This window comes from Corylus avellana, chromosome ca6 (assembly GCF_901000735.1).
Source record: "Corylus avellana chromosome ca6, CavTom2PMs-1.0".
Classification (NCBI taxonomy): Eukaryota; Viridiplantae; Streptophyta; class Magnoliopsida; order Fagales; family Betulaceae; genus Corylus; species Corylus avellana.
The window spans coordinates 27,346,233-27,417,814 of record NC_081546.1 but is presented as its reverse complement, the minus strand read 5'-3'; the positions used below and the strand labels follow the sequence as shown (position 1 = coordinate 27,417,814).

Here is a 71,582-nt window from a genome sequence, read left to right as displayed (position 1 = left end):
AGCAAAACTTTCACAGATAGGGAAAAGACATAAAGTAATCATCTGAGGGGTAATACTCAACTAATAAACCTCTACTAATAAATCTTAGCTAATGAATGGTCAGAATTGTGACAATCATCAAAATTAAGAAGAAGAAAAAAAGGGTAAAAATGGTAAAAGCAATCATATTGTCACTTTTTCTGCCTCTTCAGTTTCAATTATTAGGAATATTGGAAAGAACAACTCATATGATATTTATTTGATGGTCAAAACTCAAAAGGAATGACCCATTTATAATTAGTAGCTTAGCAATTCCTTTTGGTTAAGACAGTTTAATAGGCTATTAAACTGTCTAGTGTCTAAAATATATACGAGATGCATATGATTTTTAAAAATACGCATGACAATCACATGTTTTATTAAAAATTTATTATTTAAAAGGAAAAAGTCTTAACCAACATATGGATGAAGGGAGGATTGGTTCAACTTCAACCCTTCATCCCTTAATGCATATGTAGATATCTATAAGGAAATCATATGAAGTGGATGTTATTATTTTAAATCTAAGCAATTCAGTGAATTACTCTTAAGAGTTGACTGAGAATAGTGTTAGCTAACTAGAGTTACTTATGAAACAAGTTAAATTTACAAAAGAAAAGAAAATCGTCCTCCACCTGCCGGATTCCCTCTGCATAGTATGACACAGACATTTTTCGGCTTTTGATTGGTTGGTATTGTTTCTCACCACCTATATTTTAATATTTCCACGAAGAAACATTTATGATTGGTAAAGCACAAGTGCTTTTGCGTTTGTGCGTAGTGGGGCTAATCCTTTCCATTTTAGGAAAGGCCATTGTCACGTGCTAATATGCTTCATACAATAAAAGGCTATTTTGGCATTCTACGATTACACTTCAAGTATAAGATTTAATTGATACGAGAAAAAAGTAAAAATATTTGATATAAAATAGTAAAAATTTATTTTATAGTAATTTTTTATTTAAATAAAATTTTACTTTTATTATTATTCAAATAAAAAAGTCACAAATTAACAAATAATTGATGTCGTCTGGAAATAAGGACCAATTCACAAGTTATATTGCGTGCCTACACCCAATTGGTCCTTTATTTTTAACTGGGTCCTACTTTGAATATATATATCTATATATATATATATATATATATATATATCATCTATTTTTCTTATCATTTATCTCGACCACAAGTAAATTATATAAGTTGTTTCTATTATTAATTGAACTGTTAAAGTATTGCACTACTCAAAACAGCTTCGATGCAGATAAGTTTTCCTTCAACCTAATTTATTAAATTGATATTTGCTTTTAGAGCACGTAATTTTTACAAAAGCAAAAGTAAAAGTAGAACACTTGAGTGGGGATTAGGGATTTAGCGAAAATTTTGGTATTTTCGAGTTGATCATATTTATTATTTCACACTTTTATGTGTCATTTTCTTATTAGGTGGTGCAAATTATTTGGTTGTGCAAAGTCCATTATTCTAAAAAAGAAAATGTAAAAGGGTACATGAAAATTATGAGACAGTTCATATAAAAATTATGACAGAGTAGTCCAAAATTGATTTAGACAAATAAGTTTCATACGGGTTATCTCATAATTGTTACTTAAATTACTGGCAATTTCAGCAGGAAATTAGTTGAATTCGAGATCTGGGTTCTTTAGTTGAGAATAATGGAGCATCAATAGTTCTCAGTGACATATCAAATCGAAGTTGATGATGGCTTCTTTCTATTGATTTGGAATATGTATGCATGCACCAATGGAGATTTCAGCTCCTTTTGCAGATGCTTTTTTGCCGTTTTAGGAAGGTTCTTCTGCTTCTTTGTCCCTTCCTTTATATCCATTTCTTTGTCCCTTTATTCATATCTCCACCAAACATAGTGATCATTGGATTGTCAACCAGTTAAAAGAAAAGGTTGGGTCAGTTAGCGTGTGAAATATATAATTGAGAGATTGAAAGACAGAGATGGGTCATTGAGAGGTTAAGAGAGAGATGGGTCCTACGGATGTAAAACATATAATTGAGAGAGAGAGAGAGAGAGAGAGAGAGAGAGATGGGTCATTGAGAAGTTGAGAGAGAGATGGGTCCTAGTAAGAGGGAAAAGAAATTAAAACACCACATGCATACGGCACCTTCGTCACCAACTGAAGCCCTTCCTTGTACTATAAAATGGAAAGAATCCATCCCCCACTTATCCATTCTCTCTCCCTCCTCTCAGTCTCTTGCCCTCCTCTATCTTAATATCTCAGCTCTCTCATCACTCCCTCTCAGCTCCCTCACTCTCACTCAGCTCCCTCTCTCACTCAGTTCTCTCTCCCTCACTCCGGCCGGCAGCTCTCTCTCTCAGGCATCTCTGGTACTCCTCTTTCTCACAGTATATATATATATATATATATATCAAGCATCTTTGTCCTATAAAATTGCCCTACCCACAAGACACACGGCTGAAGAGGCGAATGTGAATGGTTGCTAGTTTACGTCGTTGCTGTGGAAATGTTGGAAATAGGGACGATTTTTGGGCATAAAATGTCACAATCAAAATGTCCCTAAAACCTTAAGCTTTTTTTTTTTTTTTTTTGGTAGTATTACTATCCGAGAGGGAGAAAACCCATCCCGTCAAAAATTTTTAAGTTTTTTTCCTGAATATTTAGTTTTTCTTCGTTGCTTTCCTTCGATCATTTCTTATTGTTAATATATAGCTTATTTTATTTTGTAAGTTTGTTCTTTTAGCAGTGAAAATGGTGCATTTTTAGTAAGCTTTACAATTTCGTGGACTCTGTATATATGAGAAGTAATGTTTAAATGTTATGCTATTACTAGTTGAGAAGTAATGTTGAAATGTTATCTGGATCAAATTTGTTTTAGGTCTTCCAGAAAACTGGATGCACAAGAATAGACTTCAGGAATATACACAGAGGTCTGGCAATATTCCACTACAAATTTACCAGACCGTCAATGAAGGATTCTCACATGCACCATAATTTAGGTCAACTGTATGATAGATGGAGTAGGTTATACCTCTCCAAATCATAGAAAAAGTAATTGGAGAGGTATATATAACTTACTCCATCTATCCATACAGTCGACCTAATTAAATTGAGGTGCATACATTTGAGGATCCTTCATTTATGGTATGGTAAATAATTGGTAGTGGATCATATCAGTGGCGAGGTCAGCCAATATAGTAGCAAACCCAATTCACATTTTCTTGGCAATATTGGTAATTTGCATCCTTTCTTCATTTTTTTCTCATATATTTGGAACTTCCTTTATCAAGCGAAGTTTCTATGTTATCCAAGGTCTCATTGCTGTTTCTGATGGTACTCTGAAATTATTTAATGTTTCTTGTTGTGAAGATTTATGGCAGGAGTTGAGATAATACATTAATTAGCTAGGCGTTGGATTCTGATCATGGCATATATTATTACACTTAGTCTGGTATATATTATTGCTTCAAATATTGTCCAATATATTATAAGTTTGTACTGTTTTAATTAACTCTTTTGTGGATTCCCATGGAAGTATTGAATGTTAATTTATTCAGTAGTGATGGGGTTCTAGAAATTACTTGATGAAAGCCTCAAGAGTCTAGCTTGTACAGAGAATTCATGCAAATTAAGCTCTCAAAGAGTGCTCTGATCAGATAAATCTATTTTAGTTGGAAGACTTGAAGTGGGAGGAGTTTGAACATGGAAGTTGTTGAGAAGAAAATATCTCACTATGAGTCCCACCTAATTACACTTATTTACAAAATGCCCTCACCACTCACCTAATGATACCTATGCACTTCACTTTAACACTCTAGAATAAGAGAAGAGAAGAAAGAGCGAGGAGGCCTTTTCCTCTTCTTCCTCCCCCTCACGTCTCTCCAGCGAAGAAAAGGAAGGGAGAACCTTTCTTCTTCTCCCTGACTCACGTCTCTTTCTCTCCCAGAGACTCTCATATATATAAATTTTCTATGCTTCCTATATCTCTCTGGCACACTCACCGGTTCATATAACCAAATTTATATTGTTTTTTTCATTTTTATAAGTAAAGATGCTAACTTAAGTATCGGAGAGTCTTCGGCCCCAACCGGAGATCCTCTGACCTTGCCTTTGTTTTACAGGATTATCGTTGACGTGCAGAAGATCCTCGCATAGCTCAACCATGGAAAAAAATCGACGAGACAGAGTATCCTTGGACCAAAAAAACACATCAACAGAAGCGAAATGAATACTCAGGCTATTTTCTTATAAGTGAATTATTTAGGGTACTCTTTTAATTGTTGAAGCAAGGAAACTAGCTTAACTTGGGTTGCCTTCTACTGTGAATAAGCTATACGGAGTTGTATAAGGATAATGTGGATATATAGTTTGAGGAATTTTATTTTGTGTGCTTTACAGAATTTATTATATCAAAATGTTCCACATTTGGTGAAATAAGAATTTTCAAGCAAAACACCTAGCATGTAAGGATACAGATCAGAGGAAACAACATGACCACATGAGGCTGCTCAGAAAGAAATGTTCCTGTCCGGCCCAGAACTACCTGAATTATATTATTTCAAATACTCAGCTACACAAAACGTAAGAGCACGCATTCAATGAGTAGATTAAAAACAAATTCATATTGATCAATCGTAGAGAAAAAGGATAACTACCTAGGAGATCTAGATACAATAACAGCACGTGCTGCCAATTGTTCATCTAGCTTCTTTCTTGAGTAATAACTTACACCATTGAAAACCAAAGAAGACGGGAAAACAGGAAGCTATGCTTCTAGCTTGCTGGATGGTGCCCTAGGTGCGGCGGTTCTAGTATGTTAATGAAGAGTTGACATTGGGCGCTCTTTTGAGGTTTTCCAAGGTGGCCCGCCCTGGGTCACTAAGTGGCCCGCCAAGGTGACCTACGATGCGAATTTTTATTTTATTTTATTTTATTTTTTATTTTTTATTTTTTATCCATTAAATAATGATAATAATAATTTTTATTTGTAAATAAGGGCAAATTTGAAATTTTAAAAAAAATTTAGGGGTATAAAGGTCTTTTTCACCATTTCTACCGTCTGATTTAACTCCAATCTCTAACGGAAGGGAGGTAATTGGAAAAAATCGAAAGATTAATACACCAAAGTGAGTTTTTAAACTTTGGAGGAGTGTTTGCAAATGACGTGACATTTCTTCAGTTACCCAAAAAAATTTATAGGTTCTCAAGGTAGACCAAAATAACAGTTTACTCCCTAAAATCATTTTCATTAAGTAACTTAACAAAATTTATTACTTTGTCACATTATACTGCTATAGTAAATTAACCTAATCTCTTTTATCCTCAACATTTTGCTCCATGTGTAACCCTCCATATTTTCATCTTCCTCGCCACGATTCGGGAGCATGTTACGAAAATTTGATGGTCGTATTTTATGAAGCGGCTAAGGAAGATGAAGATGGGGGAGGATTACGTATAGAGTAAAATTTTGGGGATATAAGAGATTATGTTAATTTATTGTAATAGTATGAAGTGGAGTGAGAGCTGATGTATAATCTTAGCTGTGGTCGTAAAATAATGTGAAAAAATCTAATTGTTATTTTTGAAAGTCAAAAATTAATAATAACACGTGTTGCGTTTTTGTTGGGTATGACGTGTCAAGTGACAGATTTTGTTAATTTACTTAATAAAAATTGATTTCAATGAGTAAACTGTTATTTTGGCATTCCTTAAAGACTTATAAATTATTTTTTATATCACATGGAGTTATTTGTAATTTAGGCCAACTACATGGACCTATAAATTACTTTTTATATCACATTGAGTGATTTGTAATTTAGGCATACTACAATGACCAATTTTGCATTTATTCCTTTTTTTTTAAAAAAAAAAAGGGTAACATGCATTCAAGATTTCCTACAAATGTTGATAAAAATGATTAAAGATAGTTAAATTGATAATTGCAGATTAATCGAAAAATTGAGAGCAGGCAAATGAACAAAGTTTTTCTTCTAATTGGATTTGAGGAATTCCTCCAACTTAATTTAGTAAATTGATACATGTCGTTAAACTTCTAATTGAATTTGAAGAATTCCTCCAACTTAATTTAATAAATTGATATAAGTCGTTAAAGTACATGATTCTAACATACATTACTAACTTGTTCTATTAATCTTATAAATTTTTTTTTTAAAAAAAAAATGTAAATTTAATGAATTGGGTTGGAGAAAATCTTTGCCCAAGTAAATTACCAGCATAAATACTAATGTGATTGCTTTCACATTTTCTTTTTCTATTCTATGGATATTAAGGGGGAAAATTCCACTTTTTAATAGATTGAAATTTTTTATTTTGGACAGAAATTTCTTACCAACTGATTTGTAAGAAACTCTTACAACCAGCCTTTACATGCGACGACATTTGTCCTTTAAGCTATTAAAAAAAATGTAAAAAGCACGTATTATTAAAATATCCTGTTTTAAAGTGTGATTTAAAAAATGTAATTTTTTTTTTGGTTACATTTTCGAACAGCAAGTATCATACTCATACAAATTTTGTTTTTACAAATCACATTTTCATCAATTGCTATTTTTCTGAAGTGCATGAAACCACTAAACCCTAAACCACATCTTCCTAAAACTCTAAAAATCCCGAAGCCTAAATAACCAACCCCTTAAGTAATATCAAGGTTTAAGTTCCACTCAGCAACCAAAATGCTTTTCCTAAATTTGGTGTGCATTTCTTGAACAGAACATTAGAGAATTGACAAGTATATGAATATTTATTGGACACGAAGCAAATGACCATTCAAGATGCCATTAATCGATTAGAAGGTAGTTTTCCTCGACAGGGATTATATCCCTGAGTCTTGCTACCAATTGCCACCATCTCCATCACGAGATTGGTAGAAGTCATTTGGCCGTACAATGTTCACCTCCTCAAACTCGTTATCATCTGGAAGCAACAAAAGAAAGATTGTCAAAAGTTTGTTAAGATAAGAATAATGTTACTTTTTACACGCATTTTATACCGGTTGCATGATGTGTCTTAAGTGGCTTCCAATGTCAACCACTTAAGAAACACAAAAGAAAAGCCACTTAAAACATGTCATGTTAACAGGTGTAAAATAGGTGTGAAGAGTTGCATTACTCATAAGATAATTTCTTTCAATAATCATGAAATCTAACAGAAACTTCCAAAAACTACCAGGTATGACTTCTACTTCTAAAGTGACCAAGTATAATGGTACTCATAGTTGTCACTGCCCAAACAACATTTACTCGAGATAAACACACCATTTTTTGAATGGAAATAAACAAGAAATCTACAATAGGGGAGCAGCCCAAGGTTTAAAAGTGACCAAAAAGCCCAAATTGCAAATAACAATAACAACATTGACATGACAATGATAATGATAAAAGATAACAATGACAACAACTATAATATGCATTAAGATAACATAGGTCCCAAACATCTTTAACAAAATATCCAACAGAAGAACGTTTTTCCCATGCATCCCCACAACATATCAGAGGTGTTCACTAAACTGAGACCTCAGTTCTTTGCTTATCTAACTTCAGGCCCATACAAAGCACTCCTCCCCTCCCACCCATCCCCCTCCCCCAAAAGAACAAAAAGATTAAGCAAATGGCCTCAACATAGCATCACAACCGTGTTGATTATCAATCTGGGTGATTTACTTCTCAAGATAACAATAATATAATCTGGTCCTTTCAGATATAGGTCATCCAACCTTCTAACCATTCAATACAAAGAATAGCATAGGATAGAACTAAGAGAAAATTATAGAAGCGAAACACATAAAACTTAACTCAGACTTATAACCAAAATTATAAAATACACAAAAAAGCCAGTAAATGCACAAGAGATGCATAAAACTGAGTGATGGAGCCAAGTAAGACGTTGGTTTAGGAAAACCACCTTTTCTCAAGGTCAGTGCCACAACTGCATCGTTTTCAACCTGAACAAGACATGATCAATGCATTAACAGTGTCACAACATCTTTAAAGCTCCCATGGTTGTAAAAGAAGATTTTGGGCTCTCACCAGAAAAAAAATTTAGTCACTTCTGAGCGCTAATCTTACATAGAAAGCAGGAGAAAAAGTAAAGCAGACAATAAGTTGTAATGACAGGATGGTACCTTCTGATCTGCCAATGTCTTTGAATCCTCTAATATTTCCCCAGTACCAACTAGGATCAAACGCTGATTATTAACTGGATGTTCAGTGAGGACATGCAATTTCTCCTTTATGTCCAGAATTGTTTCAGTTGGATCACACCGTATAAAGTAAGTTGTCTTACTACGCTTAACACGGACATACATAGCCTGCACAAGATTTACAGCATAAATTGTCACAATGTTTCAAGAATGCATAAGAGTAGGACCTTTTATTCTTTTAGACTCTAAGAATAGTTGCTAGGAAGAGGTAGAACTCTAACAATAGCCAGAGTTGCTAGAATGAATGGATAAAACAAAAGATGCAGTTAGATTATTATATACTTTAATCGGGTACTCCTCCAAAGCAAGATCTATATGCCTTCAATGCTTTCACATTTCAATTCATTTTCTTGATGACATAGCTAATCCAACATTAACGCTCTAAGTATTAAATAGATTTGTAATAATTATTTCTCGAACAATGGAATTCAATGAAACAAAAAGATAAATTGTGACCACGACAAAGATATTCTAATTTATTTTCTTTAATTACATGTCTAACCTGACGTTACAGTTTATATATCAAGGTCATATAATTGTCCTAATCTCTTTTTTGAAGAGGAGAATGAAATGTGACAAAAACGTCATAACAAAGTAGATACAAATGAATATCCATATATGGATATAATTGGAAGAAAATTTATTTTATGAATAATAAATTTATTGATAGAAAGGGGAAAGTCCTCGTACACGAAAAGTATACAAGAAAGACAATCACCCTAAAGGCATTCACAATCTAAAAAATTAAAAAGATCTAAACATTTCGCTGAGGAGAAGTTAGGAACTTAGGCTATGGCCCAATCCAAAAGTGATCTCAAAAAAATATAATTGGAAGATAATTCAGTTTTAGCCTTTTAGGTCATCCTTAAGTGATTTAAAACACAAGCAACTTTATCTTTTCAGTTTCTTAGAATCCAATTCATGATTTAAAAAACCTGAAACATCTTGTTTCCACTAAAAATCAAGCATTTGCCTTTTGTGAGAACTTGACAGAAGGCCATGAAATATCTTGCCTTCCTCTGATAGAGAAGAAAACATGCTACCTCCTATTTCTAATGTGAGCGAAAATGAACTACTAGATGGAAATTAGGCGAAATAATGTCCATCTTTGGTATTCTTTTCATCTTTCTTTTGTTCCCCTCCTTTTCCCCCTGTGTTTCTGATCCTTATTATTTGATTTGAAAGAAACCACCAATACTGTCTTACAGAAACATATGAGCTTAAACTTGAATACAAGTCAGCTTCAAAAGCCCTTTAATGTAAGGAAGACCTAACAACACAAATGGATACAGCAAACAATAAAAAACAAGGACTCCAAGTTCCATGATCCACTAATGTGTCAGTACGAGGGTCATTGTCCACTATGTAGCTTCTTAACATTAAACCTTGAAGCTTTTTTGGCCATCAATATGCCCCTGTAACAATGTCTCCCTTAACGTCCTGTTTACCATTTATTATGAACCTAAAACTACCTAAACTCTAGGATTCCTCTATTATAAGAACTTTGATCCTCATAGTAATCATTTACCGATGGAAACCACTTCCTCATTGCGTCTTTAGTACGACTATTTCCATATCATTGCCTGTCATGAAACTAGTAATTCTTAAGCTTGCTCTTCTAACCATTGTTTCCTCAAAATGAATTTCAAAATGCCACTGTTCCACTTCGTGGTTGGCAGAAGTTATTAAACTGGGTAAAAGGTGTGGTTGTGTCATCATTTACAGGATCTTTAGTTGCACATACAACTTTGAATGCTTGTATCAAGTTTATTTGCACAAACATAAGAACATGTCTGCTAATAATAGTTTTAATTGAGCACAATCTAGTTAAAAATGTATTGAAGTTGCAAGCAAAAGGCACACTTCCAATCATCATCAGGATTCATTTATATGCTTTTACAATGAAACAAAAAGAATCACTAAAAGTTGCTCCTCCAGGATGACAATTACATCAAGTAATCACTTCCTTCTTACATTCCAATTCACAATAAAACATTAAAACATATGTATCAATAATTAGCTCTTAATTCATTTTTACAACCATTAATGGCTTATAGTAAACAAAGCACAATGTTTATCATGTAACATCTTTATTAAAACTGCAGTCCAACAATGATTCTAATGGAAACAAATTAGCAATGCACATACCATATTGACTGCGCACTAAATTAAGCTCTACACCCCCCTTGTGACACTTATTTTTGATGTTGAGTAAAACCTGGAGCAAGTCAAAATAAGTCAAGGCATTAATTTTTTTTATTCAAAAAAACTAAAAACTTGAATATACTCTTAAATATTCCTTCAACAATTATCTACGCCCTTAAAATATAAGAATTTCTTTGAGGGACAATTCAAGAAGATACAATCTAAAGGCTCCAAGTTCCAGCAATGGGGGTTCTCGAAAATACAATCTAAAGGCTCCAAAGTTCCAGCAATGGAGATTCGCATCATAGCTGATATTCCTCATTTTACAATATTACACTAAAAGCTTCAAACACTCAAGCTACAAAAAATTCTCAACAGCCAAGCTCAAAGCTTTTTCTAGAATTAAGATGGTTCTTGATCAAGGAATACGGAGGTCAATTCCTACAATAAAGATATGTTTTGTATTAAGTACACTTCTTAGACTTCATTTTTCCTCTGTAAAACTTCATAGTTGGCTATGAAGGGGATAGACCACCGAATTTTAGGAGAGGCCAAATCAATACCACCCTTTATTAATAGATTTTTGGGACTCAACCTACTTACTTGACATGATAAATATAAAGCAATAAAACTGTAATGGATGTATAAATTCAAAAGTTTGAGATGCCTCTTTTTTATTCAATGTATCAAGTATATCTATCACAAATTTCTACACCACGGTCTTCATGCTAATAATGATAGTACAAAATTCCCCATGCAGAAAGTCTTTTCAATCTTGGTAAGAACATATAACAAAGGCAAATTATATGTATTCCAAAACACAAATTTTATGTCGAAATGCAAACTTTGTTCACGCATTTTACTTTGAGATTTCCGGTAGTCTAGTTCTAAAACTTTAAAGTTGGATTTAGCCTAGATCTCCTGTAAATTACAATAGCTCACTGTAAGAAATCAAACAAAACCCCAAAGCTTCAAGCGACTTTGATGGGGGGTTTGGCCTAACATTCCTCCCTCAAAGAACAGCCTTTAAACATACTCATTTTCCCATACTTCTACTACAATACAAACCCTAAAGCCCCCAAACCAACATTCGATCAGGTACAGAACAAAATAGAGTTCTTGGGGGGGGGGGGGTGTGTTTCATCGGCGAGCTCATGCTCAAGCACAAGCACCTCCGTTTCTATCCACCTCGCACATCCACTACGGGCGATCAAAGCGACTTACCCACTAATTCAAAAGCTTCACCTAGCCACCAGCTAAAACCACAGCCAAGCCCCATCAAAACCACCTTCGTGCCCACCACATCACCACAACCTCTACCGTGAAACCAACATAGCCACCACGTGATTCGCAACAGACTGATAAAGATAAGAGAGAAAGAGAAAGGGAGAAAGAGTCACCTGGGACGGATTGGAGAAGGAGAGCGTGAGAGTGAGAACCAAACTGAGACTGCTTCGGCGTCGACCGAAGGAATAGTCGACCCGGACCAAATAAATTAAATAATTATAAGCGAAAATTTGTTATATAATTAAAAAAATAATAAAAATTCTAAATAAATGACAGAGTTTTCCTCCAAACTGGGTTGGAGGAATTTCTTTCAACCTAATTTATACAAGTGACATGTGTCCATCGAACATGTGAAAAACACATGCTATTTTAATAGCAAGAACAAAATTAGAATAAATCTTATTAAAAACTCATGTGCACCCCACATGTTATTAAAAAAATAGACACATGTCACTTTTATAGACTAAATTAAAGAAAATTCATCTAACCCAGTTTGAAGGAAAACTCCATCCCTAAACAAAAGGGCAAAATGAAATGGCTAGTTATTCAATTATAATTTTAAAAGTTTTGGAGAAAAAATTGCAAATTAGGTGAAAAAAGATGGGGGGTTAAGTATAGTTTTTTATTTAACATTTAATAATTTAGTACTATGTTAGGCTTAACAAATCAAGTGTATTCTTTTTAACAAAGTTAAAAATTAATTGTTGCAAATTTTGTTTCCTTTGTGAGACTTCATAGATTACAATTAGGGCTGTAAGACTCAATTATTTTTCACCACTCTTCCTTCTTCTAAAAACACCTTGCGAGTTGCCCCATCAAGGTGGTATTATAGTTAATTTTCCAATAGGGCGGTGGGGAAGAGATAGTTAGCAATGCAAACTGTCTAATTTATAAATTGTTTTACTTTGTTAATATGACAGACACACTGTTAATCAATTCGTATTTCTTAAAAAAAAAAAATCAAGTACCGATTAGCAATATCACATCAGTAAAGTGGATTAAAAATATGGTGTATAACATTAATTTTCAATAAACCACTTCTTATTGAGGGTTGATTAGCATTGAGGAATGTTCAATTTTGTCACCAGTTAAGCTTCTATAAGGTAATTCTTAAAGATGATATCTTCCAAGTGGTGCAAACATTGCGAAATGAAGGTAGAAACCGGTGTCGCTATGGACATATTATTGAGTAGTCTCATGGAGTTTTAAATGGCTTGCACAAATGAAAGATAAATCATATCAGACGACACTTAAATGGAGCAACCCACTGCTTAGCAAAAAAAGTTGTATCTTTTAGCGTAAAACATGGTCTTATTGAGGAAGTCCCAAAGCATTGTACTTAAGCTTGCTTTAATATTAAATCCGCTCGATTCCTTTCAAAAAAATAAATAAATAAACTGCCTCTTTTTTTTCTTTTTCTTTTTCTATTCAAATAATGGAAATCAATTACATGGAATCAAACAATAATAAAGAAGTAGGCACCCCAACAACATAGCCAAAACAAAAAATGTAGTACAAAGACAAAAAAACAGTTTATTACAATACTCTTTTTTAATAAACTAACTAATTCTTGAAAACATTTTATTACAATACTCTTTTTTTCGCAACTTCAGGAGTTTATCCAAGCCCAACTTCAGGACTACCTCAAAAAACCGTCGTTTTTTACGAACCCATTCTTGACCTGCGTGCCTAGAATCCATTGGGCCTGTCTAATTATTTGGTGTGTAGATAATAGGAGTGGAAACAGTCCAGTCGCCCACTACCAATAAGAGAACATTGGTATCTTCTATACAATTTTCAATTTTCAGAGTTCAATAATTTTTTAGATAAATATGCAGCTTACCACTGTAAGAGGAACAATGATTCTCTTTATTTAAAATTTGTGTATCCATATCATATTATTTATGTCTTTTTAAAAAAACGTGTTAATATTGACATTATATACATTCTTAAATTCAACAACTTTAAATTCTAACCATGAAATTGAGAGATTCTATTCTATGTAAGACAACTATCCACCCGGCCTCCGATTATCCACATCATCACAGTTTTGGCATTGAAGTTACTCCGCCTTTAATGAAGACATCCCCGTGTAGAGCAACCTCCATTATTCTGTCCCTCCGGTGCTTTATCTTGCCACTGTAGTTCGCAGCAACCATTGCATATTTGACCCAACATTTTTTTAAAAAAAATTTAAATAATATAAAATTATATTAATTATTAAATGCTTCACCTTTAAATTTTAAATTTATTACAACTGACTTTGTTATAAGTTTCAAACCGACCTCTTTAATGTTAAAATTTAGACTCATATTAAATATTATAATTTTATCTAACATGTATTTTTTGAAATGAAACGTTATCTTTTCTTTTGAAGTTAGAATCTTTGTAATTTCATTGATAATAAAATTCAGAGCATAAAGCTCTTACATCATAGAGCATAAAAATTATGAGATTACAACGTCATAGATACAATACAGATCTTACAATTATGTACTATCTATGACATCAATTTTTTTGCTAACTTATATACAACTGCGGTTAATGCACAGATCTACTATTAGGCAGACTAGATCTAAGATATAGGTCTATATTTTCCGACCGTGAGAAAAAATTTCTCATATCAATCTAATCATTCTCACCCCATAGATCGCTCATGAGAGCAGATCTAGAAGGAAGAAAACTCTTATTCAAAAACAAAAATACAAACAAACAATCAGCAAGCAGCAATAGCGGGATGCGGCTAGGGTGAAGGAGACGATACGCACTAAAACCCCACCGATCTCAAGATAAGGACCGGATAAGCAGTAGCAACGGCCGGTGTTGGTGCGTGGTGGAGCGAAAATCGGTTGAGGAGAGTAAATCTAAGTTTGAAAACCTAGATCTAGAACCCCATCGATCTCAAGGAGGAGATGGGCAGCATAGCACATTGGAATAGATTGAAGTTGCTGGTCTAGTAGAAGAACACCTAAAAACAGCTAAAAACAAGAAGAAAAAAAAAAAATAGAAAAGAAGGAGGAGGATATGAGCGGGTCCTAGCCGATTGAGCTATCTCTTGAGGACAAATTAATGTTTGTTAAGTAATGTTGTTGGAATATTGAATAAAAATTATAGTAGGAAACATTTATCTAAATTAATTTTACATGCTTATCGAATTAATTTTTTTTTAGGATTATTTCTCGTCAATTTGCTTCATTGGCTGTGTTAAAGTTGCATTAATGAATTTTTTAATTAACAATCAACATCTCTCTCTCTCTCTCTCTCTCTCTCTCTCTCTCTATTATCCACGATTTTTCTCTCTTCATTGATAACACGTTCAACTTTTGAGACACAACACCGACAACCTAAATGGATAAGGATCCTGATATGCATTTCTCTTGAAAGGGAGATGAGACATTTTATTTTATCATCAAGATTTAATTATGCTTCATTTCTACTCTTTCTCTCACACATATTTTTTATATATATATATGTATGGTGTCAAAATCATTTTTCCGTGGCCTTTCACTTTCTTATGGCATTTTCCTTCTTGGTGTTCTATCTCGCAATTGATCAAAGTGTGTCTTTGATTCGGTGAAAACACCAATCAAAAGCTCACATTTTACCTTTCTAATGTTGATAGAATTAGTCCAATCGGCAATTGTATACAGTATTCAATAGAGAGGATATTATTCTATTACACGACCTATATTAGTGGTTAGACAATGATTTCACATTATACTAGCTAGTCTATCACCCGGATAATGATGTCATGGTTGAAATTCTAGGAGAAACTTCATTTAATTTTGGTGAACTTTTATCAATTTTATAATTACTCTCTTAAAGTTAAAAAATTCTTAATTTACTGTATCAAACTTTAATAAGTTTGTAACATAATACAAATGTCTAGATATTAATTGGGATTAAGATGAAACTCCAAACACTCCTCATTAAAAAAGAAATAAAGAGGAAGAAGAGGCGTACAAGAAAAATTTTTATTTATAATTTTCAAGACAAAATCCTTGAGTTATTTTTATATTTAAAAAAAATTAAGAATCGAATTTTCATATAAAATTAAGAATTTGGTCTTAATTTTTATATATGTTATAAAAAAAAGGTCGGTTCTTAATTTTTAAAAAATATAAAATAACTTAAGGATTTTGTATTGAAAATTATAAATAAACATTTTCTTGTACGCTTCTTCTTCCATGTATATATACACACACATTGTATTAGGGGTGGCAATTAATGTTTACATATTGGATTCGGGTTATGTCAAAATATGAATATAAAATTATATATGGTTAACCATAAGGCGATCAATTTAATTAAACACGTTAAACTCTTTAACCTTAATTCGTTAATTTCGTGTTAGATTTGTGTCAGATTTAGAACGTTCTGAATAAGAGAAGTACTAAGGAGCCAAACAAATGAATCCAGAAAAATTTCTAACCTGACGTGGCAGACCGTGAGTGACAGAGGAGAAAGAGAGAATTTCATTTTTTTAATTTAAAGACCTTTTCCACGTCAGTTTGAAAATTTTTTTGGATTCATTTATTTGGCTCCCTAACACTTCTCGAATAATAAATATAAGACTATATAAAGTAACTCTAATACAACTCACTTAATTAAATACGTCATATCTTTCAATTTTAATTCATTAATTTCTTGATGCATTCATCTGAATACTGACAGAATACATGGTATCTCTCTTCAGCTTAACGTATAATTGACCGTCTGAATACGGTCAACTCAAACAGCCAATTGACAGAGATTTTCGATGTGGTAAAGTCTGGAACTGCGCTGACGCCTCCCCGAAAGAGGTAGCCCATCGGAATCCTCCCTCGAGAGGCTCGGGCGTCCTAGCGCAACACGGAGGAGGATCCACGTTGGATTCCCATGTATATATATATACTCAAATAAAGGTAAGACAAAAAATTTGGGAGTTGACCAGGCACAATGAGTTTGTATATAAAGTGGTCGGCAAGACGCGGGCCCTACTGGCCCCACGTTATGCGCCACTGGGCCATATTCTAGCCGTTGCATTCGCCACTACCTACCTTTTAAAACTTCAGGTACCGTTTGCGGGAAAAAAGGAGAGGACGGTGGACCCACAAGGCGATGATTAATTTAATATGATATGATTATGAGCGTGTTTATAGCGCTTTCTAGTTTTTGCCTACTAAACAATTTAGGACTCAGGAGCAGGAGGAGAACAAGAAACGACCTCGTTTTGCTTCTTTGACCAACATCCTCATTGGTTGGCTAGAAAAGCACATGGTTTTGGCAGAATCATTCTATTTCTCCACTTGCTCATTTGGTAAGCAAAAGATGCAGTTTTGCACATTGTCATTGGCTATTTCTGTTGGATATTTTTCCTAATATCCATTCTGCTATTGTAAGAAAAGCAAAGCGTTGTGTTGGAGAAAAGCAAGTCTGGTTTTTGAAGCCTTTTTTTGTCGCTCCCCAGAGGGACCCTCTTGGGCAAGAGTCTGGAATCTTGGAAAGGAGTGAGAGAGAGAGAAATTTGCATTGATGGGCCTGCTATTTTTGATCAATTTGGCATTGGGTGTCATTTGGAAATTGGGTTCAAGTTTTAACTCTCTTTCCTTATTAGAGTTGCATGAGTAAGTTTCATGTAGCTTCCTAGAAACCGCACAGGGTTGTTCTTATTTGAGTTTGTGCTCTTCTGGGATGCGAAGCAGACAGGGTGGTTGTGTTTTGTCTGTCTTGTGCATTGACACTGTTTGTCTTGTTTGATTTATTATCAAGAAAGAATCACAGCGGATTTTTTTTATCACTGGAGTCTTGGAAGGGACAGAATTTGCATTGATACGCCTGCTATTTTTGCTCAATTTGGCATTGGGCAAGTTTTAACTCTCTTTCCTTATTAGAATTGCAAGAATAAGTTTCATGTAGCTTCCTAGAAACCACAAGGTTGTTCTTATTTGAGTTCATGCTCTTCTGCGTGGTGAAGCAGACAGGGTGGTTGGTTTCCGTGTGACTTCTGCATTGGTACATTGTTGGTGTTTGTCGATTTGTTCTCAAGAAGGAGTCACAGAGGCTTTTTCATCACTTGGGTCTTGCTCTGAGAAATCATATTTGATTTGATCACTCTGTACACAACAACCAGGTAAAGTCACCTACCTTTCTGGGTTTCCTTCTCTCTTTTTCTTTTTGTGTTTATATGTTTGTGATATTTGCATAGCTTTCATTATCTTTTTCTTTACGTCCTCTCAATTAATTCAATTTGCCCTTTATTCAATTTTCTGGGAACATTGGCCCTCTTCAATTAATGAACCAAAAGTAATTTTGAAGTAATTACTAGGCTTTCGTCTTTCCAAACCAGAAACATAAGACAGCATCAAGTACCATTTTCATGTTATCAAAGGACAGGCTGCTTTCAAAAGAATGATTTTTCAGAACCAGGCCCATATTGTTTTTGATCCTTTGCCCCTTAGGAAAACTTTTCTCTGGAGTTGTAGTCGAATTCTTCGGGAAAACTCTTCTGAAAGTATATTTCATTCAAACAGTCTCTGAAAACTTGTTTTCTGTGTGTGCACGCACGCACGACCAAACAAGGGACCAAACAAGAAAGCTTATGTTTGTTAATATGTTTTGAAGGGTGTTTATTATTTTTGGTTTTAGATAGTGTTTTGATGTGATATATATAATGGAGATAACTGTTTTTTCTATTTTAAAAGTGTTTTTTGTTTTGGTTAAAACCTCATGTTTTTTTGTTAATGTGTTTTGAATGGTGTTATATTTTTTTTTTGGTTTAAAAAGTATTTGATATTGTTTTTCTATTTTTAGAAGTGTTTTTGTGTTTTGGATAAAACCTTATGTTTGTTAATGTGTTTTGAAGGGTGTTTTTTTTTTCTTTGAAAAAGTGTTTGATTTGGGGTGAAAATTGTTTTTCAAAATGTTTTGAAGTGTTTGAAGTTTTGGATTTTTTTTGTTAATGTAATTGTTTTGAGAAACAGAAAATAAAAGATAAAAATTCTTTGGGAGTTTTAATGGAGAGGAGAGGATTAAGCCTCAAATATGTGTGTGTTCACTTGCAGAATCACTCTAGTTTTGAAAAATTGATCCCTAGTTTTATCAATGATGCTGATAGAAAACTTTGGTTCTTTTGTGCTCAGAGCTGAGTTTTAGTAACTTCTACAGCCTATCAACTGAGCCATGGCTGAAAGCATGTGTTCTGCAATGTCGGAAACTGATATTATAGCTCTAAAGGAAACTCTTCAAGCTCAACAACAACTTCTCCAAAAACTGTACAGCGAGTTGGATGAGGAAAGAGAAGCCTCAGCTTCTGCAGCTAGTGAGACTTTATCCATGATACTGCGTTTGCAAGGAGAGAAGGCTGCTGTACAGATGGAAGCAAATCAATATAAGAGAATGGCAGAAGAAAAGATGTCTCATGCCGAGAATTCTCTTTTTATTTTTGAAGATGTTATCTACCAGAAAGAAATGGAAATTGCATCTCTGGAGTTTCAGGTTCAGGCTTATAGGTGCAAATTTCTTAGCATGGGTTGTAGTGATTTGGGTGCCTACGACTGTAGATATCCAGAGACTCTTTTTTTGCAAAGAAGTGATTTATGCAAGGTGGAAACGGGTGCTAATAGCAATGTCAGAAGATTGAACTCTCTGCCTCCAATTCAACTCAAAGACCCCCATTTGAAGAACAGTAATTTAGAAAGAGAATTATCCCCAATCCCCGTGTCAGATTTGATTCCAAAAATAGTGAAGAAAAAAACAGAACAGGAAGTTAATGTTCAAAACTTTGATTTTGAGAAGAAATCAGGAAATTCCACTGGTGAAACCTTTGATTCATACTGGAAGAAGATCAAAAAGTTGGATGAACGAGTAAAAGAGATATCAGATTGCAAAGTTTCTAGAGATGATTCTGCAAACTTGAAGGGTGAGTCAATTCCTCGTTCATTGCTTCCACAAGTAAGCATTGAAAAATTATGTGAACCGACAAGTGGAGAAAGTATTACTAATTTGGAGAAAGTTAAACTTCAAGAAAATATACAGGAAAGGGAGGCAATTGTTAATTATTCTTGCTCCTCAACTGTACAGGATATTTTTGAAGTCCCTCAAAGTAATGAGATTTGTGAAGCATACGAATGTCAGAAGAGCGAAAGGAGCAAGTTGATTTTGGAAGGTGAGAACAGGCTAGGAAAGCCAGATTTGGTCTCCGAGGATACCTTTAGATTGCAATTCAAAGATGAAACAGATAGGACAAAGAAAATGTTTCTTTGTGCAAACTATGATAACAAATTATCTTTAGCAAGAAATGAAGCAAGTGTTGACTGCAATATGGCTCTTGTTCACCCGACAACAAGTGTTGCTGAATCTCAAGCAAAGATTCAGCAATTGTGTCAGAGAATTGAGTGGCTTGAGAGAGAGAGAAATTTTCCCAGGCAAGAAATTAGTGAGGTAGGGGAAGAGGAGTTGAAGTTGTTAAAGGAGATTCGTGAGCAAATTAATACAATACAGACTGAGTTAAGAAGTTGGAGAACTAAGAAATCCCCTAAACCAGAAGATGAACAGTCCCTAGATATCCTTGCTGAGGTATGACTCTCTTTCTTATGTTTTGTTTCCAAGTGCGTGCTGGATTCCTGATTTCTTCATGCATATATGCTCACCCTTAACGAAAAAGTTTGATAACATGACCAATTTTTGTGGACAGGCAATGCTATACTTTTGGCTTTAAGAAATCAATTGGCACCATTCAGATGAAAACTTTCACGCATCATTGCAGACATGCTTGACACAAAGGATCGAGTAAGAGTATCTTTCCAGCCAATGGGGTGAACAAACAGTTTTATGTTTTTTGATTTGATTTGAATGTCTTTCATGGAAATGTTTTTCTTCTGAACTTGAGATATAGGTTGTAAGTAACATACATACCTTTCTGTATTTGGATAGTGCTCTTTTTAATTTTTTTTTTCCTAACAGTATAGTGTATTTTTTGTTTCATACTAATGAAAATAGTTGTATTGCATATCACGGAACGAAATCTTTTCTGCATTTTCCTAACAGTATAGATTGTAAGTATCTCTTTGTTCAAAACTATAAACTAAAAAGAAGTGCAAAGAAATTCCGATGCTGTCCTGTTATCAACATATCCACTGAAAATCTGTTGTTCTTTCTGTTCTAATCCAGTCTTCTTTAGAATGTGCATCTTTTGCATGGCCGTGCAGCTGAGTAGGCCACTCTGCTCTCTGCAACTCCCTATGACACTTATATGTGCTCTACCATAAAGACGCTCTCAAATTTATCAGTTCCACAATTAATTTTTATCAGTTCACAAAAATTATCCTTTTGACTACTGTAGTACATCTTTTCTACATATATGCAAAATTATCTGCTTTTGGGTTTTGTGGAAGGCAAGTATAAAATAGTGGTATGATGCTGCATGGACCCACTATATTAGCACTCGATTTTATTGTTGAAAAGATCCCTTCTATGCTACCTTTAGAACAAATTTCAACTTGAGTCCATTGTACCCACTCTTTTCAAAAGGGACTTTGATTGACTATAGGACAGCTATCTGAAGGCTATAGGAAGCAGGATTTTATACTGAATATAAATGCGCATTAGGCAGCTTAGTCAGAAGTCATATCTACTCATGCTTTGCCTTCAAAATGGAGAGACATGACTTGACAAGAGATAAATTGCATTCATGAGAGGGGTTTTTTCTTTTGATAAGCATCAAGGAGACAGGATTATAAAGCGTGCAATCTTTCTTTTTTTTCCATGATACATTGTGTAAAAAGACTGGATTAAACCAGTGACCTTGATCACAAATTAAGAAGTTCCAAATGAAGAAACAATGATATTCTCTAAACAGATCCAGCCTGTGTTCGTCTATAATTTTTCTAGAGCTTGAGCTTATAATGAATTATCACCAATGTTATGTACAAATGTACTCAGTACTGTATTTCTCACTCTCCATGTATTGGAATCTCTCTCTCTCTCTCTCTCTCCCTCTCTCTGTGCTTTGATCTTGTTCACATTTCTGTACTAGAATTGATCCTAAACTAATAATTTCATGGAAGACCTTCATGATCATCCAGAGATACAAGGAGGCAAATATGATTGACACCTGGAGAACACCAACTGTCTAAGACTCCACAGTTTGTCTATGTGCACGTGTGCGGGTGCATGTTTTTGTAGGAACATATGTTTTATGTATGCATATACACCAAATTTCATCTGCTCACTTGCTGATACCAATAGGGCAAAGAAGTTTACCTGCTGGCATATTGTGGTTGTAATGTCAGTCTTGCAACATAATTTCCCTCGCCAATGGGACTACTCTTTTATATATCCAGTTCATCAAAAACAGTGTAAACTAAACTTGCAAAAGTCAGGACCAAGCCAATGTTGATTATATATGGTGGTGGAGGCTTGTAGATATGCTTGTTATTCTCTATGATTTGACTTCTAAAAAACACTTTTCAGCAACTATGCCTAGTTCTTAATTGTTTGCTCCATTTAAGTATTGTCATACTTAAGAGGGTGATATAATATGGTAGTTTAGATGCCATTTAAAGATGGAGACCACTACAGCTACTCAGAAAATACAAATTCTGTTGAAACCACGAATGCTAAAACATTTACATGATATGAAACCCAAACATGAACAAGTAAAGGGAGCAGCACATCAACAACACAATGGATAATTCTGTTGATACATCTTTCTCCAGAGGTTTTCCTACCTCCTGATAAATATTAAATTAGTGACAAATATTTTGGGTGGTGGTAATCTTGAGCACTTCAGAGCAGAAGATGTTGGGTCAAATGATTGAAATTACAAAACTCAAGAACAAGAAGAAAAAGAATTGATATCCTTTCATGACTGGAATAGAATGCTATTCTTCACAAAGAGAAAGGAAGGTTAAATCAATGGACTAGAAGAGCTAAGAAGCATATACAACAATCTACTGATTGGCTCATTCTGCAGGTAGTTTAGAAAATATTCACAAATATTGTGTAATTTCAATCATTTCTTTCTGCACAGGCTGCCCTTCAATTCTTTTTCTTCTTGTTCTGGAGTTTTGGAGTTTGAACGAATACACAACGCGTTTTCATCGGTATTTCTTTATCTACTTAGTTCTTCTTTTGTTCTATTTGTGCTATGTATTATATTATAGGGTAAAGTCCACTTAACCCTCTCAAACTACCATCCCAATGATAATCTACTCCCCAAACTATCAATTACTCCTCAAACTACCAAAACAATGACAATGTACGTACGTCTCAATGCTAGCAAAATGACGAAATTAACCTTATAAAATTTTCAATAAGACAAAAATTATCGTTAAAAATTTGAAAAAAATTAAATTTTAGTATTTTTGTTTTTATTTTAGTAAGGGTAATTTTGTCATTTTGTTAAAATTTGGGGTACAGTACACTGTCATTGTTTTAGTAGTTTGGAGGGTAAATTGTTGCAATTGATAATTTGTGGAGTAAATTTTTCATTGAGGTGGTAGTTTAAAGGGGTTAAATAGATTTTACCTTATGAATAGAAAAAAAAAAAAAAAAAATAGATTTTACCTTATATTATTATATACACGTAGTTCAATGTTGAATGAACTCTCACACATTTGTGCTTCAAACATGGCATCACTCATAAGAATTTGAATCACGTAGAGATGCAGCAGTGACACAAGAATTTGAATCCAAATTATATGATTCTTCATTCCATACTACAGTTAAAAGATAAAATACAATTTTATATATATATATATATATATATATATATATATATATATATATATTAAGCCAAGCTGCTTGTGAGATGCAAGGCAATGTCACTTAGGTTAATAACCTCAGTGTTCTTGTCTGTTAATGGTGATTTACGAACCTCAGATCCAATGCTGAATGACCTTTCACAGATTTGTGCTTCGAACATGACATCACTGATAAGAGATGCAGCAGTAACATAAGAATTCGAATCCAAATTTTTTAGGGCATTAGGTACCTTATCAGAGACAATTGTTCCATAATAACCGGAGCACGCGGTAAGGTAATTTGTAAGAGCAGGATCATTGGGGCCTGCGAGCAAGTTCTTCACTTGGGCAAGAGTTCCTGTGGCACTATCCTGCACAAATTCATACATGACACGTGTGAGCCCTTTGGCATCTGTTGCACTAGTACCACGAGGGTCCATTCTCAGGTACTTTTCACACAGATAAGATCTGTCTGTCTTCCCACAGGTGTCTGATATTAAATCTGCTCCAACCTCCTTCAAGGATTGCTGCAGAAGAACAAGTACTATGAGAAATGTAGCAAATTTCATCCTTCTTTTTCTTAGGCTTGCTTTTTCTTTTTTTTTGGTCTTAGGCTTGCTTTTGAGATGCTGCAAATTTCAATGCAAATTAATGCTATTGGATCCTCTGGAAATCAACAATTTATATACAACTAGAAGAAACGGTCTTTTTACCTTAAATAGGGAATTAAACTTTTCTCTTCCTAAACCACCTCATAACTGCAGATTTATTTCCTTTATTGGGTTTTGAATATATGGAAGGGAAGGCACTTGAATGAGATGGGCTATACGTTTTTCCCTCATCCTTATTTGTTGTGAGTGTACTTATGAATGTTGTGTTCCACATTGAGAAAAATTTATAAGAAAAGAGTTCTTAATATACCTAAGTGAACCTTAACCCATTAGCTTAGGTTTTTGGGTTAGAGTTGTGTTCATTTATGTATATTAATGTACTCTTGGTAAAAACTCCATAACCGCTTTAATCTCTTAACAAATAGTACAGAGTCATGGTTACCTTCTTGGGACGGGTGTCAAGACGCGTCGAGTTATAGAGCCAATACTAGTATCAGAACCCAGGTTTACCAATAAGTCTTGGCCCAACAGTACACGGAAGAAACGGGTTGTCGTTGCTCCAACCCAAGGTCCGATGTGTGGGGGAGAGATTGTTGGTATTATCCATATCCATTGTGAAATGGGCTGGTGGTCAGTTTATAAGTGTGAGAGAAAGCCTCATCTTTTTGGCTTGCTTTTGGAGTTGAGAGAAGTTCAAGACCACCCAACATTATCTAATCTTCCCGATCTTCAAAATTATCATTAAACTTGTGGAGCCATGAAATCAATTGGCACCATTCAGATGAAAACTTTCACGCATCATTGTAGACATGCTTGACACAAAGGATCGAGTAAGAGTATCTTTCCAGCCAATGGTGTGAACAAACAGTTTTACGTTTTTCGATTTGATTTGAATGTCTTTCATGGAAATGTTTTTCTTCTGAACTTGAGATATAGGTTGTAAGTAACATACATACCTTTCTGTATTTGGAGAGTGCTCTTTTTAATTTTTAATTTTTTTTTTCCTAACAGTATAGTGTATTTTTTGTTTCATACCAATGAAAATAGTTGTATTGCATATCACTTAACGAAATCTTTGTTCAAAACTATAAACTAGAAAGAAGTGCAAAGAAATTCTGACACTGTCCTTTATCAACATATCCACTGAAAATCTTTTTGGTTCTTTCTATCCGGTCACCTTTTGCATGGCCATGCATCCTTTGTATGACAGTTGTATAAGAATCTACTACTAAGGATGTCTTTAGCATTGTGATTTTATAGACAAAAAGTGCAATTTAAACCAAATCACAGAAAATAAATTGTTTGAGATTGCATTTTTTAAAAATCATGATTTGAAAACGCAAATTTTTTCTATTTTCAAATCGTAGGTAAAAAGATGATTTTTTGAAAACGCATAATTTTAAATGCTAAATTGCGGTTTTAAAGGTCAAACCAAAATGCTTAATTGCGATTTTAAAAATCATGTTTTTAAATTACACTTTTTTAATATCATTTCTCATCACACGTTACATAGGCAGGAAACAATTGCATAGTCCCTATATATTTATTATGCCTTTATTAATAATTTAATTATGGGAAAAATTCACTTTAAATCCCTGAATTACCGCTCGTTTTGACAAGCCCCCTAAACTTCAAAACCTCTTAATTTGAACCCTTGAATTTTCAATTGCAGTCAATTTGAACCTCTCTGTTAAATGTAGACGTTAACTTCTAATGGCAATACCTAAAAAAACCCAAATATCCCTGATTTTCATTTTTTTTTAAAATAAAAAAAAAAATTGAAATTTTATAAAAAAGTTAGGGGTATAAATGGCATTGTCTCATTTTTAACGTTTAAAATCTAACAGATAGGTTCAAATTGACTGTAATTGAAAGTTCAGGAGTTCAAATTGAGAAATTTAAAGTTTGAAAGGCTTATCAAAATGAACTGTAATTCAGAAAGTGAAGTTTCACCTTTAATTATTTTTTCACAAGACTCACAACACAACAAAATGGCCCAATGAGCAAGATAGTGGGCTACAACACAATGTTCAGCAAGAGCATGAGCCTAGCTCCAAGAAAGCCTTCTTCCGGCCTAAGTTTGGTACAATAAACTCATGAAGAAAATGATGAAATCGACGAAATTGGTAGGAATTTGTCTAGGCTGGTCAATATATCACAATATACTATCAATTGAGCGGCGATTCGAATCCCTACAATTCAAACAGTAAATATAAGAGAGTTTTTATAAGGCTCCCTGTCCAAAGAGATAAGCATGGCATGAGCAATCCGACCCTATTAGTATTTGCATTCCGTTCAAGTAAGTTTATTTCATTCTACTAATCAACTAGGAGTGTCTTTAGAGTTACTATAACTTTTCTTATAAATTCTTTATAAACTAACTTGGTTGTTCAGGTAATACTCACTACGTCACCCGCATCTAAATAATTAAATTTGGTTGTGGCCAAAGATATATAGCTGTGTCAGTTTATAAATTAATGTGACACTTATTATGTTAACTACTAACCAATTTAATTTGATTGTGGTTGGGTGTTAATAATATTACAACTTTTACTACCAAATTCTTTACAAAATGACGTGACAGTTCATAATTGCTGAAATAATTACCCTGGCTAACTTGCCAATCACATATTTTAATTATTTTACCAATTATGAATTGACACGTTAGCTTGTAAATTACTTTATAATAAAAATTGTAATTTTCCAAAAAGCGTCAATTAAACTGCTACATTAGCTTGTAACAAATACCATACTTCTCTAAACATTTTTCTATCGATCTTATAATCAAAGTAACACAGCATTGCCTCTGAGAGTTCATTGGAAACCCAAGCGGTGGCCTAGCAATAATCAAGAGAATGTCACTCCTAATTAAATGTAAGACCCAAGAACAAAGAAAGGTGGAGAAAAATTACCCTTAAAATCAGTTGATGGTCCAAACTACTTAATGTAAAGAGTGATTAATTAACACATTAAATTTCATAGCCATGATCTCGATTAGTGTCAATATATATATAATATTCTTTACACAAATCGAAGTTCGCTATGTATCTCTCTGTTCTCATCAGTAGTTTTCATTAATTAAAGTAGCTAATTAACAAAGGGTAGTACTATTTAATTCCCATGCAATTAACCACAACAAAAGCATTATCAATTTCAAGGGATGTACAGCTTGTTGTCACACTTGCATCTCCAAACTTCAGGATAAGACTCCGACTCCGACGTCCCCGGCGTCCCAGGCGGCACCTGCACAAGCACTGGCTTGCACGGCGTGCACTTGCCGCACTTGGACGAGCATTGTGGAGGCGACGATCCGGGTCCACTCAAAAACCTCCTTCCCAAGCTCATCCACCTCTCTTCCTCTCTTCTCTTCTCAAATTCCTGCTGTTCAAAAAAACATAATTAGAGCTGATAATCATTAACATGCAACTTTTGTAATACAATGCTCTAACGTGCGCCCGAAGCCTCAATGCCACGTCGCCATACCGTACAGCCATCAAGCTAACGTACGCCCCCCTGAGCATATTCACGAGGTTGAATACAGCCCATTAATTAAATAATAACACGGATTCCGGGAACAGCAGCAGGTGCAAGTTACCGAGACTTTTGTCCAAAAAGCCAAAAACGACATAGTTTCTTCTTCACTAGTACTGCTAACGTGCACCGTTTGTGATATATAGACGCTTAGAATTGATCCTAAACTAATAATTTCATGGAAGACCTTCATGATCATCCAGAGATACAAGGTTTGAGAAGTTTGGGATTTCGAAAAAACGTGAAGATGGAAATAACAAAATATCCAAGAGCTAGCGAAGTGATATCCTTTCATGACTGGAATAGAATGCTATTCTTCACAAAGAGAAGGAAGGTTAAATCAATGGACTAGAAGAGCTAAGAAGCATATACAATATAATCTATTGATTGACTCATTCTGCAGATAGTTTAGAAAATATTCAGAAATATTGTGTAATTTCAATCATTTCTTTCTGCACAGGCTGCCCTTCAATTTTTCTTTTGTTCTTGTTCTTGAGTTTTGGAGTTTGACCGCGCGAATACACAACCGCGTTTTCATGGGTATTTCTTTCTCTACTTAGTTCTTTCTTTTGTTCTACTTTGTACTGTGTGTATTATATTATAGGGTAAAATTTACTTAACCCTCTCAAACTACTAAAACAATGACAATGTATCTTCCAATGCTAGCAAAATGACAAAATTAACCCTATAAAATTTTTAATAAGACAAAAATACCTTTAAAATTTGAAAAAAAATTTTTAATTTTAGTATTTTTGTTTTTATTTTAGTAAGGCTAATTTCATCTTTTTATTAAAATTGGGGGTATATTGTCATTGTTTTGATAGTTTTGAGGGTAAATTGTTGCAATTGATACTCTAGGGGGTAGATTAATGTTATTGGAGTGATAGTTTGAAGGAATTACATAAACTTTACCCTATATTATATATATACACACATTTCAATGCTGAATGAACTTTCACACATTTGTCCGTCAAACATGGCATCACTCATAAGAGATGCAGCAGTGACATAAGAATTCGAATCCAAATTTTTTAGGGCATATGATTCTTCATTCCATACTACAGTTAAAAGATAAAATACAATTAAACACACACACACATATATATATATATTAAGCCAAGTTGGTTGTGAGATCCAGGGCAATGTCACTTAGGTTAATAACCTCAGTGTTCTTGTCTGTTAATGGTGATTTACGAACCTCAGGTCCAATGCTGAATGTCTTTTCACAGATTTGTGCTTCGAACATGGCATCACTCATAAGAGATGCAGCAGTAACATAAGAATTCGAATCCAAATTCTTTAGGGCATTAGGTACCTTATCAGAGACAATTGTGTCATAATAACTGGAGCATGTGGTAAGGTAACTTCTAAGAGTAGGATCAATGGACCCTGCGAGCAAGTTCTTCACTTGAGCAAGAGTTCCTGTGGCACTATCCTGCACAAATTCATACACGGCACGTGTGAGCCCTTTGGCATCTGTTGCACTAGTACCGCGAGGGTCCATTCTCAGGTACTTTTCACACACATCAGATTTGTCTGTCTTTGCACAAGTGTCTGATATTAAATCTGCTCCAACCTCCTTCAAGGATTGCTGCAGAAGAACAAGTACTATGAGAAATGTAGCCCATGAGTTGACAAATTTCATCTTGCTTCTTTTTAGGCTTAGTTTTGAATGCTGCAAATTTCTATGCAAAGGATCCTCTGGAAATCAGCAATTTATATACAACTAGAAGAAACGGTCTTTTACCTTAAATAGGGAATTAAACTTATCTTTTCCTAAACCTCCTCCTAACGTGATTTATTTCCTTTTATTGGGTTTTGAATATATGGAAGGGAAGGTACCTGAATGAGATGTGATATACATCCTTTCCTCATCCTTATCTAATCTTCCCGATGTTCAAAATTATCATTAAACCTGTGGAGCCATGTGTGGGATCCACATAGAACCCATAAATTCAGTGGTGATTTTAATAAATGAGAATATGTAGCGCCGGCCCAACCCTTAGGCGGGTTAGGCCGCCGCCTAGGGTCTCCAATTTAATAAGGCCTCCAATTAAAAAAAAAAATTTAAAAAATTCAATAAAAAAATTTTAAGCCCCCCCCCCTAATCATGGTAAATAAATAATTTAAGAAGGCCTCCTAATCATAGTAAATAAATAATAATTTAAGCTGTCCAATTAATGAATCCTAATAAAATAATTTCTATAAAAAAAACAAAATTAAATACATATTTGCCATCAATATATACACTTTAATTAGGCTCCCTACTTAATTTTAAAAAATATATTAATATCATTTGATTATCCAACATTCCAAAATAAATAAGGCTTAAAAAATCGATAACAATAAATAAGGGAATCAAATCATAATCAAATATTCAACCCTAATTATGTTACACATGTCCAACTGAAAAAAATAATAATAATAATAATAATAATCTAGAAGATTGTGTTAAATGTTTAAAATCAAATGGGAAAAACAAATAAATAAATAGTAAAAGATGGAAAATTTCTAAAATGCATTAATATCACATGATTCTTTTCTAAATGCATATATCGCTTATATAATTTTATTGACAATACATGTTGCAGTTGCTTCTGCAGAAAGAAGTTTTTCAAAATTAAAATTGATAAAATTCTACCTAAGATCAACAATATTGTCACAATAGAGATTAAATGGATTAGCCATATTATCAATTGAAAAGAGGATGTTAGAAAATCTTGAATATAAAAACTTAATAAGTAATTTTGCATCCCAAAAAGCGAGAAGAATTATTTTTAAATAAAAATATTTGGATAAATATTATTTATTTAATATTAAAATATTAAAAAAAAATAATGCCCTACTTAAAATTTTCGCCAAAGGCCCCAAAATATATTGGGCGACCCTGAGAATATGAGAGAAAGACCGGAGGAGGAAATGAAACATTTTTTGTACTGAGTTAGGATATTTTTCGCACCTCATACAGTTAATTTAGGAAATATTCACAGAGATGGTCTAGTTTTCAATCATTTCAACAATGGAGGAGAAATGCTTGTGGGGGCACCCTGTAAAAAACAATTTAGGATGAAGCTTCCTTTTGGAGCTTCATCAGAATAGGAGGAGTGGAGCTTCCTTTTGTAGCTACATACAAGTTGGAGCTTCATCACAATATTCTCCCAACCTTTATTCAGTTTATTGCTCATCTGTTTTGTTTAGTGGTTTAAAAAAACTGTGTTTTTAAAATGTAGTTAATGAAAATGCACTTTTTTTAAAAAATGCTTAATTATAAAATTGTAATTTATCTCTTAGAACTATAAACTAGAAAGAAGTGCAAAGAAACTCCGATGCTGTCCTGGTATCAACATATCTAGAGAAAATATATACACTTTTTGCATGGTCATATAACATAGTGGAAGACTAAGGTAACTAATCAAATAGTAGCGTCTTTGATTCTATTCGAATTAAGTGTATTGGCTTACATAAGAAAGTTCCAAATTAAGAAACAATGATTCTCTCTCTCTCCCTCTCTTTGTGCTTTGATCTTGTTCAGATTTCTTTACACATTGCAACCACAAAATTGAAAATTTGAAACTCTAAATCACTTTAATCTCTATAGTTTAGCATTTCATCTTCACACCCAATGAAACGAGTAGAGGCATATGAATTTTTTTTTTTTTTTTTCAATTATTCATCTATTAGTGTCTCTTGGTTTCTAAAGGCCATTGGACTTTCTGCACAAGCTACCCTTCAATTCATCTTCTTCTTGTTCTTGAGTTTCGGAGTTTGAACTACATGAAAACTTAGTATATAAAGGGAACAAAACTTTTTTTATTTTTTTTATTACATTTTAGTTCAACCCCCTCAAAAATGAATTTCTGCTTCTGCTTCTGCCACAGCTCCATACCAAAAAATGATTCTTCCTTCCATACTACAGCTAAAAGATAAAACAAAACAAAAGCAAAAAAAAAAAAATTAAGGCAAGCTGGTTGTGAGATGCATGGCTATGTCACTCAGGTTAATAACCATAGTGTTCTTGTCTGTTAATGGTGATCTACGAACATCAGGTCCAATGCTGAAAGACCTTTCGCACATTTGTGCTTCAAACATGGCATCACTCATAAGAGATGCAGCAGCTACATAAGAATTCGAATCCAAATTCTTGAGGGCATTTGGGACCTTCTCAGAGACAATTGTGGCATAAAAATTGTTGCACATTTTAAGGTATTTTGTAAGAGCAGGATCATTGGACCCTGTGATCAAGTTCTTCACTCTGGAAAGAGTTCCTGTGGCACTATCCAGCACAAATTCATATGAGACACGTGTCAGCCCTTTGGCATCTCTTGCGCTAGCTCCACGTGGATCCATTCTCAAGTACTTTGCACACTGATAAGATCTGTCTGTCTTCCCACAAGTGTCTGATATTAAATCTGCTCCAACCTCCATCAATGACTGCTGCAGAAGAACAAGTACTATGAGAAATGTAGCAAATTTCATCCTTCTTTTTCTTAGGCTTAGTTTTGAGATGCTGCAAATTTCTATGCAAATTAATGCTATTGGATCCTATGGAAGTCAGCAATTTATATACAACTAGAAGAAACGGTCTTTTACCTTAAATAGGGAATTAAACTTACTCTTTCTTCTTCCTAAACCTTCTCCTAACTGCATATTTATTTCCTTTATTGGGTTTTGAATATATGGAAGGGAAGGTACCCTTTCCTCATCCTTCTCTTATCCTCTCATTTTTCAAAGTTACTATTAGATGTGTAACTGTAAGGCCATATGTGGATCCCACATATGAATTTTCACAAATCTAATGGTAGTTTTAATTGAGCACAGTTTTCTTTTAAACTGGGTTGGAGGAGTTTTTCCAACTCAATCTATAAAAATGACAAGTGTTTCTTAAGCGTGTAAAAATCACAATATTCTGTTACACACACCCAACCTTTATTCAGTTTATTGCCCATCCGTTTTGCTTAGCGGTTTCAAAACTTGCTTAATTAATGAAAACATGCTTTTTAAAAAATGCTTAATTATAAAATTGTAATTTTTCTTTTAAAATCATATGTTTTTATAAACACACCATTTGATTGCAATATCAAAAACGTGACTTTGTTTTTAAATTTACGGGGTAGCTCAATCGACTGTGGATCACGCCTAATAAAGCGGAAGTCACTAGTTCGAATCCTCCCTATTCCTTCCCTGCTTGTGTGGACATGTAAAAAAAAAAAAAAAAAAAGGGCGAATTTGTTACGTTTTTATAAACGCACCATTCATTCATCTTTAGTTATCAATTATATAATGACAGGAATGAGGTGTCTCATTAGGAAGAATTTAGCTTTAAATAAGTTTTCAGATATATATATATATATATATATATATATATATATATATATATATCGACTGGCCTCAAAAGCCCATCCACCAAAGAGCCCAACAAACCTTTAGAAGCATCAGAACCTATGAATCACCACAAATTCGACAGACCACGACCAGACTAGTTGCCAAGATCTGAGTCCACCTTTACTCAAGTACAGCGATCAACCGATGTGAAAAATTACTTAAAAGCTAAAGTAATCTTCTTCATCGGCTAAGACATGAGATGTAACGCCTTAACTCAAATGACATATAATATTGTTCGCTTTTGGTTCTCCCAAACTAGACTTCCCAAAAGTTTACCCATCTTAGTACTACATGTTTTTATAAGTTCGCTTAACTGCAAAGTTCTGATGGCATCATAACCATCACAACTTTAAAACGCGTTATTGTCATAAATAGTGCAAGTATACATATAAGCACATTCTCATCCCCACCCAAGCAATATAGGACGCCACATGAGACACCCCGATTTCTATCATTTGACTTCATCTAGGCTGGTTGTGAGATGCATGGCTATGTCACTACATTTTTATCAGCCATATACTGATTGGATTTTTTTATTTTTGTGAAGCACGGGGGTTAGGCCTAGAGGTGATGAGGGTGTACGTATTTGATTTTTAAATGTCTCTTTTTAAGCCATTCAAGTTTCTTATGGAGGTCACTATCTCTATCATGGAGCAGAGCACCATATATGCCACATTTACTTCCTCCTCCTGATATGCACAAACAAGATCGAATATGTGTACGTGTGATATACTCTTTTTATAGCAAGTGCGATGAGCACTGTGTTTTGTCATCATTTGCACCTAGCTACTGGCCTACCGTAAGCTCTTGCAATATATCTACCAGTAGGATTCAAGTGCATTCCATATCGTTTATTTATTTGTTATTAATTCATTTTCGAAAATTAAAGCAACAATTACTGAGAATTATATGATCTTGTAAAATGCAAAAAGTTAACTCAAAAGTCAAAATTATATACTTTGATGGGTTTCTTTTTGCATGGTGTTAGGGGTGTTTAGGTGGATAGTTAGAAACCGTTTCAAATCCGTTATTTGTTCGTCCGCATGAATTATAGGTGAATTTTCAGCTCCTAACTCTGAACGGGAGTGAATACCATATTCACTTTTTGCATACGCCCAGACGGATAGTAAAATATGGGTAGGTAAAGGTGAATATTATCCACCACTACCTACCCATATATATATATATATATATATATATATATATATAGAGTTGGCTTATTGAGACTTTATTTCTATGTGCTTCATGCATTTAGTATTAGCTAATTTCGCTTGATGGTTTGAAATGTTACTAAAACAATAATATGACATTATTTCAAAGCAATTAAAGTCAATTCATTTGTTTTTTTTTTTTTTTTTGAAGAGAATATAATTCAATTCAATTGAGTTGTATTTTGTAGTTTTGTTCTTTTTTCAATTTACAATTTACAAGTGTATTTAGGTTAAAAAAAATAGGATTAAACACATCTAAAAGATATTTAGAAATTAAGTCCATAGTACCAAAAAAAAAAAAAAAAAAAAAAAAAGAGGAAAAGAAATATATCCCATAAAAGAGCTCAAATTGCAAAGCGGATGTCATAGGCAGATAGTATTAAAAAACGCCCTCCCATGTATGGGTATGGGTGGATTCCACCCATCTAAAATGAGCGGGCGGTTACTAAAACCCGTCATCCACAAAGTGTGAATGTGTCGATGATGCGAAATAAGGATATTATCCATTTACATTTCTAGAAGCTGTACATGTGAATTAGAACTCTACCATGCATGCACCTGTTGATGTTCTAAGATATGATCAGTTCCTTAGGTTGTCGAACCTTTAAATCTCTGGAATATATCATAAATGGACACATGGATGCAGCAAATAGTAGTGGAAATCATAGTTACGTGATTGAAAGAAGCATTCACTTTTTCTAGGAAGTACGAATATCAGGTATATTTCAACTTCAATATTCCATGATGTGGATTCATTGAGGAGGGATATGTTCGTTCGTGATGATGTATATCCATTCATCAAACTTGTTAATTAATTAACTGAAATATTAATTGAAAAAGGAAAGTAGAATATTTATTTATTGAGGTTATGGATAAATGACGTTGCAGATTTACCAAAATTTTCAGTTGTTAGTCATGTGACACCTATGGATTCTGAAATTGATCTTTTTAGCAAGTGGAATGAAAGTTTGAAAAGCTCTCTAGCTGTCTCCATCACGCCTGCAAGTTTGTCTAATTGAAGAATATTATATATATCTTCATTATTCTTTCTAGGGTATATATCTTTTAGGAAAGAGTAATGTTATGTATCACATTTTTATCTCACAATTATCACATAATGTTGATGTGATAGTCTCAAATCTAAATAAAAGGTGAGGAAACGAAAGGGGAACTTAGGGCACGTCACGTTTGGTAGCGAAATGACTAGATTAGACTTTCTAGGATTTGACTTGCTAATTTGTTCTTAATTGACTGAGCAAACCATTCGAAGTAATGGATATTAATAATGTGGTCAGAGTTTATTCGCTCTCTTTTTTTCTAAAAAATATATATATCTTTTAAAGAATAATGCAATTTAGTAGAGTATTATATGAAATTAGTCTTTTAGTAAGTGGAATGAAAGTTTGAAAAGCTCTCTAGCTGTCTCCATCACTCCTCAAGTTTTTCTAATTGAAGAATATTATATATGTTTTAGGAAAGAGTAATGTTATGTATCACATTTTTATCTCACAACTATCACATGATGTTGATGTGATAGTCTCAAATCTAAATGCCAACCCTTCGATTTTTTCTTCTTTTTTTTAATAAGAACGATACAAAGGTTAGTTTGGAATGCCATGTCAGTATTGAGGGATAAAAATATAGTTTTTAGCATTATTCTTTACGAAATTTTCCTATAAAATTGTAAGAAAAGTCTAGCTCGTGCAATGCGTTGTAAATGAGTACACGGCTCAAAGTTACTAATCTTCAATGGTGAGGAAACGAAAGGGGAACTTAGGGTGCGGCATGTTTGGTAGCTAAATGACTAGATTAGACTTTCTAGGATTTGACTTGCTAATTTGTTCTTAATTGACTGAGCAAGCCATTCGAAGTAATGGATACTAATAATGTGGTCAGAGTTTATTTGCTCTCTTTTTTTCTATAAGAAAAAAAAATATCTTCTAAAGAATAATGCAATTTAGTAAACTATTATATGACTACTATATAACTTGACGATGTGACAGTAAAAATAAGTTTTTAGATCAATAAGTTCCATAGTTGTCGGTGTAAGTGGCTAATTAGTAACACAATTAGATAGTAGTCATTAAAATAAGTAATTAATATGATTTGGCAAGTTCAAAAGCCTTTTGGATTAAAGTGATGTCTAAAATGTTATATCATCACTAATGTCTCACTTAATTAGAGACTTATTATATTTTTATTTTTACTACTGAAGTATACTCTGGGGTTAATGTAAAACTTATTACTTATGAGCATTTTTATAATTCACTCATTTAATGTAGAACTGTGGTGTCACATATTAAGGCCGATCACATCTAATAGCCCAAATACTAAGCGCTCATCTCCGGAACAGGAAGATCTTGGTTTAATTTGTAATCAAGGTAATTAAGCTATACATGATTTTTTGGTCAAACAAATAACAATTAATGATGGATTAGTGAAGTACGAACTGCTATTTTCCAATCAAGCCACTAAGAAATAAGGACCTAATTAAACACTATTATTGGATTTTCAACCTTTAAGGTGTAGTGTAACTGGACCAAACTTTGAGATGCCTTGCATGGAGCCATTATTAATCCTCCTCAGACTTAAAAGCAATAAAGATTAATAAGGATTCAGAACCAGACCTGTGAGACTTGTGAAGCTCGAAGAAGGAAAAATCTGTGAGATTATTGCTCATGATGATGCCACGTACAGGTAGTACTACTTGAATGATCTCTTCGAGTAAAGTTGTTATTTATAATTTTAGTTTTAGTACTTAAAATTTTCAATTTTTATGGGTGACTGCCATAAGAGCATATTCATCCGTCAATCCGCAAGGCTTTATTATTATTATTATTATTATGATTGTCACTTCCAAAAATGAGAAAGCTATCAGAGTGACGCTGCTATGGACGTGATTTTATTGTACTCCACTGAGAATTATATATATATTAATCAAGAAGAAAGAAAGGAAATAGAGTTAGAGAGAAAGAGAGAGGTGGTAGTGTTGGTAGGTTATAGTTGGAGTTGGAGGAGGTGATAAATGGGGAAGAACTAGAGTACATCAAGTAGAGGCTATAGATTATAATTATATATTCTAGGGCTTATAATATCTCTTGTTTAATATATTCTCCAGCAATTGGATATAGTGAAAAGGGCCATTAATCTGCGCAGCAAGAGATTGGTAGAAAGTGTTTTCTTGATAAAAGATAATATATATATATATAGTCATGAAACACAAGTGCCTAGGGTTTCTGCCTTTATATATGTTTAAAAATTCACAATATGAACCAATTCAACTTGTATGCTGATTTGCATTTTTCATTATATAATCTCTCTATCCCATCTTGTCTAGGACAACTTTACCCACTACAGCAAACATCAAGTTATATGAAAAGGACTCAAGTGGATCGTATATATATATATGATCATGCATTATAGAAAAAGTTAGAAAATGGCTATTATTATCAGCTTCCACTAGCTGCATATTTAAGGCAATTCCATCTTAATGGTAGGCAAAAAGAGAGCTGATAGTGCAAATTTGGTTATGAAAATCAATCTGGGGGTGCCAAAGGCCAGTGAAAAGAGAGAAAAATCTCCTTTGTGCTTCATGTATATGTCCAATACCCCATTAATTAATTACATCTCACTAGGAAAAGTCTTCCAGAAAAGCAATGAAAAGTTGGTAATTTGTGTTTTTTATTTGGATGAATAAGTCATTTTCCATTAAGCAATGAGAAGTTCAATACACAAAAAATTCTAATTCATTTCTAACCACCTATTCAACACCATTACAATTCAAAAAGTTACAGCACACTAGTCACCTGCCCAAAAGAGGGGAATTCTCCACACAAAACAAAAAATCCTATTCAACTCAAAACCCTTCTTTGAAAAAAAAAATAGAAATTGTACACAATTAGGGAGTGATGAACTATGTATACAAGGCAATCCTTTGACAATTTAAAATGGTCTTCTAGAATTGCCTTATTAAAAAATTAATCAAACGAAAGAAATCAATCGTTGATATCAATTTAAGCTGAAACTCAACAAAGCTTTTTCCCTAGCCATTCATTAATCAGAAATGTTATTTAGTATATTGTTATACGGCTGTGATCACGTGTCAGTAAAAGTCAACTTTTGACTTTTTTTTTTTTTTTTACAAGACTTTGTTAATTCAAAAGCTGATTTACACTGTCACGCACGTCATCTTAATTATATGATAGTCGTATAACAGTCTGTTAAATAGCATTACTCTGCATTCATTAGTTAGAAGCTTTAACTTTAGAAGTTGCTTCTTCAACCAGTTGTACTGAGGGAGGATTGGAGAGATACTCTTTCAACCGTCCCATTTCATGGGCTACATCCAGCATGCTTGGTCTAGTTGAAGGACTGTACTGTGTGCACATGAGGCCAAGCTCAATCATTTCCAGAATAACATCTCTCCATATTTTGCTGTAATGCGTTGGCATGGCAGATGGGGAGCACCTATCTAGTGCTTCTTCAACAATGGGCTCCAGCTTATATGGGTAATGGCTCTTAACCAATTCATGCAAGCTTGAAGCTTCATGGATAAGGAGATCTGTCGGCCGCCTTCCTGTCACAATTTCTAACAAAAGCACTCCAAAGCTATACACATCTCCTTCAGTGGAAGCACGCTTACCCAACCCGTACTCTGCATAATTTGATGAGAGAAAGCACAGTGAGTATTATTGTAAAAACTTAAAAAGGTTTTCATGATATGGGCATGCAGGCATGAACTTTTCATGATTGTCATTGACTTTTCTGGGTATGGCAAATTGGTCCCAAAGAAATGTAGTGTGTTCTAATCATTACTAGCATTTTGAACAAATCATGTTGTAGTATAGTGAGTAATCTGCTCGCCTAATTCACATAACTATCTTAACCCGTAAAACTTGTGGTGGAATCCGAGTTCCTAAAAATTTGTTATCCGAATTGTTAGCAATATTTCAGACAGCAAATATATATGAGAGAGCTTCTTTGGAGCCATCGGTCCCAACAAGTAGGTGGACTGTTGAAGACCTGCTTAGATAGGCGGGCTCTATAAAGACTCTTTCACATTTGCTGTCTGAATTGATAGCAACCACTTAAGGATGGATGGTTGAGTTTTATCTTACTACCACTTAAGTATGGATGGTTGAGGTTTTACCAAGGATGACCAACTCACTAGTCAGTCTTGACCAATCCTTTGATGTGCTGAATTAAGCAACATCAGTTTGCATATTAGGGAAAGAATTGAAAGTGTTAAAATATTAATTAAAATAATTATTTTTTATCAGATTAAAATTTTAATATAATTAATAATTTAATATGGTATCAGAATAAAAATTATGATCGAGATCGATCAAATTTTGTCTCTGTCATTCACCTTTCATTTCAAAAAGAAAAAAAAAAAACTTACCAGGAGCTATGTAGCCGACAGACCCGCATAACAAGCCTTCTTTTGAGCTGAAGGTCATTGTATCCATTGCAGAAACACTCTGATTATCACTCCCTTTTACAAGCCTTGAAATTCCAAAATCAGTGACCAAAGCTGTCATGTCATCATCAAGAAGAATATTACTTGGTTTAAGATCACAGTGTATAACCTTCACTGGAGAATGATGGTGCAAATATGCCACCCCTTCAGCAACATCACTGCAGATGCTCACCAACTGAACCAAATCCAATCCATTTCTCAATCCATGGCTTGGATACAGATGCCTCTCCAGGCTCCCGTTTGCCATCAGTGGAAGAACAAGAGCCTTAAACTCCGGCCTACTGCAAATTGTGATGATCCTTATCAAATTCCTGTGCCTTGTCCTCTTTAGGACTTGGCATTCTCTCTTGAAGCTCCTGGAAATTTCCCCGGCAGACGACTTCGCATCCAATACCTTTACTGCAATTCTTGTGTTATCTTGAAGAACTCCCTTATAAACATGTCCAAATTGCCCTGTAATTAACAAAATATAAATTAAATGATTAAATGATTAAATTCATTGTTTTCTATCAGCCTAAACTTTTAGAATAAGTTGTGATTTAACAAGTAATTAACCTGAACCGATGAGGCTTGAAGCACTGAAACCGCCGGTGGCTTCAAGAAGTTGTCTATATGAGACTCTTGGGTAATTGAGCTCTTTCCTTTGATCTTGTTCTTCATCTTTCAAATCCTCCCCTCCATTGAAAACTGCCAATTGCCTCCTTCGAATCTTTGACCTGAGTACAAGACGGTAACCAAATATGCAAAAAATGGGTGTTGCAGTTGCAAATAATGACAAGAGGATTGACAGAATAAGCAAGTGATGAGAATGCCTTTTCCTGCATTTTGGCATGCCCTTTATTGAGCCACAGAGGCCATAATTTCCCAGAAAAGAGTCCATGGTGATTGATGCAAATGCCCCCTTGTTAGATACATTTCCAGAGAATTTGTTGAAAGACAAGTTCAGGTGCTTCAAAGTGGGAGACACCTGCAGAGATTGTGGTATCTCTCCAATCAATTGGTTTGAAGATAGATCAAGCTCTCGAAGATAAGGCAACTGCCCTACAGAAAATGGAAGAGTGCCTTCCAAGGAATTATGTGAAAGGTTGAGGTTCTCCAGTGCAATGCAGCTTTTAAGCTGTGGAGGGATTGTGCCAGAGACATTGTTAGAGGATAAATCTATTGCAAGCACCATATCCATTTTGCTTAGCTCCAATGGTAAATGCCCATATAAGTGATTGCTAGACAAATTCAAGTACAGCTTCAAGCTCCTCAACCCTGCAACTTCACTAGGAATAACCCCAGAAATCTTATTGTGAGAAAGGTCTAGAATTTCTAAGTTTACACATTTGCCTAAACTTGGTGGAATTGTTCCTGAGAGCTGGTTCCCATAAAGCAAGAGCCTTCTTAGCTGGGGAAGGTTTGCAAAACTATCCGGAATCGAACCTGAAAGATTATTTCGCGACAAATCTAGAAGACCTAGATGTAGAATGTCACCAAGAGCAGAAGGAATCTCACCAGAGAGTGAATTGTTTGACAAGTAAACCCTCTCTAGCATTCCCATCCTGCATAGTTTTTGAGGGATTGATCCATTAATCAAGTTACTAGACAAGTTCAAGAGGTTAAGATTGACAAGGTTGGAAATGTGAGGAGGAATGGAGCCGTAGATAAGATTCTCATCTAGATGAAGCTGCACAAGATTGGTAGAAAGATCACCAATAATGTAAGGAAGCTCTCCACCAAGATTGTTTCCAGCCAATTCGAGTTCTTGAAGGTCAGATGAATTTGCTAAGGAAGAAAAGAAAGGTTCAAGGTTGGTATTCCCATCATGGCTAACAAAGTCATTATAAGACAAAGCAAGTATTTGTAATCTTGGCATTTCACCAACAATTTCTGATGGTAACTCCCCGCTTAACATATTGGATGCCAAGTCAAGCCATTCAAGATGAGTTGAGTTGGAAAGGGCTCGGGGAACCCTTCCCACAATTTTGTTTGACCAAAGTAAAAGAAATCTCAACTTTGTAAGCACACATTCATTGTTTAAGGGGATTTGGCTGCTCAAAGAATTGTTAGAAAGGTCTATATACTCCAAGGAAAAAGACCCATTGCAGAAAATTGATTCCGGGATTTCGCCATCAAGCCGGTTACTTCCCAGATCAAGATATATAATGTTCTGCAGAAATCCCAACTCGTAGGGAATTTTCCCTTCAAGAAGGTTCCATGATAAGCTAAGTTGTCTTAGATGAGAGAGAGAGCCTAACTCTTTTGGAATGTGACCATGAAAGAAGTTTCCTGACAAATCAAGAACCGTCAAGGAAGAAAGATTGGCTAAAGCAGGGGAAATGGTGCCTCTAAGAAATGTTGCATTGAGAATAAGCTCTGTGACTCTTTCACTTGCACTGTTGCACTTCACACCTGACCAGTTGCAGATATGAAAATCCGAGGAGTTTTTCCAATTCTCAAACACCCCTCCCGGGTCAGAAACGACACCTTTCATGAAAGAAAGCAATGATGCTCTGTCATTCATAAGCAGAACATGAGCATTTTCTTCTCCATGGACTCCAAACAAAACAATAACCAAACAAAGAAAACTGAACATGGAAAACTTGCAGAAACCCATTGTTGTACTGAAAAGTACAATGGGAATTAAACAAACAGAAAAAAACAAAAAAAAAAAAAGAAGAAAGAAATTCAGAGAGAGATTGAGGGGGGAGGGAGAGAGTTGATGATATGACACAAAAGAAATGCGACAACATGCGGGCTTAAGAAGTGAACAGCTTGATCCGAGGAATTAAGTGCATGTCATGCTACAATCTTCGTGCCTAACTACCGTTGAAGGAACGGACGTACGTTTGGCGCCTGTGAAACTTGACTTTGAAAGCCGCCAATGGGTGTGGAACACGTAAGCAACGTTAAGATCCGGGCAGCACTGGTGCTTGACATGTCAGCACCGGCCGGCCTAACCCTTTCTTATCACATTTGTTTGTTCATTTCTCTGTTGTTGATCTTTTGCTGTTTAGTGGATGATGTGCTGTTAAAGAGGATAAATTTAGGTTATAGGCACGCTTAGGGGCGGATGACGTGGCGGCTTCGTGTGTACTGGTCTTGGTACACTTGTCGGCTGAGTTCTGTGTTCATACTCTTATATATATATATATATTGGGCTTTCAGAAATGAATAGCACACATGCAACTAACCTTATAAAAAGGGACTTATTTTATATAAACCACAAGGACTATTTTAGTATTTTTCCTAATTAATTATTACCTTACGTGAGATTTAAGCCATGCACAAGTTTGTGGAAAAATTGATATGGAAGATTGCAAGATTAGGGAGACCTCCTGTTATTTTTTTATTGAAGGTAACTTTTACGGTAATTTTGTTTAAAAAAAAAAAAAGTCTCGAGTAACTCTTTTATGAGTAATGTTACGCATATTTCAGACACACTTCTTTATATTTGGCTTTTAAAATTATGATAAAAATGTAATAAATATTCATCCCAAATTTAATAACCGTTTTAAAAACCACATATAAGGGTAGAAAAGTGGAATTAAAATCCTCTTTAGTTCATTTGAACAGTTAGTTATATTAGAGCATCTTCAAGAGAATAGGCAAATCCTTCATAATAGTCAAACTATTATTAGCCTTTTTTCCTATCCAGCAAAGTAGTTATTTTGCAGTTTTTCCTTTTAGTATGAATAATAAATAGGTTGATTAGCCGATTCACACTATAAACTTTGTTTATTATTATTTTTGTCTCCATTTCTTCCTTTTACTCTCTCTCTCTCTTCTTTTTTTCACACTCTTTTCCACACAAAATAATATTTAAAGAAAATAGATAGTAGAATAGAGAATATGTTAGAGTGTGTATGAAAAAATGAGCAGGTAAAGTAAAAAATTGTACTTTTTCAATAACTATTTTGCTTACTTTTGCTGGAGATGTTCTTATAGGAGTATTTTTATCCCCTTAAAAAGTGAAATGACAAAAATACTCATTAAATATAACTAATTGGATACTCTCCAGTTTATTTGAACTGGAGAGGATCCAGTTCATAAAAGTGAGTGAAAAAAAAAAGTGAGAATATGTATAGCATTACTCCTATTATGGACCAAGATCCTCTCTAATTAAAAAAATTGGAGAGAAATCTGTTAGTTATAACATAAGAGTAAAACGGTAATTTTATTTGGACTGTTTTACCCTCATGTTATAACTAGCAGATATCTCTCCATTTTTTTTCAACGGGAGAGAATCCTAGTTCTCATTATACCGGCGGCTGGTGGAAAGCCAAACTCAACTCATAAATGTAAATTAAAAACATAATTTAGATTAGACTAATGAGAATAAGAAAACTTATTTGGTGGGCTTTCACTACAGGAAAGCTGTTATTAAATAAAAGCCTGTTATTGTTTGGTGAGACTTTTTTTTTTGTGGCTTTTCACGAATACTTTTGCTTTTAAAAATTAGAAGTCATATAACAGTTTAACACGTTTTGCCGTAATTTTTTTTTTTAATTGCTTGTGTGAAATGGTTTTTGCATTAAGAAACAAGTCCTGAAGCTACCCAAGTGTTGACATTGAATTAGGATCCTCATTCCTCAAGCACGGGCCAATAGTTTATTGCTAAACTAATATTATAATAGTTTATGTAGAAAAATCAAATTTAGTCATATGTTGTCTTTAGCCTTTTAAGTTTTCAATTTAGACAATTAGGTCTTTACGTTTTCATATGGGTTCAAATAGGTTACATATTTAATTTACCGCCCAATTAATTAACGACATACCATGTCAGACAAATCAATTAATGTCACTTAGCTCTCGTTTGACATATCACGTGTTAACTGTATATGCCAACGAGACATAACTATACTCCTAAAACAAAAAAAAAAAAGGTAACAGGCCAACTTTGTTATATGATACGTACAATTGGCACATGAAATGCCAGCTACAACCACGTGTCATTAATTGATTGGTTTGATGTGGCATAATACCATTAATTGATTAGATAATAAGTTTTGACGAAATGACCTGTTTGAAATCGGAAAAAAAACTTAATAACCTAATTTTCGAAATTGAAAACCTAAGGATTAAATTAAAACAGTATGAAATTAAAAACTTATGGACTAAATTTGATTTAAACATGCTAATAAGTATGAGGTTAAAGAAGCATCATCCAAACAATATACCTTGACGGGTTTATCTTATAACAATGGAGTTATGTTTTTTCTTAACATCGTTCTACAATGATGATATTTTTTCCATAAATCTAACCAAAAGAATAATTTCTCTCTCTCTCAAGTAGGAATTGGTATCTAAGGACTTACCAAAAAGGCCGAAGGACAGGGCATGTGAGGGCCCAATGTCTGGCCCAAAGGCCCAAAACTGTTAAACCGGCCTAGGCCTAAAGAAACAAACCCATACAATGATAATACTTTTAGCGAAATATCTTTCTTCTTTCTTTTTATTTTTATTATTTTTTTTCTTTTTTTTAATAATAAATTTTACATATATACTTGCATTTCCATACTTTTAAATGTACACTTCTTAATGTAACACTAAAAATTACCATTATATTCAAAATTAAAATAATGATAATTTAAAATCTAATACTAATTTTAGTATCACATTAGCAAATACGCATTTGAGAGTAATTTTTGACGATTAATTCTACACATACTCCATACTTTTTTGCACTCATTTTTCACGCTCTTTATTGTGGATTTTAAACTACCATTAATGTAAGAATAATCAGTGATTTCGCTCCTTAGTGAAGATTTAATATCATCATTGAAAGTAAGTTGATTACTTACTTTCCCACTGTGATTTGCATATTCTGATTCTAAATCTAATGAGAGGTCATCTTGGGCATGTTCTGAAATCTTGCATTTGATGGGCCTCTTATTTTTTATTTGATTTGGAACATCACGCTGATGTGACATGGATATAATAAACGTACGTGAAAAGTAGTATACTCCGAAAGAAAAGGCTTAAAATAAAACTAAACCCATGGTTTGAACTTAATTAGATTCAATGTAGGACTTAAATCTTTTTTATATTCATACATATATACTTAACAATTTTTCTCTCACCAGCATAGACGCTTATTAATCTTATGGGTCGTCTCTGTGATCACTTGTGTAGGCTATGTGGACTTTATTCCCTACACCGGCCGTAAAAAACCTCCCACTATTCATGTATGAGCATCATCCCGGCTCCAATTACAAAATAGACTATTATTATATATCCACTATACCGAAATATATACTCCATTCTCTTGTGGATTATGTTAGTTTTATATATGTATCATGTCTAGGGGTGTCAATGCGGGCGTTTTTAACCGCCCGCTAACCGTATTAACCACTATAACGCCTAGCGGTTATTGGGTTTACCGCTAACCGCCTTTTATATAATATATTTTTATAATTATGATTACAAAAATATTTATACATATAACATAATCACTTGGATCATTAAATCACAATTTTTTTAAAAAATAATTAAATCACAATTTGAGTATTAATATATTATCACTATAATTTATATGATTATATCACATAATCAATTGATCATTAAATCATTTGATTATATAATAACAAATTATACATATATAATATGACATAACTCATAAGTATATCAATTCATACTAATACAACAATTAAATATTTAGAAACTTATTTTCAATGTATGTTATAAACTTATAAGTCTATAAGTCCATATAAGTCTACATATGCATATGAATAATATAAATGTATAATATCAACACTTAATCATATGATTCAATGACAATTCAAATATTTTATTCAAGACTTCAAGTGAATCATATTATTAATGTACAATGATGATATGATTCGTATAATATCAAATTAAGTAATTGACATTGGATTAAACAATTACCAATGTGTTACTTATAGACACAATTTAAGTATTAATGTATTATCATTATAATTTTAGTAATTTATATATTATCACTATAATTGATATGATTATATCACATGATGAATTGATCATTAAATCATATGATTATATAATAATAAACAATACATATATAATATGACATAACTCATCAGTCATAAGTCTACAAGTTAATCATATGATTCATGTACAATGATAATCACAATTGATTCAATTGAATTAAATAATATATTACTTATAACTACAATTTAATTAAAGCATTATTGCACTAAAAATACAAACAAACAAAAAAACGAGGAAAAAAAAGGAGCCCAAAAACGTCTAAAAAATCCAAAAAAAAGAAGCCCAAAAAGGCCTAAAAAAAGTCCAAAAACGTCCAAAAAGCCTAATTTTGAAAAAGTGGTTAGGGGCGATTATCTATTTCACTAACCACTAACCCGCAGTTAACCGCTAACCGTTAACCGCTAGGCGGTTAGTAAAATCTACTAACCGCTTTGACACTCCTAAAATTCATGTCATCATTGGCTTTTCTAATGATACTATAATGTGTGAATTCAAACATAATTTAGATTAGACTAATGACAATAAAAAATAAATTAATTAAAAAAAAAAAACTTATTTACTAGAGGAAAGCTGTTTATTAAATAAGTGTTTTATTGTTTGTTGACTTCTTTTTTATTTTTCTGGCTTCCCACGAATACTTTTGTTTTTAAAAATAGAAGTCATATTAACACGTTTTGCTACAAATTTTTTTTAGTATTTATTAGTATTGCTTGTGTGAAATACTTATTATTTATTATTTTTTGCATGAAGAAACAACTCTTGAAGCGACCCAATTCTGAATTTTCTAACGAGGCATCTAAGCACTTACCAAAAAGGCCGAAAAAGGCCGAATAACAGGATAAGTGAGGGCCCAATGTGAAGCTCAAAGGCCCAAAAACTGTTAAACCCGGGTAGGCCGAAAGAAAGAAACACATGGGATCAGTTCTACCGAAAGGCCCTTCTTTTATTGCTTCCGTCACAATTTTTTTTTTTTTTTTGGAGTTATTAGGGGTGGGCAGATTAATCATTTATCGTCTATCGATTGCGACCGATCCAACATTAATTGCCTACCACTAAAAGTCGGTCGATAATCAGTTAAAAATTTTTATACCGACGTCGATTCGGTTCGGTTAATCGGTACAAATATTTTTTTGTCGATTAACCGATAATAAATATTTTTTCAGTAGAACATATTAGTTGGTGGATTCTATGACCAATTTATTAGTAGAACATATGTATGGTGGACTCTTATTGTGTTAATTAATATACCCATTTAAAATATATTTGATTCAATAAGATATTTGAGTCCCAAAAAATAATTTGGGCTCCCAAAACAATTGATTTTTTGCCCAATTAAAAAAGCTCACGGTTAAGTGATTAACCTAAGTGATTTTAACCTAAACTTTCGAAATAAATCCTTATCGAAATGTAATAAAAAAAAAAAAAAAAAATAGACAGAAAGATGGTTAGAGTGAAATACATGTAAAAGCTTCAAGTTTTCAATTGGAACGAAAGGCTCAAGATGCGAAGAAAGGAGCCGAGCGGTCTCTCCGACCCGCAGAGTGTTCTTGTTTATCATCAGCAATAACTTTACCACCAGGATTCTCGGTGAAGGCGTCGTCGACGCCATCCATAGAAACACCGAGAAGGTGTTCACGTTTGAGCACCAACAACTGTGGTCTCGGGACTCCACCAAGATGTTGTCATGTAATGCCGTTTCGGCCACCGTTCAATTCCTCCCCGAGACGGTCCGAACACTAGGGGTCAATATATCGGATTGCCTTGTGCATCATTATCGGTTCAGCCTGGACCGGCCGGTTCGGCCAAGGATTGTGATCGTCGTTGAAGTATCTCGGAGGAGAAGCGTGGAGTATTGTTCGCGAGAGGAGAGTCTAGGGATGGAGTGGATGAATTTGTTTCCTCCTTTGGCTTGCTATCAGAATGTGGAGGCGGAACCGCTGTACATCGGCGATCTACCCAATAATGAGCCGTCATTGTCCTATACGGAAGAGATTAATGGCTTCGTGGATGCTCTGACGTAGTTTCTGTGTGTAAAGAAGATCTTCCCCACCAAACCCATTAACTTTGATGATCCCGTAGGCTATGTCAAAGTGCCAGTTAAGTTTGCCTTGGAGACATTTGATCAAACAGTTGGTGGATATTGCGCTATTTGTCTCCAACTTTTGTCGTCGCCCGGCGAGACAGTGGAGCTAGCCAGGACGCCTTGCGCTCATATTTTCCACATGCACTGCATCACCCAGTGGTTTACCAACAATCCTTCTTGCCCCATGTGTCGGTTGGAACTGCTGTTTTTTAGCTAGCCAACTAGCCATATTAATGTTAATTCATAAATACATAAATAAATACATTGATTGTATTTTTTAAAACACAATTAATCGGATGTGAACTAGCAACTCATCAAATGATAAATCTGTTTACAAGTCCTCTCAAGAACAAATTCAACAGGCCAAGAAGATCAAGTGTGTTGAACGTATAGTAGTACTTGTAATTGAAAATGTAATAATTGTAGTCAATTTGAGTTGAATCACATTATAGTGTATAAAATTTTAAGGATGAGAATGGGCATTAGGGGTGTTCAAGCGAGTCGATTATAACCGTTCTGCTAACCGTTAACCGCATAACCGCTTTGGCAGGCGGTTATTAAAAAATGATAACCACCTAGGGCGGTTAGCGGTTTTAGGGGTAGGAAAAATAACCACCTACCCTTATATATATATATATATAACATCAAAATAATGATGTCTTGGTGTTTTTCTCCAAAACATTTTGGAGGAAAACAAACGCTCACTCAATCATGACTCAACCTTATTTATACACATTAGGGTTTCATGATATTCTCTCAGTCTCAGACTCTCTCTTACAACTCAAGTCTCACGCGGCGCCGTCCCTTTCTCTCGTCGCCATCCCTCTCTCTTGGACTCTCTGTATCTCCTCTCTCTCATCGTCTCTCTCTCTTTGTCTCATAGTCTCACATTCTGAATGGCTGATAATCACAATCGGGTGAGTTTTTGTCTATTTATTTTGTAGTTTATGGGCTGCCTACTTATAGTTGCTAAGAAAGTAATGGAAAAACTCACAGATTATTGCAATTATTTTGCATCTTCTTGATTTATGCAGATTGTTAATTGTTATACTCATTTTTTTAGTTAATCTTCTTTTTGTTAGTTGTTATATGCATCTTGTATTTTACCACTTAAAGCACCTAAAAAAGTCCAAAAGCCCATATAAAAAAGAGGTGATAAAACCGCCGATTATTGATTTTAGTAACTGTTAACGGTCGGTTATAAAATAGCCGCTAACCGCCTAGGCGGAACGGTTATTAAAATTCCATAACGGCTTTAGGTGGTTGCGGTTAGCGGTTTTAGCCAATAACTGCTAACTGCAATCACTTGTACAACCCTAACGGGCATGAATCCCCAATTCAGGTAATGCAAACAAGGGCATGACCCTTAAAACACCTTTTAACACTACCTGAACCCCTAACTGGCACTAACCACAACCATCAATAGTCGGTTGAGAGGGGGACAACATTCTCAAAAAAAGAAAAGGTGGCAAGCACAAAGCATTCTTCATCACAGGGATAAACCAAACATCGTCAGGGAGACAACTAGCCACAAAATACACCAAGAAACAGAAAAAAGGAAAAATAAATAAGCCAAAAAAAAAAAAACCCACGGAGCAGTAGCACGCTTGGAGCGCGAGGTGGAGGATGGCATTCTAAGGAGCTATTCGAAGGGTGAGATCCACGCTCCAACACGTAGATGTTTGATGGAGAGATGGTTGGTGGCGGCAGAGGCGGATGGTGCTAATTAGGGATGTTCAAACAGTTATAACCATCGGTTATTGGCTATAACCGTAACCGCAACCGACTAGTCGGTTATTGGTTATTTTATAACCGACAGTTATCAGTTATTCAATCCAATAACCGATCAGTTATAACCGCTTTTTTATTATTATTAAAATGGGCTTTTGGGCTTTTTAAATGTTTTGGGTCTTTAATTTACTATTTTTGGTCTTATTTTAAGGGCTTTGGGCCAAAAAGTTCCAAAATAAATGAAAAAAAAAATGGCCCAATAAATTGTAGCCGAAAAACATTGCCAAAATCCATTAATCCAAATTCAAATGAAAAAATTAAAAAGACAAAAAAGTCAACAAGTTTGGATATTACAAAAATGAAAAAATGAAAAAAAAAAAAAAAAACATGGCCCAATAAATTGTAGCCCAAAAACATAGCCAAAATCCATTAATCCAAATTCAAATGAAAAAAATTAAAAAGACAAGAAAGTCAACAAGTCTGGATATTACAAAATTTGGAAAATATATATATATTGTCGGTTAGCAATTTTTAATAACCGACTACGAAATCGGTTAGCGATTATTGGTTATCGGTTAAAATCGGTCATTGGTTGGAGGGCCGGTCATAACCCACCCGGATGAACAGTGCTAATGAACACGATGGAGTAGAGGATGTCATGTTGGGTTTGGTGGAAGAAAGTAAATTGAGCTTTCGAAAATTTTGATTTAAAAATCTTGACAGATTTGGCGATGGCATGGTGGAAAATGTGAATGGCATGGTCGACAGGGTTTGGCACTACTATTTGAGGAAGAACACCAAAAGAGGAGGAGAATGAAGGAAGGAAATACGAGAAATCATCCCTCCTCCCTTAGACCGCACCAATGACAATAGGGATGTCGTGAGTGCACTTGTGAGTGTTGAGTACCACATTGAGAAAATATAAAAGAAAAAAGTACTTAATATACCTAAGTAGACCTTAGCCCATTAGCTTAGGTTTTTGGGCTAGAGTTGTGTTCAACTATATATATTAATGTACTTTTGGTAAAAACTCCATAACCTCTTTATCCTCAAACAAGTGGTATAAGAGCTATAGTTAGCTTCCTGAGATGGGTATTTGGATGCGTTGGGTTTGAAGTTGTGTCTGCAACCGCAATTCTTGTTGCGAGACACTCTTGGAAATGTAAAAAGACTCACAAGCGGGGGGAGTTTGGTCAATGTGAAGAGACTCACAAGTGAGGTGGAGATTGTTATGAGCGCACTTGTGAATGTTGAGTCTCACATTGAGAAAATATAAAAGAAATGAGTATTTAATAGTTAATAATACCTAAGTAGACTTTAGCCCATTAGCTTAAATTTTTGGGCTAGAATTGTATTCAATTATGTATATTAATATACTCTTGGTAAAAACTCCATAATCCCTTAAAAAAAAAAGACTTTACTCTTGAGAGAAGGTGGAGCCCCTCTCTCTAAGTGAGAGGCTCAAGAAACAAAAGACATTGTAACTTCTTTCGATCCAAGACTGAATTCTATAGCTTCTTTTTTCTTTTTTCTTTTTTTATTATTTTTTTAATTGAAGCAATTACTCCCAAACTACTATAAAATTACAATGTAAACCCTTTGTACCAAAAATATCCTTATAAAAAAAATTAGAAAAAAATACAAATTAAAGACCAGAAAAACATTAAAAAAGGTTACCCACAACAGCAGTTTCTTTTATTATTATTATTATTATTATTTTTCCTTTCCAAATGTATAAGAGTACTTGTGGTACAAAATGAGTACATTCTAAATTTTTTGGTAATTTGAAAAAAAAATTCTTCAATTAAACGTTTGTGACATTACAAATTACCTGATAGTTCAAGAGGCTATGTGTACTTTCTCTCTTTTAATTCCATTGTTATCTGGCTCTAGTTTGTTGTGTTCCTCTCAGAGGGGAGAGAGACACCTCTTAGAACCAAGTCAGCCAATTGCAACTCCAATTGATATAGTGATTATGTTTGATAATGGTAAAATAGGTAAAATAAGTTTGCAAATTTTATACTTTTAATTCATCTATAATTCAACAAAGCCCCCAATCGACTTTATTTTAACGATATTATATATATTTTATTATAATGTGATATTACACGTTACAATTGGTAAAGTGTTACTTAATTCTTTTAACCTATGTTGTGCTATGTGGCACTTATTTTGATTGCCAAATAAATTTGTAAAAAATTGTAATAAAAGCTATGGTAAACCAAATATTTTCTTTGAATTACACATTACTCAAGTATATATGTCTACACACATGATTCCTTATCATTAAAATAAAAAATCAAAGTTTTTAAGGCCAAAAAGAAAAATATTTAAGGCTCGTTTGGTTCGCAGATTGAGTATTCCATTAGAAAAATAAATAATTATTATCAGGAATAGAGGAAAATGGAATGGAATAATCATTTATATTCCTTAGTTTGGTAGTAACACATGTATTCTAATTAGAATTAAACTAAAATTACCAAAAACCCCACCCTTCTTTAAAAAAAAAAAAAAAAAAATCTCATATTAATAAAAAAACAAATTTTAGGGTTAAAATAAAATAAAAAATAATAAGGGTTTTTTGGAAAATTTATTCAAATCCATAAGGAATAACTATTTCACTTATTTTTTAGAGGAATAATTATTATTGTGTGTATGAGATTAGTCATTCCCATGAAAATAACTATTCCCAAGAATAGATCCCCACCAAACAAAAAAATGACTATTTCATAAAAATAATCATTCTATTTCAAGGGTCTATTTCGCAAACCAAACAAGATCTTAATCTTTTAATGTGTTCTAGATGGCTGTTGTCTTCACTAAAAAAGTCCAAATATCATAAAGAAAAAAACCACTAAATCAAAGTTTTAAATCTATTTCACTTGGAACTAATAAAATAAATTGTTTATTTTGTTTTAAAAAAAAAGTTGCGCGCAATAAATATCTTCAGAAATGGCCAAGAACGGCCTTTTTTTTTTTTTTTTTTTTAAAAAAAAAAAAATCCAAGAACGGGGTTTTAGGGAGGTTTGATTGTCATCCTCTTGTTCTTCTTCTTCTTCACAGACCAAGTGGGACTCGAACGCACGCAGACACACAGACAGAGTCTCTCTTCCCTCTCTCTTACTTGAAACCAAAATGCACTCTGCAGCCTCTTTCTCTCCAGGCCCTCAAGCTCAAATATACAGCACCTCTTGGAAAAGACCCCCCAAAATCAACACCAAGGCCCACAAAAGCCTTCACTTCCTCTTCAGCTCAAATTCCAACACTCTCTTCAGACCTTCGCTCTCTTCCACTCCTTTCCCACTCAACCTCAAATCTACTTCACACCCAATTCAGCTCCACCCCTTAGCAGACTCAGTCCATGACAATCTCGTCGAAAACCTTGAGAATTCCGTGAATTCCCACATACCCATCAATGAAATCCGCAAAGTTACGCCCTTAGAATCGTTCCCAAGAATCTTCATCCAAGACCCACCTTGGATTGCCTCACTGTTCTTGAAGGGTCTGTACAAAAAGAGCAACCAAGAAGTGAGATTGGAGTTCAAGGAAATGGAGAAGAGGAAGTATAATTTGCTAAGGAGGAGGCAGATTAAGGCGGAGACTGAGGCGTGGGAAAGAATGGTGGAGGAGTATAGGGAGTTACAGAGGGAGATGTGTGAGAAGAAGTTGGCTCCCAATTTGCCGTATGTGAAGGCATTGTTTTTGGGGTGGTTTGAGCCGTTGAGGGATGCGATAGAGAGAGAGCAGAAGGTGCAGCGGACGAAGAAGCAGAAGGCGGCGTTTGCGCCTCACATAGATTTGTTGCCACCGGATAAGATGGCGGTTATTGTTATGCATAAGATGATGGGGTTGTTTATGGTGGGAAATCAGGAGGGGTATGTTCAGGTTGTTCAGGCTGCAGTGCAGGTTGGTGTGGCTATAGAGCAAGAGGTGAGTGATAAAGTTCTGAATTTGGTTAGCTTTGGGCTTTTGGTTTAATTGATCTAAATGGTGTGCCTATTGTTGTTTGCAAAGTTTTTAAAGCAACGCCTATAAGTCATGCTGTTATCTAGCTAATAAAAAATACAATGTACATCTGAGGTGGTATTGAACTATGGGGATTTGATGTTCATGGTGGAGGAATTATTACTTATCAAAACAGAAGTTCAGTCTTAAGAAAAATTGTAGGATATACCAACTACGTCTAGAATCTCGTTCGTCTTTTTAAAGTGGAAAAGTGTATCACACTTCAAATGCATTATGCTTGATAGTTACTTTGCTCTTCAATTTCCCATTGGGATAATAAATAAATTTACTAGAAAGATATAGCACAGCCTACAAATTTCTTAGACCTATAGAAACATGAAATATAAAAAAAATCATTTGTTACAAGGCAACAAGATGGATAAAATTTGTTTAAATGGAGCAGATTTAGTCTAGGCAAACTTAAATGATTATATACAACTAATTGACAAGTCGGGCATCTGTGTGTAAAATTAAGAAGAAGAAACTGGATTATGGTTTAGACCAAGAGCCAGTTAACTTTGTGCTCATGGCACTGTCTAAATTTGTTGAAATTGTTGCTTGTATCAGATGGTCAGAAGCAACGGTCTCTTAAACGATTCATCCCTAAATAGAAATCAAACACTCACATGTACCACAATCTTCTGGTATTGGTTGCTAGGTGCATGGATTTTTCAGGCACTAGAGAACCACAGTTGCTTTGTACTCTCTTTGTTTAGGGTTATGTGGTTTATGCCTTGAATGGTGGTGGAGGTGCTCGCAGGATGGAGAGGGCACTAAGGCTTGGAAAATATAGTGAGATTTGGCAAGCCATTCCCTTGTGTCCTATGTGGTGATTTTGAGATTGCTTTATTATTGAATAGCTGGTAATAGTAGCTTATCCTTCTCCACTTTGCTTGAGATCACTGCTAGCTGTATTTCTTCTTCTTTTGTTATTTTATTTTGCATCTCTCTTTTACAGAACTTGATTCCTAGAGTTTTGCCCCTTGCATTTTTTATTTATTGCTCACACTTGTAAACAAAGGTATTCAGTTAGAGTGATATGAGGTAGTGAAGATAAGTTGTGGTTGGTCCCCTCCAAAAGATGGTTGTTTAAGGTTAGACCCTTCTATTGTTCCTTGGTATGTAGTGAAGTCTACCGCTTTTCTTGGAAGAGTGTTTGGTGGACTAAGGCTCTCTTGAGGGCGGCTTTTTTCGCTTGGTCGGTGGCTCTAGGTAACATCCTTACCATGGATACCTCAGGAAGCGGCACATCATTGTGGTGGATTAATGTTGCATGTTTTAGAGGAATGGGGAGTCCGTGGACAATCTTGTTTTTCATTGCAACGTCGCTTATGCCATTTGGATTGCCTTTTTTAGTCGTTTTGGATTGTCTTGGGTTATGCTTAGACGTGTAGTTGATCTGTATGTGTATTGGCAAACTACCAACAGTATGCGGAGTGTTGTTGTGTGGAAGATGGTGCCTACATGCCTTTTATGATGTTTATGGAGGAAAATAATTGACAGATGTTTTTAGAACTATGAGAGGACTTTAGAGAAGATTAAGTTATTTTTTTTCTTCAAAACTTTGTATCTTTGGACTGCTGCTTATATTTCTCTTTTAACAAGTAGTTGTAGTGATTTTCTTGTTCTTTTTACTTCTTCTAGTTAGGTGCTTCATCTTGTATACTTCCTATGTACTTAGGGACGCATTTACGGTTTTAATGATATTATATATTATATATATATAAGGTGTAACTAACTTAGAGGTGCAGTACAATCTGTTTGATCTTGTTAATGTTGTTATTTTTCAGGTTAGAATTCATAGTTTCTTGGAGAAAACTAAGAATTACCAGAGCAAGAAGATTTTAGCTGATACAGAAGAGGGTCTGCGCAAGGAGAAGGAGATACTTAGGAAACGTGTAAATAGTTTAATTAGAACGAGAAGATTGAAGGACGTGCAAAAGCTATTGAAGAATGAAGAATTTGAGGCTTGGGGTCGAGATACCCAGGCTAAGGTTTGTGGCTATTTAATGTTTTGCTTTCACCTGGCCAATATATCAAGTTTTTCTAGATTTGGAAATTAAGAAGTGCAATTTGCAGCTGGGAAGCCGCTTGATAGAATTATTAACTGAAACGGCTTATGTGCAACCTCCACTAAACCAGTCACCGGATGGTCCACCTGATGTTCGACCTGCATTCAGGCATACATTTAAACCTGTAACAAATCCAGGGTGAGAATATAACCATTTATCTTTCCATTAGCAAATTTTCTTTAGGAGTGGACCCTGTGCTTCTAACTTATGATCACTTTCATATAGTCGATCATTTGGCCACTTCTCAGGTGGTGATTTGCCCGGATTGATGAGCACACACACACACACTCATAGATGCATGTGCACACGGTCATAATTCTGAATCATTTCTTGATCCTTGTAGGCAGAAAATTGTGAAGAAATATGGAGTTATAGAATGTGATCCTCTAGTCCTTATGGGGCTTGATAAAACTGTAAGTTAAGACATCTCCTTTTGTTTTGATGTTTTCTGTTTGGTGCAATTGAAATTAATTGACATTATGAAGTCAATTAAATGCATTGTGAGTTCTGTCTTGGAATACGGAATGTCAAACTGTGATCTCACCCATTTGTTTTGCCTAAAGAAATCTGATCTTGAAAACCTATTTATAGGTAAATGCATTGGCTTAATATTACCTGCTTCTTCTACATATCTGCTAATATCTTGTCCAAGATATTACATTTGAAAGGACTTTATCATTTGTCATTTCTTTACGATCGAGTGGTTGTGCTAAAAAATTACATGAAATTTCTGAGTTGAATTTTCATCTTCCACTCTAGTGCATATTAGTCATGGTACTACTGTTTAACCTGATTTTTAATTGAAATTAATTAAATTATTGGATTAATGTGATACAACCCTACAGTGATAAGCCTGTAGAGGTTCCAAGTATGCGATATAAATTGTGGACGTCTTTACTTTTAACTTCTACTACCTAATCATTATTTAATGTCTTGTTTCTTTGCAGGCTAAGCATATGTTGATTCCTTATGTGCCCATGTTGGTACCTCCAAAAAAGTGGAAAGGGTATGATATAGATAGAATAAGTAATTTTAATGTTGGAATTTTCTCCTGAAAAAGGCCTTTTGTTGGGTATGCTTTATAAAAGTGGAAATCTAGTTCTTGGAACATAATGAATGACTTCAAATAGAAGGGAAAAACTGGCTGCAACCCATTACCCAGAATTTTTTTAATATTTTTGCTATTCGTATTTTAAAATTCTTTGTGAAATTCCCTCAGGTATGACAAGGGTGGACACTTGTTCCTACCTTCTTATGTCATGCGTACTCATGGATCCAGGAAGCAGCAGGATGCAGTTAAGATTGTTCCTGCGAAACAGATGCAAAAGGTTTTTGAGGTGCAAAATATTTAAAGTTCTCTTATTTGTGTATTTTCATATTGTTCTTGTGGTAGTAGGTCAAGGACAAAGGTGGTTGTTCACTTTTTGGTTGTTTTTTCCTTGTTTCCATTTTTTATGGGTCCTTTTTTGTTTCTTCACGCCCTTTGATCTTTGAAACTTCACATTAAACTTAGCCTTGAAGATTCAAAACTCGTCTTTTGTTGATGCAAACATTGAATGAGTAATGTTTACTTGTGAGAAGTGCATTTTAATTATCTGTTTTTCCCTTTTCTTGTAACAAATTTTTTAACTTACTGTTTTTCATCACAGCTTGGATCCAATTGCTGGTGCTTCTTTACCCTAGGAGTTACTTTTATGCTAATTTGATTCTGAACATACAGGCCCTGGATATGCTTGGCAACACCAAATGGAGAGTAAATAGAAGAGTTCTTAACATAGTCGAATGCATTTGGGCTAGAGGAGGCAATATTGCTGGCTTAGTCAATCGTGAAGATGTGAGCACCTTATGAAGTTTAACATTTGAGAAATATACTATCTTTTTTTTTAAACATATCATTTGCATTCTACTTTTGCATTACTATATTGTAAGCGTTATTGAAATAAGTGTTTTCATGGCATGCTCTAAAATGAGGTGCAACCAATAAGCATGGTGGCATAGATTGATTGCACCTATATATTCTCTCCAGACTCCTGAAAGGAATTCTTTGCATTAGTTGGCATAAGCATACTATGACATGGCAGCATTCATTTTTCCCATATACCCATACTAGGCAAACCTTTTGTTGACTGCTCCTGTATTAAATATTTGTTTGGGATTTGAAGTCAACCACGATTACTTTTAGAGCCAACCATTATTAACTACCCAAACCCCTCCCACCCCCCGACCCAAAATTCTTTTTGCGAGCCAAAAAAAGCTTTCTTGGATTGAGTTGAGAGAGAGGAGAGCACAGTGGCTTCAGCAACAAGTTTTTACTTGCAGCGAGTTTCTCTCTAGCAATTCATCTCAACTAGTTGATTCTCTCTCTCTCTCTCTCTCTCTCTCCCTTTTCCGACTGCAAAGGAATTTTTGGCTTTATCTGCGCCTACTCAATGTTTTTAGTTTCCTTTAGCTATGGTGGAAAGTTTCCTTTACCAATTTGGTTCGGTCAGAGTATTTTGCTTTTAATTATTTGTTTTCTGACTATTGGTTGGGCAATATTTGACAATTTAAGCTTTCCTTCTTTTCAGTTCGCTCCACAAGGCATGTGTAGGTGATTGTTAGTTGTATTAGGCGTGCATTTCTTTATTTTTAATTCTGACTATATTATTAGTCCTACTGTTGCAGTGTTGAGCTGCTTATTCTTAACAATAAGTCCAAATGTTCTCTGTTGAATTTAGTGAGTGAAGTCTTTCTATTTTGAATTTTCATCTTCAATTGACCAATTAATATATATATATATATATATATATATATATATTGTCAATTATAAAATCTGAGATGTCTCAACTTTGCTTTTACCTTTAAAAAATGTGAATGTAAGGATCCTGTGGTTGCATCAATATTACTAGTGTTTTCGCAGATGTGGGTTCCAGAACCCACCAAATGATGGCTTCCATTTCTTGGATATTCTTTTCAACACTGACTTCATTGAATGATCCATGGTATTATAAAATGACACCCCCTGACATGTCCGCCTTGTGTTGAGGCAACCCACAAGAAATGCTATTGATTAAGGATCTTTCAATCCATTCCCTTTGTGGTAAAACTGACTTGGCTTGAATGAAGAGTTTCTTTTGATGGTAATTTTTGCAGGCTCATTGTAGTAGGTATCTCGTGAAACACCTTTTACTTAAATGATTCATCTGGCCATTATTTATTCCTCATTTGCTTGTAGGTTCCTATACCAGAGAAACCATCCTCAGAGGATTTAACAGAAATTCAGGAATGGAAATGGAATTTGAGAAAGGCAAAGAAGATTAATCGGGAGAGGCATTCTCAACGATGTGATACTGAACTTAAGCTTTCTGTAAGATCTCCAGTTCTTACATCTGAGATTATCAAATAAACTTCTGGCATTTGTTTTGTAACATTGGGCAGTCCATTGATCCACTCGCTAAACTAGTGAACTCATGATCTTTCATATGTTATCTCCAAAAAGAAGAAAAAAAAAATCGCTGTGTAAACGATTTTGAGTACTTCACATAAATGCAATTTTACCATATAACACTTTGTCTAGACTTTGGCTGGAAGAATTGTGATCACACTTATGCTATTAATTTTGTGAGTATTGATATGACCAAACTCATATTCATATAGGTGGCTCAAAAAATGAGAGATGAGGAAGGCTTTTATTATCCCCATAATCTTGATTTCCGTGGCCGAGCATATCCAATGCACCCACATTTGAATCATTTGAGTTCTGATCTATGTCGAGGAATACTTGAGTTTGCCGAAGGGCGACCATTAGGGAAGTCTGGCTTACACTGGCTGAAGATACATTTAGCGAATCTGTATTCAGGCGGTGTTGAGAAGCTTTCACATGATGGACGTCTAGCATTTGTTGATAATCATCTTCGTGATATATTTGATTCAGCAGACAACCCTATTAATGGAAACCGGTGGTGGTTAACAGCAGAAGATCCTTTTCAGTTCTTAGCTGCTTGTATTAATCTTTCAGAAGCCTTAAGAAGCTCATCACCGCTTACCATCATCTCACACTTGCCAATTCATCAGGTAATGCTTCATCAGAAGCCTTAAAATAGTGGAAAAAAAGCACTGTAGCTTATGCAAATTTATTATGAATGCAAATATTTCTGTACTTGTTTTATAATTATTGACTTTATCTCTGTAAATTAGCTCAATCCTTATATTTTTGTCAATTTAATGCAATATAAAATTTACTTTTTGCCTGCTGCACTCCTAACTAGGCAGGATATATAAATATCTCTAACCTCATCCTTAGCTTGGATATCCCTTATATTCGTAATGATATTTGCCACTCTCAGAAATTATTAGCTCAAAGGGAACCTTTTGGTTTGCAGCATGGAGAAATATCAAAAGTTCCTTGTGCTGTTTTCCCTTTGGCTAACAAGCATTATTGATTTGATCACTTTTTCCCACCTAATGTCCACTTGAGCTTGTCAGGACTTGGTAGGGAACAAAGTTCTTAGCCTATTTGTTATTCTTTCTGCTAGACCCAAAGAAAATTGTGAATTGTCATTGGTCCCAAAAGCTCAAGTTTTGGGGACAAACGGAGATTCAAGGTATCAGAGTAGTCCTGATTTCAAACTCCACGTTATATCTCCCATTTAAGTTGAATATTCCACGTATTGAGCTTCTCTTAATGAGGGAGAGTTTGAGTCCATACGTGTAGGAAAGTGTTAAAATATTAGTTAAATGATTAAATTTATCCCATCTTGTTAGTATAAACTTCTGGGATAGGTAGTGATTTAACAAAAATTTGATGTTGCAACTTTTGTTACTAAATGTGCTGTTGTTCTTAGAGGCTGGAGGATTTATCAGAGCTACCATCATAGCCTTCTCTTTTTAAATTTTGATGATTCACATGATTATGAAGAAGTAATCAAGCTAATATTTCCAAATTCTAGTAAATCCAAATGTCATTGGAATTTAAAGTTTACACTCATTTACAAATAGCTCTGATGACAGCTATTAACATCACTTGAGTAAGATCCTTATGTATGGTTTTGTAGAGAAGCATATACGGATCCATCCATTTGGATTGACTTTTGGTCTAAATATTCTTAAAGAAGTCATCACATATTGTCATGTCATCATCATGTACGTCACATCGGAAGTTACTAACTATTGATTCATTGTTTGCAGTCATCTTCTTTATGTGCTGCATTCTCTTTGGAGTTGTGCCACTTTAAATGGAACATGTTATACTGACCCTATGTGCATCTTATGCTTTTTTTTTTTTTGAAAATAAAAAATTCTCCTTTTACTTGAGTCTTATTGATAATTTTTCGTGCATGGTTCTCTGTCTTATGCCTTTGAAATCATTTCTTTACCTTTCTGAAATAGACATTTTTATACCAATGTTTCTTTATTCAGTGTTTTTTTTCTTTGGGAATATATTATTAATTCAGAGCTCAATACTTTTTAGGATGGTTCATGCAATGGTTTACAGCACTATGCAGCATTGGGAAGAGACAGTGTAAGCTGCTTTATTATGTTTCTTCTGTCTAGATGATTTATTCATCGGATTCATCACACTCCACTTCTTTTTTTCCCCTTAGATTTTTATTGATTTTGGATGCCTTTACCTGCATCATTCTTTCATGTTATGCAACTACTTAAGTGATATAGCTTCATAAACATACAGTGTCAATTCCGAGCAACTTTATCTCTTATCAGCAGCTTTTCTTTTTGTTTTTTAAATTTTTATAATTTATTTTATGTTAAATCTAGAAGGTCCTTGTTGAATGCCTTATTCTCTGATGTACTAGGCATGTGGCTCGGAATCATTTCTTTTAGCAATCTGGTGGTGTCACTCTCGTGAATTTGTTTCCTGCCATGCTGAGTATGAAGATGATTAATTACTTTCATAAGAAACTTTCAACCACTTGGTTATGCTAATTTGTTATAAATTTCACTTCTGTATTGTGTGGTGTGTATTTTTACTGCAAAATTGGGTTTCAAAAATCCTTGCCTAGGGCTTGCCCAAGTGTAAAATGCTGTATAAGCTATGCCTGATATTTCACCCGTTCCTTTGTGTGATCAGAATATTTTTATCTGATCCCTTAATCTCTAAAATCTGACTATTGAGAACTTATATTGTATGGTGTTCTGGCTTGCTGATTGATTTGAAATGCATTTGTATCCTAACTTGTCTCCTGTGGTAAATTTGTGTTCTCAGATGGAAGCAGCTGCAGTCAACTTAATTGCTGGAGACAAACCTGCTGATGTTTACTCAGAAATTGCTGTGAGGTATATTAAGATTCAGCTTTAGCGTATTGACTTGATCATTACCTGCCACAGGTGTCAGAGACACATTTAATGTATTTCGCAAAAATACCTAATAGTTTATGATCTTTCTGGTGAAAATTCAATATTTCTGTATAATACTTTTATTGTCTTATCTTGTATTTGTAAATCTGGGCAGGGTTCATGATATTATGAAAAGGGACAGCAACAAGGACCCAGCTACAAATCCACATGCTGTATTAGCAAAGATCTTAATTGATCAGGTTGAATAATTGTGGTTTTCGCTTTTATTTTATCTTATAATAGTTTTTGTGTTTTCCTTTTTTGATTGACAGAATAAGGTTGTCAAAGCTTTCAGGTCGATCGGAAATTGGTGAAACAGACTGTGATGACTTCAGTATATGGTGTTACTTATGTTGGGGCACGGGAGCAGATAAAAAGAAGATTAGAGGAGAAGGGTCTCATTACTGATGACAGATTGCTGTTTACTGCAGCTTGCTATGCTGCTAAAGTAAGCAACCAGCCACTTAAATAGCAGGGATTAGGTTCTTGCTGTTAGAGATGTATGGTTGCCTAATGCAAATTCTGCTATAGTGTTTTGGGGTCAAGAGCTACTTGTGAAACTTTCTTAGATATCATTATGAAGAAAATTTTCTAGGAAGTTGAAGATACAATGCAAAGTCAGCCAATCTTATATTGTATTTCTAGTGTTAACCATTGTTCGAGTGATGGCGTGATGCGTTGTGGGACCCACCATGGTCCATGTCGCTTATCTCTTTGAATATTTACTTTTTTTTTTCTTTTTATTTTTTTTTTTTTTTGGGAATCTTAAATACAAGTGATTTGATATTTGAATTTTCAATTTTAACTTTAAAATATCTTTTTTGTAGGTAACTTTGGCTGCCCTTGGCGAGATATTCCAAGCTGCACGGGGCATAATGGGTTGGCTTGGTGATTGTGCCAAGGTATATGCATTACTGGCACATTCTGGATATTGAATTATATTGACAGCCCTTAGGCGGATGTGAAACTTAATTTTTCCTTTTGTTGAATTGCTGGATTTTAAAACTTCTGCAGGTAATTGCTTCCGAAAATCAACCTGTGCGTTGGACCACTCCTCTTGGTCTTCCAGTTGTACAACCCTACTGTAGAAGTGAAAGGCATCTTGTGAGTGAGCTTAGTTGTATATTTACACACGACAAAACCTTATAATTGGTTGATCTCACTGCTTGAGGTGGAAGTTTCTATAAAAGAATATTAGGTGGCATGCTTTCTTGTTGTTTCGACATATTAATGATCTAAATAGATGTCATATACGTTTGTCACATTCTTTTTGGCTGGCACAAGGAAATGGGAATTAGTTGGTGAAAAAAGTTTTATGGGTAGGGTTGTTGTTAGAGATCATCTCTAAGCTATCAGTGGACATCTTATTGATTATCTTGTCGCTTAATGCATGCCATGTAACTAGATGACTCATAGTCTCTAACATATGGAATAATGGGGGCGACCTTAATTTTCTGTTGCACTTGGAATAACTTGAGTAGCAGCAAAACTTGACTTTCCCTACATGTGCGGAAGTATTCTGTTCAAAATAGTAGCTGTTTTCAAACACAGGAGACAGATTTGGAAGAGGAAAAAAAAAAAAAAAATACAATACCCGTTTTTGGTACTGTTTCATGTTTTGCGTCCTTATTTGCTGGATGAGGAAGCCCATTGCAGGGTGTGAAAGCTAAATTTGATTCAAAATTACATTCTCCTAACATCTAATCAGCTCCATAAATAACCTGAACTGAACTAACTTATCTAGTCATGGGGCTGCAGATAAGAACGTCTCTTCAGGTTTTGGCTTTGCAGCGGGAGGGTAAATCGGTAAGCTTCCAACATTGTCTTGTTTTTGGTATTTCTTTCCTTGATATCTTATACAGTCATTCGAGAATTTCATTATTATGTCAATTTCAGGTAGATGTTAGAAAACAGAGAACTGCATTTCCGCCAAATTTTGTCCATTCACTTGATGGTACACACATGATGATGACTGCTATTGCCTGCAGGGATGCTGGCTTACGTTTTGCAGGTTTGTCACATACTCTATATTAGATTAAATATGTGAAAGTCTAATCCTGCTTTTATGCCTTTTGCAATGGAGATCAGAACAGTATTGAAACAGGACTTTTACTTTTTAACATAGTTTTTACATGCTTGTCAACTTAACTTGTTTGCAGGGGTGCATGACTCCTTCTGGACTCATGCGTGTGACATGGAAAAAATGAATCAGATACTTCGAGAAAAATTTGTGGAGCTTTATAGCGAGCCAATCCTTGAAAATGTAAGTGTATCATGACCTATGTAAATAAGAGATGTCATCAATTGAGAGTTTTCCTGGGCCTGTTCTGACTTAGGGAAAGGATGATTTTGTATGACGCAAACAAATTCCAGAGGCTCTCCCCATCCAAAAAAAAGTGTTTTGCTGGGTGAAAACATAAAATTAAAAGTTGCAGCACTTAAGCAACTTAACTGGAATTCTTCTCTTTGTGAGGCACATTCCAATGTTTGGAATAAAGTTGCAGCATTTACATTTGTGACTTAATTTGAACACTTTTGGATATAAAATGGCACCTTCCAACTATGCTTTCAATCAGGCAATATACGGAAATCTGTTTTATGAAATACAGACACACACACACACTTTATAGCGTACGAATACTTGAAAATGCAAGTATATCAAGACCTAGTTTCTCTACATTAGCATGAGAGGCCTAAATTGAGAACTTTTTCTTTTTATTTATTTTTATAAGTAATTGAGATATCATTAAAAGTGTTAAGGCTCCTTCAAGTACACATGGAGTATACAAGAGAAACCATCTTAACTACTAGGAGCAAAAATACTTATAAAAAAAAAATTAAAAAAATTATCAAAAAACTACTAGGAGCAAAAATAACAAGAAAATCATAATAACTAATCACCGAACGAGAAACAAAAGTAGTTGTCCAAAGACATAGGGTGTTGAAAAATAAAGACTTAAGCTCTTCCTAAGTCCTCTCATAGTCATCAAAACTTCTATCATTCATTTCCTTCCGAAGACCTAAATTGAGAACTGACATGGGCGTGTTAATTTTACCCAGGGAATGAATGCCTTGGTATTGCCAGATGAATGATTTCCTCTGGCATCATCATCATTGTCTTTTTCTTCTTCTTCTTCTTGATAACTCCTTGTCTGTTGCAAGGCAAAAAAAAGTGAAACTAAATTTAAAAGCAGTGGTACTTACCTATGCAACTTCTCTAACGCCTCTGAAATAAGGCAATACATGCTTGTCTTCTTCTATTATGTTTCAGCTTATAGTGAATCTGCTTCATATATTCTAAGATTTTCTATCATAAAGATGTTAGTGGAAATATATACACACATAAATTCATATATTCATATATGCATACATAATATACACATGCATGCCCACCCCCCTTGGCATCCATAGATAGTGCTTCCACTGTCCCGCTTTCAATTTATAACATTAGGATCATTTATGGTAATAGATTTTCTCACACTATCTGATTTTCCTTGTCAGGAAAAATAAATAAATAAATAAAATTTTCCTATTTATTTCCTTTTGACATTTTTATACATTTTAACTCCCATCATCCACAGTTGCTCGAGAGTTTCCAGACATCACATCCATCGTTAGTGTTTCCTCCCCTCCCAGCGAGAGGTGACTTTGACTTGCAAAAGGTTCTTGAATCTCCATACTTTTTCAACTGATACTGCAAGACTGACAAATCATGACCATATTTATACTTCTTCTGATGCAAAAAGCATCATTGAGTTCTCTGGGAAAGTTCATCCCAAATTGAACGGGAAGTTGGAGAAGGAAAAAGTTGCCTGTGGTTGCTTCTGTAAAGGCTGACAAGGACAAAAATTGGATGTGCATGTTCCGGCAAGTCCTGCTGGGACTCTATCTTGATATGGTGATTAAGATTGCACAACAGGCTGGTTGTGGATTGGAGGCTAATATGGTTCAGCTTGATCATGAATACAGGAAAGGGAAATCTCCCATCCACTGAAATTTGCCTTGTTGAAAATTTGCATATTACTTCAGTTGATTTTTTCAAGGGGAAGACATAGAGAAAGATGTAAATACTGCAGCAAGCATTTCTATGAGCAAATTGGAAGAGGTCATCCTAATGGCGCAAGATCAAGTAAATTCTTTTTTTTTTTCCCATGTGTTTTCATGTATATACATTTTGTATCAGAATAGAAAGAGAATGCCAGAATGGCGTTGAAAGGCAGGAAGAGATTTACTGTGCATGTATATGCCGAAAAGGCAAACTCAATTAATTATATCTTTGGGCCAGAAAATTAAGTTGGAAGGAATTCATTTTTTACACTCCACATTGAAAGATTGAAATAGCAGAAAAGAAAACTCAGTACATGTTTTAGCCAGCTTTTGACTAGGTGATTTCCAGAGAGCAAAAGTTCTTGTGAAATGGATCCTTGGAAGTGATTCATGTTAAAAAGAATTACAATCATATTGTTAAATCCTTGCTGGATAAAGATTTTGCTTTGAGTGTTATGAAATCAGCAATTCCATGGTCTTCTGCTGTAACCTCTGGACAAATACGATTGAATCAAAATGTTATAATTTTATCTGCAATGCTAGGAACCAATCTCACCACTTAAATGTAACTATTACCTGGATTACTCCATTATAGCACCTTGTTGAGCATTTTATGTGGTTGTAAAATCCTTTATCTGAGGACACTGTGATATATGACCTGATAGCTTAATTATATTCTGTTTCATTTCTATTGTTACTTACTATTTAGGAGCAAAATTGAATTATAGTTTTAGGCAAGATTTCTGAAGGACAACAGGGTGACTAATAGGAATGTGTAGCGTATAGAGCATTATAATTTAACTGCAGACAACCCTTTTTTTTTTTTAAGCTTCAGGAACCTAGAAGACTTAGAACCCTTTTGGTGCATTGCTTTCTTTAAGATTTCAGGACCATATTTACAGAGTTTTGAAGGATATCTGAGTCAACAAGTGGCAGAACAGAAATAAGAAAGAACATTTTACCCAAACTACCAAGGACAAGGGGTTTTAGTGTTTAGGGTGTCTAGAGTTTTAATTTTATATGAGAAAAAACATGCATTACAAGAAGCTCATACTCATAAGAGTCCATTTGGCCCTCCGATTTCGCAGGTCAAAAATACTTTTTAAACAAAATCATGGAAAGTATCATGTTTGGAAATACGTTTTAGAAAGAGCAATTTTTAAACATGGAAAAATTCACGTTTTCAAATTGCAGGTAAGTGGTGTTTTTTAAGGCAAATCACGATTTTACCAGATACTTAATCATGTTTAAAAACCATGTTATCACTAATTGCATTTTGAAAGCATTATTTACAAAACACACGTTTTAGAACCGCTAAACCAAGCAAAGTATACAGAGAGTTACAAAACCAAAAGCCCCAAAAGGCTTGTCAAATTTAATATTTAGTGGTGAATCGAGATTGAAGTTTTGGTTTGTTTGAAATAATAGTAACCTATATGCAAAACCTCAATAAAAGTCTTCCCTTAATCTTCACGACTCTCTACTTAAGAATCATATTTTTCCTTTCTCAATTCTTCGCATAATCGCCCAAATATGTTTTTCAAGACTATTTATTTTTCGTCTTTCTCGCTCAACCTATTTTCTAGCAATCACGGTTTTCTAACTCAATATCTGGCTTGTTTTGTGTTTTTGCCTTTCTTCTCATATATAATTCTCTCAATTCTCCCTCTCTCTCAGATCTCTCATTCTCGTCTCTCTCAGCATCGCAAGGAAAACTAGAATCTAAAGGAAGAGCAAGATCTGACTTCGCCAAAGAAAAGGTAGATCTATATCCAAAGTTTTTTTTCAATAGATTCATCAGCATAAGTACACTACATTGCACAAAGCGAAATAACACTACATTGCACAAAGCGAAATAGCTGAAGATTTCTACGTATCTGTTTCAACCCATTTTGATTTAAGGGGTAAAAAAAATAATCAACTTAGAATTACAAACACCAATCCTATAATGAATTGCAATAATTTAACTAGATAAAACAAGCAACACTGCCCGGGTACCCAAAAAGTTAAACTCTTGGCACAATCATAGAAAGTTTTGAGCCTTGGTGGCATCTACCCATAAGAAAGGTGCAGCCTCATTTGAGTCCTTTGGTGACATTTTACCTCCCCTTCATTTTTTTGTACCCCTCTTAGTGAAAAAATTTTACCCAGATGCTTGTAATTCTTTATCTTCTTTTACAGCATATGCCAACCAATTTCCTGTACTGCTGCTTGGCTTGGGTGTCAAGAACGGTTTAATTCAGCCGCCTCAACTACATTATCAGCAGATATGCTACCTGAAGAGTCAAAGCAAAAAACTTGTCTTACGCTAGAATCTGCGAAATCATTCAACCTGCACACAAATGTAAAAGCATACTAGGGTATTTACATCAAACAGGGTTATCAACATAAAGTTGAAGAGATCTGATGCCAACTACATTCATATGCATTGACCAGAAACCTCAAAGAATAGAGTTGTACCCTGTTTCAAAAGAGAGTAACAAGAAGTTCTCAGCAATCTAAGGCAGTTTAATTCAGATTCGGCAACAGATTTTTCCTTCTTAATTATTGCATAAAATGCATTGGCAGTACCTCTCGAAAGCTGTTTGAGCTTCAGCTAATATTGGACTATGTAATATTACAACTGTCTGCAAGCAAAACGGAAGGGAACAACATGGACCTACTATCCCATCTACCAGTCCCTGCAGCAGTACCATGCATATGTCAGAAACCAATATAACTGTGCGAAAGAAAAAAAAAAGAAAAAAAGAAAAAGTGTCCTAACGTACAAGCTATAAAGAAAAGAAAAAATCAAAACAATTTCTCAAGGTTCAGGAGAACGGTTGATTCCACAGATAATGTTGAATGCTATGGATTTTTAACATTTGCTACATGTTTAAATCAGTTATCCAGCAACAGTTATCATGACCTAATTGTAAGTGCATTCTATGATTAGAAAAAAAAAAAAATGTCAGTCTAAAAGTACTTCATGATCCTTGTCTAACAGTAACAAGCAGAACAATCTGAGATGCATACTTATAAGAACGCTAAAATGAACCAAACCAGGATAGTAGACGCAGATTTTTGGACATTTCTCAAGTTATATTCAATATAAGTTAAGTAAATGCAGAAGCTGCAATCAGAGGATACGAATGGGAAAAAAAAAAAAAAAAGCCCAGGGTTTGGTCACAAAGTTAGGGCTTTCCTACAAAAATATAACAAAATACAATAGTAGCAGAACGACATGCACAAACATTAAATTTTGAGATGTATTTGAGTAGGATCTCAAACGCACCGGGCCCAGACTGTTTTCAAGTGTAGAGGCTTAACAAGCAACAAACCCTGAAATATTATAACATTAACTCTGTCACCAACCCATCTGCTTCATCCATAAGGACCACTTAACAGCCTCTAAAAATTTATCATTCTTCTGCAGTGTGGTGATCAAATTGATGTAGGTTATCTTATCAGGTTCTATCCCATTTTCTCTCATTTCCTTGACCAAATGTACAGCATCTTCAACCATTCCTGCAATTCCATAAGCCTTGATCAATGTGTTATAGCTGCACAAATCAAGTCCAAGTCCACGCTCTTTTAATTCGGAGAGAACGCCAGTGACTTCAGCTATCCACCCTTGCTCTCCATAGATATTGATCATTATGTTATATGTGTAGTGGTCAGAAGCACATTTTGATTCCTTCATTCTCTGTAAGACGCTTCTAAAGATCTCCATTTGTTTGTCTTTCCCATAAGCATCCAACATACAATTGTAGGCTTCAAGAGAAACTGAAAATCCTTTAAATTGCATCTTTCGAACTGTTGACGACATGTTTTTCAATTTTTTATTTTGGCCATATGCAGCTATAATAGTATTGTAAGAGATCACATCGACCAAGCCTCTTTTCTGGGCCATCCAGAACAACCTTTTAGCTTTAATGAAAAGCTTGGATTTTCCATAAACATTAAGCATGACATTGACGGTAATAGTATTAGGAGAAAACCCTCGCTGAAGCATTTCGTCAAAAATCCTGGAAACCTCATCAACTGGCAGAGCATGAGCACAGCAGTTTATCACACAATTGTACATTTCCTGATCCCAAGTCACTCCATTCTTCATAATGCTATAGTATACGCCTGCCAATTTATCAAGCATGCCACATCGCTGATATATGCGGAGCATATCACGGAACAGATAAATGTCTGGAACAATGTCCCTCTGCTTGTCCATCATGTCTAAAACAGAGCAAGCCTTGCTCAAAGATCCGGCTTTGGTATACATTCTTACAATAATGCTAAAAGCAATCATGTCCAGGGCAATTCCTGCAGATACCAACTTCAGATAAAGTTTCTCAGCTTTGGGGAAGAGACCCATGACACTGTAAATGTCAATCATTGTGCATGAAATGTGCAAGTTTGGCTTGTCATCATGTTTAGGTATCTGAGTGTATATCTTAACAGCGTTCTCAAGATGACCCAACTCTTTGCATGAGCAAATCAACAAATGATACAAGTTATTCTCGAAAAATAGATCCTTCCAGACTTTGTCCCCCAACACTTTTATGGCATCATCCACCAAGCAGTGTTTCACATATGCCATGACCAAAATAGAGCAAGAGGTCTGATTAACAAGAACATGGTCATATAAAGAACCTTTCAATATCAGAGGCACTTTATCAATCCTTCCAGCTCTCTCATATGCCTGCAAAAGAGTTCCAAGGATGGAGGAGCATTGGCATCCCATCTTCAGCATATCATCAAGAGTTTCTAGAGCACCCTCTTCATCCTCATG

At 34.6% G+C, this 71,582-nt stretch overlaps 5 protein-coding genes across 10 annotated transcripts in view; 2 read left to right on the top strand and 3 right to left on the bottom strand.

Annotated features, from left to right (window-relative positions):
* Nucleotides 1-6,642: 6,642 nt before the first annotated feature.
* Nucleotides 6,643-11,849, bottom strand: LOC132184803 (uncharacterized). Of its 3 annotated transcripts, none has more exons than XM_059598568.1 (5): nt 11,769-11,849; nt 10,372-10,441; nt 8,146-8,331; nt 7,926-7,965; nt 6,643-6,938 (listed from the first exon to the last, which is right to left on the bottom strand). In XM_059598568.1, the coding sequence occupies exons 2-5, from the start codon at nt 10,372-10,374 to the stop codon at nt 6,856-6,858; spliced, it is 312 nt and encodes a 103-aa protein (XP_059454551.1). In that variant the 5' UTR covers nt 10,375-10,441; nt 11,769-11,849; the 3' UTR covers nt 6,643-6,855. The 3 variants fall into 3 exon arrangements, with proteins under 3 accessions (XP_059454551.1, XP_059454552.1, XP_059454553.1); XM_059598569.1 differs by lacking the exon at nt 11,769-11,849 and adding an exon at nt 11,593-11,728; XM_059598570.1 differs by lacking the exon at nt 10,372-10,441 and having other exon boundaries at nt 11,769-11,843.
* Nucleotides 11,850-16,999: 5,150 nt separating this feature from the next.
* LOC132184714 (uncharacterized) lies at nt 17,000-20,620 on the top strand. Its single transcript, XM_059598443.1, has 3 exons — nt 17,000-17,767; nt 18,777-20,211; nt 20,330-20,620. The coding sequence occupies exons 2-3, from the start codon at nt 18,817-18,819 to the stop codon at nt 20,351-20,353; spliced, it is 1,419 nt and encodes a 472-aa protein (XP_059454426.1). The 5' UTR covers nt 17,000-17,767; nt 18,777-18,816; the 3' UTR covers nt 20,354-20,620.
* Nucleotides 20,621-38,200: 17,580 nt separating this feature from the next.
* LOC132185917 (putative leucine-rich repeat receptor-like serine/threonine-protein kinase At2g24130) lies at nt 38,201-42,191 on the bottom strand. The gene is made up of 3 exons (XM_059599729.1): nt 40,148-42,191; nt 39,515-40,045; nt 38,201-38,767 (listed from the first exon to the last, which is right to left on the bottom strand). Exons 1-3 carry the CDS (start codon nt 42,189-42,191, stop codon nt 38,358-38,360), a joined length of 2,985 nt encoding a protein of 994 aa, XP_059455712.1. The 3' UTR covers nt 38,201-38,357.
* Nucleotides 42,192-53,424: 11,233 nt separating this feature from the next.
* On the top strand, nt 53,425-67,089 carry LOC132183885 (DNA-directed RNA polymerase 3B, chloroplastic). 2 transcript variants are annotated; one of them, XM_059597349.1, is made up of 19 exons: nt 53,425-54,287; nt 56,153-56,356; nt 56,442-56,572; nt 56,778-56,847; nt 57,382-57,440; nt 57,654-57,771; nt 58,155-58,268; nt 59,649-59,780; nt 60,071-60,487; nt 61,884-61,934; nt 62,637-62,707; nt 62,883-62,967; nt 63,063-63,215; nt 63,595-63,669; nt 63,782-63,871; nt 64,526-64,573; nt 64,664-64,778; nt 64,927-65,030; nt 66,349-67,089. In XM_059597349.1, the coding sequence occupies exons 1-19, from the start codon at nt 53,493-53,495 to the stop codon at nt 66,457-66,459; spliced, it is 2,943 nt and encodes a 980-aa protein (XP_059453332.1). In that variant the 5' UTR covers nt 53,425-53,492; the 3' UTR covers nt 66,460-67,089. The 2 variants fall into 2 exon arrangements, with proteins under 2 accessions (XP_059453332.1, XP_059453333.1); XM_059597350.1 differs by lacking the exons at nt 63,782-63,871; nt 64,526-64,573; nt 64,664-64,778; nt 64,927-65,030; nt 66,349-67,089 and having other exon boundaries at nt 63,056-63,215.
* A 1,486-nt stretch (nt 67,090-68,575) lies between these two features.
* Nucleotides 68,576-71,582, bottom strand: part of LOC132185905 (pentatricopeptide repeat-containing protein At4g30825, chloroplastic) — a 4,703-nt gene continuing 1,696 nt past the window's right edge. The window contains exons 1-4 of one of the 3 annotated variants that reach the window (XM_059599718.1): nt 70,089-71,582; nt 69,386-69,495; nt 69,183-69,275; nt 68,576-69,090 (exon numbers count right to left, since the gene is read on the bottom strand). The exon at nt 70,089-71,582 is cut by the window's right edge and continues 1,354 nt beyond it. In XM_059599718.1, the coding sequence (XP_059455701.1) occupies nt 70,161-71,582 (1,422 nt within the window). In that variant the 3' untranslated portion in view covers nt 68,576-69,090; nt 69,183-69,275; nt 69,386-69,495; nt 70,089-70,160. Of the gene's footprint in view, nt 69,276-69,385; nt 69,496-70,088 lie in introns of all 3 variants that reach the window. The other 2 variants (XM_059599719.1, XR_009440652.1) reach the window with 2 other exon arrangements.

What these genes read in the sequence shown, in the direction of transcription:
- LOC132184803 (XM_059598568.1), bottom strand. An exon ending in AGACATTGGCAGATCAGAAG is followed by an intron (nt 7,966 to 8,145) that starts GTACCATCCTGT and finishes TGTCTTGTTCAG; the next exon opens with GTTGAAAACGATGCAGTTGT. An exon ending in GGCACTGACCTTGAGAAAAG is followed by an intron (nt 6,939 to 7,925) that starts GTGGTTTTCCTA and finishes TGTTGCTTCCAG; the next exon opens with ATGATAACGAGTTTGAGGAG.
- LOC132184714 (XM_059598443.1), top strand. Translation starts at nt 18,817, where the DNA reads ATGGCTGAAAGCATGTGTTCTGCAATGTCGGAAACTGATATTATAGCT. An exon ending in CCCTAGATATCCTTGCTGAG is followed by an intron (nt 20,212 to 20,329) that starts GTATGACTCTCT and finishes TTTTGTGGACAG; the next exon opens with GCAATGCTATACTTTTGGCT.
- LOC132185917 (XM_059599729.1), bottom strand. Translation starts at nt 42,191, where the DNA reads ATGGGTTTCTGCAAGTTTTCCATGTTCAGTTTTCTTTGTTTGGTTATT. An exon ending in TTCAAGCCTCATCGGTTCAG is followed by an intron (nt 40,046 to 40,147) that starts GTTAATTACTTG and finishes TGTTAATTACAG; the next exon opens with GGCAATTTGGACATGTTTAT. An exon ending in TGTCGGCTACATAGCTCCTG is followed by an intron (nt 38,768 to 39,514) that starts GTAAGTTTTTTT and finishes CAAATTATGCAG; the next exon opens with AGTACGGGTTGGGTAAGCGT.
- LOC132183885 (XM_059597349.1), top strand. Translation starts at nt 53,493, where the DNA reads ATGCACTCTGCAGCCTCTTTCTCTCCAGGCCCTCAAGCTCAAATATAC. An exon ending in TTATGGGGCTTGATAAAACT is followed by an intron (nt 56,848 to 57,381) that starts GTAAGTTAAGAC and finishes GTTTCTTTGCAG; the next exon opens with GCTAAGCATATGTTGATTCC. An exon ending in GTAGAAGTGAAAGGCATCTT is followed by an intron (nt 63,872 to 64,525) that starts GTGAGTGAGCTT and finishes ATGGGGCTGCAG; the next exon opens with ATAAGAACGTCTCTTCAGGT.